At 41.0% G+C, this 71,478-nt stretch overlaps 5 protein-coding genes and 1 long non-coding RNA gene across 8 annotated transcripts; 3 read left to right on the top strand and 3 right to left on the bottom strand.

Annotated features, from left to right (window-relative positions):
* Positions 1–16,231: 16,231 nt before the first annotated feature.
* Positions 16,232–22,632, top strand: LOC122031709 (chaperone protein dnaJ 10-like). The gene is made up of 10 exons (XM_042590802.1): positions 16,232–16,732; positions 17,772–17,831; positions 18,919–19,001; positions 19,189–19,348; positions 19,752–19,881; positions 20,783–20,941; positions 21,135–21,313; positions 21,407–21,487; positions 21,911–22,069; positions 22,229–22,632. Exons 1-10 carry the CDS (start codon positions 16,646–16,648, stop codon positions 22,319–22,321), a joined length of 1,191 nt encoding a protein of 396 aa, XP_042446736.1. The 5' UTR covers positions 16,232–16,645; the 3' UTR covers positions 22,322–22,632.
* Positions 22,633–34,851: 12,219 nt separating this feature from the next.
* Positions 34,852–35,721, top strand: LOC122031576. Its single transcript, XM_042590672.1, has 4 exons — positions 34,852–34,971; positions 35,048–35,245; positions 35,333–35,539; positions 35,599–35,721. The coding sequence occupies exons 1-4, from the start codon at positions 34,852–34,854 to the stop codon at positions 35,719–35,721; spliced, it is 648 nt and encodes a 215-aa protein (XP_042446606.1).
* Positions 35,722–35,923: 202 nt separating this feature from the next.
* LOC122032117 (putative calcium-binding protein CML19) lies at positions 35,924–36,654 on the bottom strand. The gene has a single exon (XM_042591371.1). It carries the CDS (start codon positions 36,555–36,557, stop codon positions 36,045–36,047), a length of 513 nt encoding a protein of 170 aa, XP_042447305.1. The 5' UTR covers positions 36,558–36,654; the 3' UTR covers positions 35,924–36,044.
* A 9,521-nt stretch (positions 36,655–46,175) lies between these two features.
* LOC122032406 lies at positions 46,176–51,182 on the top strand. Of its 2 annotated transcripts, XM_042591696.1 has the most exons (6): positions 46,176–46,413; positions 46,527–46,576; positions 46,685–46,790; positions 46,960–47,018; positions 50,844–50,925; positions 51,008–51,182. In XM_042591696.1, exons 1-5 carry the CDS (start codon positions 46,294–46,296, stop codon positions 50,896–50,898), a joined length of 390 nt encoding a protein of 129 aa, XP_042447630.1. In that variant the 5' UTR covers positions 46,176–46,293; the 3' UTR covers positions 50,899–50,925; positions 51,008–51,182. The 2 variants fall into 2 exon arrangements, with proteins under 2 accessions (XP_042447630.1, XP_042447629.1); XM_042591695.1 differs by having other exon boundaries at positions 50,844–51,182.
* Positions 51,183–51,822: 640 nt separating this feature from the next.
* LOC122031574 (protein CUP-SHAPED COTYLEDON 3-like) lies at positions 51,823–52,890 on the bottom strand. Its single transcript, XM_042590671.1, has one exon. The coding sequence runs from the start codon at positions 52,528–52,530 to the stop codon at positions 51,823–51,825; it is 708 nt and encodes a 235-aa protein (XP_042446605.1). The 5' UTR covers positions 52,531–52,890.
* Positions 52,891–66,742: 13,852 nt separating this feature from the next.
* Positions 66,743–68,543, bottom strand: LOC122032772. 2 transcript variants are annotated; one of them, XR_006126224.1, is made up of 5 exons: positions 68,401–68,543; positions 67,745–67,860; positions 67,614–67,679; positions 67,256–67,532; positions 66,743–66,792 (listed from the first exon to the last, which is right to left on the bottom strand). It is a non-coding gene; the product is annotated as an uncharacterized LOC122032772 (long non-coding RNA). The 2 variants fall into 2 exon arrangements; XR_006126225.1 differs by having other exon boundaries at positions 67,256–67,411.
* Between the last annotated feature and the right edge of the window lie 2,935 nt (positions 68,544–71,478).

The raw sequence follows: 71,478 nt of genomic DNA, 5'->3' as shown, positions 1-71,478 counted from the left end.
GAGGCTGACCAGCCTCGTTCGCATAAAGCCTTCGTCTTCGCCCTTACGCTGCATTCTCTGTTTCATTGTGCGTCCTCCGTCGAAGGTGCCCGCGGCTACATCGTTCCGGCTGTCCTAGTTCTTGCCTCTTGGTGGTTTTCGGCTTTCTGGTGATCCTCTCCGTTCATCTTCCCTCAATAAGCTTCTCCCTTCCTTTCGTTCGGCCTTTCCCTTTCGCGGGGAACTCCTTTCGTCCCCTTGCTTGCGAACTTTTATCTGTCCTCCGTTTCCGAGTTTCTTTCGGCTTCCTTCTTTCTTTTTCTTGGTACTTTAGTCATGGCGAGCACTTCCGTACCCGCTGTTGATGTTCATGGTCCCTGGTATATGACCATGGAGAGTAAATTTGACGAGGAGGGCGCTCGGCGTCTTGTTCGGACGTACGGGATCCCGGACGACCATGAAATAGTTGTAGCCGACCCGACCGATCGGCCCCATAACCCGCCGATCGGTACCATTTGTTTTTTTCTAGACCAATTCCAGGGTGGCCTTAGATTTCCTACCCATCCATTTATTTTGGAAGTTTGTAATTATTTCCGCATTCCGCTCGGCCAACTTGTGCCGAATTCCTTTAGGCTGCTGAGCGGGGTGGTCGTCCTCTTTAAGCTGCATAGTATCCCACTCGACCCCAAAATATTCCACTACTTCTTCTACCCCAAACAATCCGAGTTGGGTACTTTTATTTTCCAAAGTAGAATAGGCTTCAAATTTTTTGAGAATATGCCGACCTCCAACAAGCACTGGAAGGAGTTCTTCTTCTATATACGGCTTCCCGAGCGGCCAGCATTCAGAACCAAATGGCAGACCGCTGTGCCGACCCAGCCGGAGCTTGGCAAATTCAGAAGCAATCCAGCCTACCTTCATGCGGCAAACTGGTTGTCCGGTCAGCGGTACAAAATCGACCAGTTGCTTCTCAAGGGGGTGTTGTACATTTTTGGATTATCTCCCGTTCGGGCCAATCTTCCCTACCGCATGGGTAAGGACTCTTTACTCACTTCGCCTTTTTTGTCTAACTGATTTTAATTTTTCAGCTGAAGTCATGTGGCGCTCCAAGGCTACTGATCATCTGAAATTGAAAGCCGTGGAAATTGAGGCGCCACCAAAAAGAACTCGCCGGGATCTAATCCCCACCGGCGGCTACGGGAGAGGGGGACGCAATCACCAAATGGTTACCCCACCGCTCAACGGAGGTTGAGGCGGATCCTGCTTCTCCTGTTCCAGCAGGGAGTCCCCAGCCGGATTCACCATCGAAGTTCGGAAACGCGTCGGACTCCGACCTTCCACCGACCCCAGGGCGAACCACGCGCCGATCGAGATCGCCGCCGGATCGCACGCCGTCCGCAGATCAGACCCCGTGGCCTCGCCCACCGCACAGCCCTCCGGCTCTCCTCCACGGACTCGCCGTCCTACGACGGTTGGGCGAGACTTCAACCATAGGGGAGTCCTCGCGCAGGCGGCCGCCGGCCGGCCACCCGACCATCAAGACTACCCTTCGATTCCCATCGGAGGAATATTTATTGTCTGCCGATCGGCCATCAAGCCCCGTTCATGAAATAACCCTGACGGGTCCGCTCGCCAAACTTTTCGAGGACGCTCAGATTCGGGTGGCCCTCATGACGCCCAAGCAGCTCGGCGATAACCATATGCAGCAAACCACTCAGGTAGGTTCGTTTTTCTTCCTGTGCCATACTACTGTTCAGTTCCTGATTTTGTTATTTCACTTACAGCATTGGGCGGAGCAAATCGCCACTAGCCATCGGCTGGCCGAGCTGGAGGATTTCATGGAAAAACTCCAAGTCTCGGGGGGTCCATCGACCGAGCGGGAGAAACAAGCCCGTGAGGCCGAACAGAAGAAGGCCGCCGACCTGGCTGCAGAGGTGGCTCGACTTGAAGGCCTAGTGAAGAAACGCGACGCAGAAGTGAAGCGCGCCAGTAGCCGGAAGAGGCGGGCGATTGCTGATCTGGACAAGATGAAAGTTGAAGTCCGAGCCCTAGATCAGCAATCTAAGGACCTGGAAGCCCAATTAACTGCCGAACGGGATGGGCGCTAAGCTGAACGCACTAAAGCGGAGGTGGACCAGAAAGTCCTCCAAGATTCACTAATTGCCTCCCGGGCGGCGCTCAGAAAATATAAGGAGGGAGAGCCGAGTCGCCTAGCAGCAGCGCGCCAAGAATACCTCCGCTCGGAGCGGTTTGGCGAAAAGTTCGGTGGCAACGTCTCCTCAACTTTCACCGAGGCGGTCAAGGTCACCACGGCGTACTGGAAGAAGGGAGGGCACCTTCCTGCTGACCTGAGCATTCCCTCTTCAGATCTGGCGGCTATGATTGACGATATCTCGGACGCCTTTTTTAATTTTGAGGACCCGGAGTGAGGCGAGTTCTTCCAAGTACTTTCTGTATTTCATCCGCTCAGCGGATATAAAATTTTTGTACGTGCCGTTCGACATAATTGTGTTCCTTTGCTTCTATTTTTGTTTTTGCGTTTCTTACGCCCAGCGTAACTTTTTGTACTTGCCGTTCGGCATGCTTTCCCTTTAATGCAATTATGTCTCTGCTTGCGTCTTCCTGATCATTATCCATAATATTCTTCTGTTTGCTTAACGTTTATGCTTAGAGTCAGTCATGCTCCAAGTGTTCTCCGTCACGGTCGGCGCGACTCTCGATTTTTAACGACGGAGCTCGTCGGCGCGGCTCTCGATCTTTAACGACGGAGCTCGTCGGCGCGGATATTTATAACCGGTCGGCGCGGCTCTCGATCTTTAACGACGGAGCTCGTCGGTCTCCTGCTCGGGGATTTATAGACGCCGGCTCGTCTCCCGGTTTCCCGGCCGGAGGGTTTATAGACGCCGGACCGTCTCTCGATCTTTAACGACGGAACTCGTCGGTGCGGATATCCGGACGGCGCGGCCCTCGATCTTTAACGACGGAGCTCGTTGGCCTCCGCTCGAGGATTTATAGACGCCTGCTCCGGTCTTCCTACCGGAGGGTTTATAGACGCCGGACCGTCTCGATCTTTAACGACGAACTCGTCGGTGCGGATATTTATAGCCGGTCGGCGCTCTCGATCTTTAACGACGGAGCTCGTCAAGCGGATATTTATAGCCGGGCGGCTCTCGATCTTTAACGACGGAGCTCGTCGGCCTCCCGCTCGGAGGTTACGTCGGAGCTCGTCGGTCTTCCGTACGGAGGGTTTATAGACGCCGGACCGCCTCGATCTTTAACGACGGAACTCGTCGGCGTAGATATCGGCGCGGCTCTCGATCTTTAACGACGGAGCTCGTCGGGCGGATATTTATAGCCGGTCGCGACTCGATCTTTAACGACGGAGCTCGCCGGCCCCGCCGGATTTATAGACGCCTCTCCGCTTCCTACGGAGGGTTTATAGACCGGACCGCTCTCGATCTTTAACGACGGAACTCGTCGGCGAGGATATTTATAGCCGGTCGGCGCGGTTCTCGATCTTTAACGACGGAACTCGCGGATATTTATAGCCGGGCGGCCTCGATCTTTAACGACGGAGCTCGTCGGCGCGGATATTTATAGCGGGTCGCGCCCTCGATCTTTAACGACGGAGCTCGGGCGGATATTTATAGTCGGTCGGCCTCGATCTTTAACGACGGAGCTCGTCGGACGGATATTTATAGCCGCCGGCACGGCTCTCGATCTTTAACGACGGAGCTCGTCGGTATGCCGGCTCGGCTCTCGATCTTTAACGACGGAGCTCGTCAGGCTTCTGCTCGGGGATTTATAGACGCCGGCTCGTCTCCCGGTTTCCCGGCCGGAGGGTTTATAGACGCCGGACCGTCTCTCGATCTTTAACGTCGGAGCTCGATGGCACGGATATTTATAGCCGGTCGGCGCGGCTCTAGATCTTTAACGACGGAGCTCGTCGGGCTTCTAAGCCTAATTTGGACAGCGTTTACCTGGCCGAACGGCACAGGGTCATCGGAATCGAGCCTTTGGCTCGTACAATATACCTCCGGCTGAGTAGCTCGGGGCCTTCATCGTCGAGCGCTTGGCTCCAATATAAACAAACCTCCCGGCCGATCGGCTTGGGGCCTTCGCTCTCGAGCTCCCAGCTCGGATATAAACCTCCCGGCCGATCGGCTCGGGGGCCTTCGCCCTCGAGCTCCCAGCTCGGATATAAACAAACCTCCCGACCGATCGGCTCGGGGGCCTTCGCTATTGAGCCTTTGGCTCGTACAATATACCTCCGGCTGAGCAGCTCGGGGCCTTCGGAATTCGACCTCCCAGCTCGGATATAAACAAACCTCCCGGCCGATCGGCTTGGGGGCCTTCGCTCTCGAGCTCCCAGCTCAGATATAAACCTCCCGGCCGATCGGCTCGGGGGCCTTCGCCCTCGAGCTCCCAGCTCGGATATAAACAAACCTCCCGACCGATCGGCTCGGGGGCCTTCGCTATTGAGCCTTTGGCTCGTACAATATACCTCCGGCTAAGCAGCTCGGGGCCTTCGGATAACTAACCGTTCGGCTATGAACACAGAATGCCTTGGGAATAATTTGTTTCCTGCGATAAAAGGAGTACAGCTATTTTGAATTTACACAAAATAGAGCAAAAGTGCACCTCTCACCCAGCTCTATATGGCTGAAGGTGATTTGCATTCCATGGCCGATCCAGCATCCGACCTTCCGCATCCTTGAGGTAATAAGCGCCCGAACGGAGCTTCTCGACCACTTCAAAGGATCCTGCCCAGGGAGCTTCCAACTTGCCGACATCTCCAATTGGCTTGACTTTCTTCCAAACTAGGTCGCCTACTTGAAAGGCTCTGGGGATCACGCGCCGGTTGTAGTTCTGTTTCATACGTTGTCGGTATGCCATCAGCCGGACGGACGCTTTAGCTCTTTCCTCTTCGACGAAGTCTAGCTCCATGTTCCTCCGTTCGGCGTTATTTTCATCATAATTTTGTACCCGAACGGACTCCACCCCAACTTCAATCGGAATGACTGCTTCGCCTCCATACACCAAGTGAAATGGGGTGACGCCCGTTCCCTCCTTTGGTGTCGTGCGGAGAGCCCATAGGACGCTCGGCAGCTCGTCTACTCAGCTGCCTCCTTCATGGTCGAGCCGAGCCCGTAAAATTCTGAGAATCTCTCGGTTGGTTACTTCGGCTTGACCGTTACTTTGAGGGTATGCCACCGATGTGAAGTGCTACTCGATGCCATAACTTTCGCACCACTTCCCAAGCAGCTTCCCAGTGAATTGACGTCCGTTGTCGGAGACGAGTCGTCTTGGGATGCCAAAGCGGCAGATGATATTTTGCCATATGAACTTTTTAACCATCTGCTCGGATATTTTTGCGAGTGGCTCAGCTTCTACCCATTTTGAGAAGTAGTCGACCGCCACCAATAAGAACTTCCGCTGCCCGGTAGCCATGGGGATGGGTCCCACGATGTCCATCCCCCATTGGTCGAACGGGCAGGCCACAGTTGATGCTTTCATCTCACCTGCCGGTCGGTGGGACATGTTGTGATACTTCTGACAGGATAGACAATTTGCAACGGTCCGGGCAGCATCCTTTTGAAGGGTTGGCCAAAAATACCCAGCTAGCAAAATATTCCTGGTTAACGACCGTCCGCCTGGATGTCCACCGCACGAACCTTGGTGCACTTCTCGAAGGATGTACTCGGCATCTTCCCAGCTGACGCATTTTAGGAGCGGACGGGAGAAGGCCTTCTTGTAGAGTTGATCTCCCACGAGCGTGAACCGACTAGCCCTTCTCTTCAATAAATGAGCTTCTTCCCGGTCGGATGGGATAGCTCCCGAGCGCAAAAACTCCACAATAGTTGTCCTCCAGTCGCTCGGGTATGTGATGCCCTCCATCCGATCGACATGTGCTACTAAAGATACTTGCTCGATCGGCTTCTGAGAGCCGACCGGGGATAACGCGCTTGCCAGCTTGGCCAATTCATCCGCCACTTGATTCTCCGCCCGGGGGATCTTCTGAATAATCACCTCCCTAAAGTTGAGCTTAAGTTTTTCAATGGCCTCCACGTAGAGCTTGAGCCTTGTACTATTTATCTCGAAAATCCCCGAGATTTGCTGAGCAGCCAACTGGGAATCTGAATAGAGGACGACCCGGACGGCTCCAACGTGCCGAGCGGCCTGCAATCCAGCAATAAGGGCTTCATATTCTGCTTCGTTGTTGGTCGCTCGGTAATCTAGCCGGACGGAGAGTTGTATCCGCTCTCCTTGTGGGGACAGCAAAACTATGCCAATTCCGCTCCCGTGTGTAGTGGACGATCCATCCACGAACACTTTCCACGCAGCTTCGGGTTCCGGGTCCTGCACCTCCGTCACAAAATCGGCTAAGGCTTGTGCCTTGATAGCCGAGCGGGGTTGATATTGGATATCAAATTCGCTTAGCTCGGTTGTCCATTTGATGAGCCGTCCGGAAGCTTCTGGATTTAAAAGCACTCGTCCCAATGGGCTATTGGTCTTGACGATAATCGTGTGTGCCAGAAAATAAGGACGAAGTCTCCGAGCGGCTAGGATCAGAGCAAAGGCCAACTTCTCGAGTCCGGTGTAGCGGGTTTCAACATCTTTCAAGATATGACTAAGGAAATATACAGGTTGCTCCTCACTTCCCGACCGGACTAACGCTGATCCCACAGCATGCTTGGTCGAGGATAAATAAATGTGCAACGGTTCGCCGACAGCTGGTTTGGCCAACACATGTAGGGAATTTAAGTACGTCTTCAGTTCTTCAAAGGCCCGATCGCAGTCTTTATTCCATTGGAACTTTGCGGCTTTGCGAAGGATTTTGAAGAACGGAAGGCTCCGGTCGGCAGTCTTGGAGATGAAGCGTGATAGCGCTGTAATCCGACCGGTCAGCCTTTGTACTTCCCTTGTGTTTCTGGGCGGTGGCATGTCCTGAAGAGCCTTCACCTTGCTAGGATTAGCTTCAATACCTCGTTCGGTCACAATATAGCCCAAGAAACGTCCTCCTTTGGCACCGAACAAACACTTATGAGGATTTAGCTTGACCCCATATTTTCTGAGTGTACGGAAGGTTTCTTCCATGTCTTTGCATAAAGTGGCCGCTCGGAAGGATTTGATGAGGATGTCATCTACATAGACCTCCAGGTTGTGTCCGATTTGCTCGCGGAAGACCCTATTCATCAATCTTTGATATGTTGCTCCGGCATTCTTCAGCCCGAACGGCATCACCGTATAGCAATACGTCCCGTCCGGTGTAACGAAGCTAACTTTTTCCTGATCCTCCGGGGCGAGCGGCACTTGATGATAGCCTTGGTAGGCGTCCAACATACATATAAGCTCGCACCCAACTGTAGAATCTACGAGCTGGTCGATTCGGGGCAGAGGGTAGAAATCCTTCGGGCAAGCTTTGTTCAGATCTCTGAAGTCGATGCACACCCTCCATTTGTTGCTCGGCTTGGAGACGAGCACCACATTTGCTAACCAGCTTGGGAATTGAACCTCCCGTATGTGGCCGGCCTCTAAGAGTCTTTCTACCTCCGCTCGAATGATAATATTCTGCTCGGCGCTGAAATCTCTTCTCCTTTGTTTTACTGGCCGAGCATCCGGCCGGACGTGAAGCTTATGTTGGGCTATGCTGGGGGAGACACCGGGCAGCTCATGCGTCGACCAGGCGAAGACGTCATGATTCATCCGGAGGCATTTGACCACTTCTTCTTTCTGTTCGTCCTCCAGGTCAGCGGCAATAAATGTTGTAGCCTCCGATCGGCTCGGATGGATCTGAACCTCCTCTTTCTCATCATAAATTAAAGCAGGAGGTTTCTCGGTTATGGCATGTACCTCGATCCGTGGAGCCTTTCGCGCTGCGCTGGATTCGGCTCGGACCATTTCCACATAGCATTTCCGAGCGGCCAACTGATCTCCTCGTACTTCACCGACTTTGTCCTCGACCGGGAATTTGATCTTCTGGTAGAACGTCGACACAGCAGCTCGGAATTCGCTTAACGCCGGCCGCCCCAGTATTACATTGTAGGATGAAGGGGAGTCGACCACCACAAAGTTTGTTGTCCTCGTTCTCCGGAGCGGTTCTTCCCCTAAGGAGATAGCCAGTCTTACCTGTCCGACCGGGAGAACCTCGTTGCCCGTAAACCCGTAGAGGGGGGTTGTCATGGGCAGCAGCTCGGCTTGATCGATTTGTAGTTGATCAAAGGTCTTTCTGAAGATGATGTTGACCGAGCTGCCAGTATTAATGAAAATACGGTGGATGGTGTAGTTGGCTATCACCGCTTTGATGATAAGGGCATCATCATGCGGCACTTCAACTCCCTCAAGATCCTTGGGCCCGAAACTGATCTCGGGCCCGCTCGCCTTTTCTTGGCTGCAACCCACCTCATGGATTCTGAGCTGCCGGGCGCTTGCCTTTCTTGCCCTGTGTGAATCTCCTCCGGTCGGCCCACCCGCAATAATATTGATTTCTCCCCGGGAGGTGTTGTTTCTGTTCTCCTCTTCCCGAGCGGACTGCCTAGGTCGCTCATTGGACCGACAACGATCTTCATGCCTTGGAGGGAAGCGTTGTTCGGAAGATCTCCTATATGTTCGCCGACCGGACTCTTGATGTCGCTGCCGGCGGTCGGGCGAAGGCGGTCGACGCGGGCCACCCCGTCGTACGGGATGGGTGATTGAAGGCAGGCCCCGACAGTCGCGGGTGTTGTGGGAGTCAGTATTATGGAAAGAGCAAAACATTGGAGTCCATACCCTCTTTTTCTTCATCTTTGACCGCTCGGCCGCTACCTCTTGGACCACCGGGGACTTCGCATGATGTGCCCGGGATGCCTCAACTCTTGGTCCTCTTGGTGGCTGATGGGCAGCGGGCTGCTTCCGTTCGGCATGGGCCGGACGTTCGGCATGAGTTCCCTTCCGTCGGGCAGCCTCCGCCTCTTCCACGTTTATATACTCATTCGCCCGGTGTAGCATGTGGTCATAGTCTTTGGGCGGTTTGCGAATGAGCGCGCGGAAGAAGTCCCCTTCCACGAGGCCTTGCGTGAAGGCGTTTACCATTGTCTCCGAGGTGGCTGTGGGGATGTCCACCGCTACCTGATTAAATCGTTGTATATACGCCCGGAGAGATTCTCTTGGTTCTTGTTTGATGGTGAACAGGCTGACGCTTGTCCTTTGATAACGTCGGTTGCTCGCAAAGTGATGAAGAAATGCCGTTCGGAACTCCTGGAAACTAGTGATAGAGCCGTCCGGCAACCTCCGAAACCACCTATGTGCAGATTCCGATAGAGTGGTGAGAAATACCCGGCACTTTACGCCATCGGAGTACTGATGCAAGGTGGCGATGCTGTCGAACTTCCCCAAATGATCGTCGGGGTCGGTCGTCCCATTGTAAGCAACGATCGGCGGTGGTGTATAGTATTTTGGTAACGGATCCCGATGTATGGCTTCAGAGAACTGTCGGTGAACCCGCTCGGGCGGTGCATTCGCTAGGGGAGCTTTGCCCTTCCTATGATCCCGAACGGGAGGCTCATCAGATGAAGATCCTTGCTCCCCGTGAGCGGGCGCGATTGGGAGTACTGGAAGAGTGTCGGAGGAACACTCTGTTGAAACATATTAAGGCGGTGCTTGCGCCGCCTGTCTGAAGCCGAGGTTTCATTGCGCTCGCCACCTGCTTTCTCCTTTGTCGCGCCACTATCTTGGCTGCCCTCGCCTCGACTATAGCGTCAAACTCTTCTTGTGAGAGTGCCACGGTATGTCTTCCAGCCTCGTCCATTGCCTCCGCTCGGATGCAGGGTGTTCCCACGACGGCGCCAATTGATCCGTCCAACCAGAGTCAACTGACGGGATGTGGCGCTCCGCTGGATCCTCGAGTGCTCCGGAACTGCAACAAAACCGAGCCGGGAGGGGTGTCCCGGCGACGGCCCTCCGACGCTCAAGTCAGGCGAGGAATAACAAAGAGGTGGCTTCAGAGATCCAGACTCGCGTACCTCCGGTGAAGAAATGGAGACCTTATATAGACCTCTCGAAGGAGCCTGGGCGCGCCAATTGAAGCAATCACCTGCTTTCGACCATGCCCAGGTATGGGTCTGTCAGAAGGGCATCCATAAGGTCATACCGCTACTGTATCAACCTCTCCATGATGTGACGGCAATACCCTCTATCGTGAAATCTTGTGTACGGCATAATCATCAGACATGCCTTTACTGACATCCCATATCCCGAGCCGAACGAATAGGCCGCTCGGCTAACCTTTGTATCCTCGCCCTTATCCTGGCCGAACGGACCACCCGCTCGGCCCTTCGGTTCCAGCCGGGCAGACACCCGCTCGGCCATTCGGTTCCAGCCGGGCAGACACCCGCTCGGCCATTCAGTCCTCCCGCCTTGGCGTCGGAAACCCAAGCCTATGGCTGGGTTATCTCTGGCTCCGCTCGGACCTGCTCAACTGCTTGACGCGGCCATTACCCGCTTAGTCAGCCCTCCATCCGTCCTCAAGCTGGGACCCTTCAGGAAGTGGGTCCCCCATTCTTACCGCCGGATCAACTTTGAAGAGACATTCTCCCCAGTTATGAAGTTTGTGTCAATACGTGTCATCCTAGCTATAGTAGAACAATATGACATGGAATTACATCAGATGGATGTAAAAACGGCTTTCCTTAATGATAATCTTGACGAAGAAATCTATATGGTACAACCAGAAGGTTATGTTGCTGAAGGCCAAGAGAAAAGAGTATGTAGACTTCAGAAGTCGATATATGGGCTAAAGCAAACGTCAAGACAATTGAACATAAGATTTAATGAAGTAATATTGTCTTATGGTTTTGAAATGATCAATGAGGATCATTGTGTTTACCTAAGAAAGGAAAAAGGAAAGTTTGTCATTTTATCATTATATGTTGATGATATACTAATAGCTGGAAGCGATAAAAAGTTTGTGATAGAAGTCAAAAATTGGCTTTCATCACAATTTGACATAATAGATATGGGAGAAGCAGAGTACATCTTAGGAGTGATGATCGTTAGAGACCGATCAAAAAGGCTTTTGAGTTTATTTCAAGAATCTTATATCACTAAGATGCTACAACACTTCAATATGTCATATTGCAACATTGAACAGCCGCTTATAGCGAAAGGTACTGTTTTGAGCAAAAGTATGTATCCCAAGACTCCTGATGAAATAGCTGAAATGAAGAAGAAATCATATGTCAGTGCTATTGGTAGTTTGATGTACACTATGTTGTGTACTCGTCCTAATATAAGTTATGTCGTTGGCTTAGTTAGTCGTTTCCAGTCAAACCCAAGATCGAGACATTGGAAAGCGGTGAAAAGGATATTCAGATATCTCAAAGGAACAGCGGATTATTGTCTCTGCTTTCAAGGATCGGATATGAGCCTAAGTGGCTACTCAGATGCAGATTGGGCAGGGGACCTTGATGACAGAAAATCCACATCTGGCTATGTCTTCTTACAGAATGGTGGCGCCATCTCATGGAACAGCAAGAAGCAGGCTTGTGTAGCCTTGTCAACAATGGAAGCTGAATATGTGGCTTGTGCAGCGGTTGTGCAAGAGGTTGTCTGGCTAAGAAGGTTCCTGAAGCATCTGAAGATTGCTGAGGATAGTGGGAGTCATGTTACTGTGTATTGTGACAGTCAAGCTACGATAGCTTTTTTCAAGGATCCCAAATATCACAGCAAAGGCAAGCATATAGAAATTAAGTATAATTTTGTAAGGGATATTGTTGACAAGAAAAAGATAATTTTTGAGTACATCCCTACACGGAATATGCTTGCTGATCCTTTTACTAAGTCATTGACTAAAGAGTCATTTCATGGACATATGAAGTCTTTGGGACTTCGAAAAATGTAACTAATTGTAAAGACATTTTTGATAAAAAAAAATGTCACGATCTATTCAGTGTATATGTCTTTGTTACATTCGAATAAAAGTTTCGATAAGCATGTTGGCAGATTGAGATTGGTCCACTCACATGGACAATCATCTCTATTTGTTAAGTACGAATAGAGGTAAGACCGTTACTTATGGGACAACTTATGTAGTTGTGAATAGAGACATACCCATAAGTTAAGGTCGCCTTGATAATTGTATTAAGATGAGATCATTTGTGTAATGATTGAAATAAATGCACCCACCATTTACTGAATCTGCTCAAAGGCCAGATTAGAATTCATATGTTGAATTTAGGATTAGACATTAGGTATGTCTAGATCGAAATCTGTACGATGTTAAATTTAGGAAAAAACATGCGCTCTTTTTAGTAAAGAGAATAACATCGTAGCATGTGATTCATACCACATGTGCTATGGCGACAAGAAGGGTAGTAGGAGAATGGATCCCTCCTTCTCTATTATGTGAGACCCTTGAGATTATAAGTTAATCTCAATCTTACCCTAAGTGACTATTTAACTGTCTACTTGAAGTTTTGATCAGTGTCTGCTACTTTAACATATATCCTATTGACTATGGATAATTCGATCTATGGAGCATAACTAGGAAAGCGACTGATTAGAATGAATAGATTCTAGCTAAAAAGGAAGATTAAGATTGATTTATATCTGTGACATTTATTCACTGGTACCGGTTACATTTTTAGTTCAGTACATAAAATGTAATTGTGAATAATTTATTTGATTGAAGATGTTGAACATGCTCTTGACATATGGTCAATATGAGGGATTAGAGATGTTCATAATGATGTAAATAATTTAATCTGGGGTAAAGGCAAGTCATTTATGTCTCTGATTCGTTCTATGAACATTTATGTCTCTAATTCATTCTATGGAGCAGCTAAGTAAGGTGTGACAATCTTCTTAGCAGTTGAATGCTCAGTGTGCTTGCTGTTGCACGAACCATTTTCCCTAATGTATGGAATGGATGTTCTTATTTGGTCTTTGTGACTAAATTTTGCTCTGGTCTTCGTAACTTGATCCTCATAAAGTCTATGTGACTTATTTGGTCTTTGTGACTAAATTTTGCTCTGGTCTTCGTGACTTGACCCTCATAAAGTATACGTGACTTATTTAGTCTTTGTGACTAATTTTGCTATGCTCTTCGTAGCATGATCACCTTGTAGTCTATGTGACCATATGGATTGACTTGGACAAGTGGGAGATGTTGGATGTTACTGGAGATGAAGGGGCATAGTTTCCCCTTCGTTACTCTCTTTGCTGCAAACGCCAAGGAGACGAAGGGGTGTCGTTTCCCCTTCGTCTTCCTCAACCTTCTTATAAAGGTGCGTCCAAGCCTTTGAGAAGGGAGTCGATCGTCGATCGGAGAGAACGCAGCAGCAGAAGGTGATTAGAGGAGCAAGCGAAGCTGTGAGGTGTTTTGGTCGAGCAAAGGAGAACGTCCAGAGGCTGGGATTTGGCTCGTAAATCTTGAAGCACTTTCCGGTTGCCCCGTGATCGTGCTTCCGACAACGGCAGCCTCTTCGTCGACCAATGTCTTCAGTTGCGATTTCTTTGGGAGATCACTGTGAGTAGTTACTGCTTAATTTCGATTTTGTTTCATGCTCTCAAAAGACCAACAGTAGGAACCTTGTATTGATTATCTTTAGTTTAATAAATATTTTTCATTCTTCGTTCATCAAGAATGAATTTTGACGGCACAATTTGTACATGTTCAATCACCTCAGCTTGGTAGTACTTGCGCAACTCAAGTTGGTTGGGCTCAAACAAATAGTTTGGTGGTTGGATTCAATTGTAGCTTTTCTGTTTTTAAAACACAGACAAAGAGCCATATAATTTTCTGTTTTTAAAACACATATATAATTTGTTATTGTCTTGGCCAACTACACATGAAGCTGATGATATCCTGGTCTTATCTGTGAATTTCTGTTTATAAAACAGAGGCCTTAATTTTTGCAAAGGAACTAGAATTTTTATTTAAAGGTGGATTTCTTGGACCATGTCAATTGACTTGTCAAGTTGTTGAAGAAGAAGAATGGTTGTTTATGCTTCGTTTCACTTTGCAAACGAGCCAAATCTTAGTCTAGATCAGTTTGAACTTCAGTTGTTCTGTTATGCTTTTCTTGTTATGCTCAATTCAACTATTTTTTGAAGTTCAATTTTAACTATATTCATTGAATGTTGAAATATAAATTCTTCAAATGTAACCCGGTTTTCTCTTGTCAGATTCAGCACTTCTTTTTGTATGCTGACACTACTTTCCCTGGTTCGGTGGTTCCTCTCTCACTTTTCTTTTCACCAAGGATTTGTCCCTTTCTCAACAGCAAACATTCAATGTTTGCTCCAAGAAAGGGTCACATTCCATTTCTTCACACGTTCGTACAATACAAAGCTGATGATAGTTCGTTGCTGAACGATTCTAGGATAATTCAAAATAAAATAATTTTTGGTTCGGTCTTGACTATTTTGCTTTGAATATTTGAAAATTATGAAGTTCAAGGCCATCTGAACAATTTCAAGGAATATTGTTAACAGGGTGAAATATGACAATGTGAAAGTTTGCATATAGCAAACAAAATCCTGCCACTGGGTGAATAAAATGAACAATGAGGTGTAGTTATAGTTTGGGGGTTAGGGTTTTACGAACGTGTGGATATCGTGGAATTGAGTTGTAGTTTTACATCATTGTGTCTGCTAAAGATATGTTTGGTAGGGTATAATCTGTCTTGTAATGTAATCAGGATTACATTACAAGGCTGATTATTTTGTTTGGTTTAATTTTAAACTTGTAATGTAATGTAATGTAATGTGGATTACAAAAGATAGTGAAATTTTATAATCTAGATTACAAAGTAAATACTATGTAATCCGATTACATTACGAGGTCACTGTTTAACTAAAATTTAAATGTCGAATATACCCTTAGTCCACCGTCGTCGTCGCCCACTGCCATCGACTGTTGCTGGCCCTGTCTGTCGACCGCCGTTGGCGACCACCGTCGGCCGTCGACCACCGTCGGTCGTCGACCACCGTCGGCCGGTGGCGACCACCGCCGGCCCTCGCTGCCGGAGGCGACCACCGCCGGCCCCCTCTGCCGGCGACCACAACCGGCGACCACTGTCGTTGGCGACCATCGCCGCCCCCGTCGGCGGCTACCACCACAGGCCGCCAGCGGCTACCACCACCGGCCGGTGGCGGCGGCAACCACCGTCGGTGCCCGCCGCTGCCAACGACGACGGTCGTTGGTTGCCGTAAGTTCCAGCAAAGGTGCGGCGGTCGTCGGTAGAGATCACAGGATATTTTTGTCATTTTATAATAATACGAATTACATTCCTTATAAAAAATAACGGACACCAAACAAAAGAATGTAATCATCCTTGTAATCAAAGATTACATACATTACATTATCAAACATAGTAATATAATCAAGATTACATTATATTATATTACAAATTTAATTATATTACAAACAAGATTATATTACATCCAACAGACAGCCTAAATGATAATCTTATTTCGAAGCTTAGAAGTCATAAGGCGACTTGCAAGCTTATCCACGCTTTGTACCGTGAGTTGCTCTTCAGGTAAAACACATGAAAACGCAATACAAAAAATGCTTTGGCTAATTGTTTTGCGATAGAATTTAAATTCTGAGTGCCTTGGGCCGCCTTGTTTCCGACTCCGCTCGGCATCAAAAGGACAAAAGGTTAGTTGGTTTGCTTACGACCCATAACCGTCCTTTCCGTTTAGTTTCCTAGTCTAAATACGAAGTTTGCAAATAATTCTTTCTATTACTTTAATCTTTAACCGGCATCAGGCGGCCAATCAATGCGCCATAAACACGATAACGAAGAAGCCTTTAGCCGTGTTATGCACGTTAACTGCTCCCTATGACCCGGAATTTAATGATTCCACGCCTGACATTTTCATGTCTGAGTCGATCGTTTGACTATTACGATGCAGCGATAGGGAGGCTCTCCCCTTCTCTGTGGTGTTCGATGGCGATTAAGAAGCTTCCCATCCACTCATCTTAAATGCTCCGGCGACGGGGAACCGAATCGCCTATAAAAAAATTCGAGCAAAATGAAACATTATCCATTCAAAGTTCAAACTCATCAAGCAATTGACCTTCTGGAAATTTGTTTAGTTAAACGGTAAATTGCAAGTCGAATTGCTTGTATAACATGCAAAAAGGAAAATTGCCAGTTATATTAATATAATATTTGCTGCGGTTGGAGAATTGGAAATTGAGTTGGTGCGAGCGGGCGAGTTTTGGGATTATAAAATGGTTTCCGGGTCCACGTTGGCCAGCAGCACGCGGCGCGGCCAGTAGAATCAATCTGAGGTCGGCTGACTGATTGGAACGAGACCGATCCACCTTCACCGAATCAGGCACCGTCCTGCATCATCAAACCTTTTCCCATCCCATCTGCCCTTCCTTTCAGCTTCCTCCTTCATCGTCCCTTTTCCATTTCCACCGAGGAAAAGACTCCCAGATGGCTTGTTTGTGACACCAACGACGCGGGGATTGAGAGAGAGAGGATTTGGGAAGTAAGGGGATTCGATTTTGGTTCCTCGACGAGCGGAAGGGAGATTTTGCTGGTGTTGCAGATCGGATCCGATCGCCGGTGCAGATTCGTTCTGCTGCTGTAGGCTCGAGGCTGGTAGATAAGACCTGAGCGGAAGGAGGAGAAAGTGGAGAGGAGACAGTGCGGAGGGGACGGCGGAGATGGTAAAGGAGACCGATTACTATGACGTGCTTGGTGTCAGCCCTTCAGCCACGGAGGCCGAGATCAAGAAGGCCTACTACATGAAGGTCAGTTCCTCTTCCTTGCCGGTATTAGGCTTTTCATTCTACTCGGTCATTCTCACTCAATTTTCTGTCTGCCTCCGTTTTGCGCTTGTCCGTCATCCTCACGTCTAGTTTGGCTCGTACTATAAGGTAGTCGTTGAATTATTGGATTTCGCAGTTGTTCTAACTCCTCTTTCCGGCGGAATCCCCCTCGTAATAGTTGTGGATCTGAGATCCTTAGATGACCTATTTTTGCATTTCGCAATCGGAATATATTAGGGAGATTTTATGCAATACCCAGGCGACCCTCCACTGTCCGCCAGGCTTCCGTTAGCCTTTACTTCTCAAAGTACCACTTTTGGTGCTTCTCCTGCCTTCTCTTTGTCCCATACCTTTTCAAACTATTGTGGTGCTTTTTTCGCATTCTGGACTAAAGACCTGTTAATGCTATGACATTAGATTGCTTATGAAGTTTGACATTGTTATTTCGTTATAAGTGTTAGAGAGTGTAGGGTTATCTGTTCTAATAGCGTTCTAATAGTAATTGCATCTCTGGAGGAGCACCATAATGTACGAGTCAAACTGTTTCTAGGCTACCTAGCCTTTTCATAAAAATGAAAATGAAAAAATTGATTATGCTAGCATATGGCCTTACTTTTGCTCGTTGTTAGTTTTTTTTCTCATTTCTTTCCTTGTTTTACATATTTTGGGCTCCTATGCTATGGAATACTATGGATTCTTAGAAAGGATCTTCAGAATAGCTTGCAAAAATATTGAAAAAATGAGATCAAATTTCAAAATTTTAGTTTGGTATTTGATTGCTAATAGCAATTCGTGAACTATGGCCTATCTCCTTGCAAAAGAATTGCATATTGGAGGTTTTCACAGTTATCACATACACAAATGATGAAGGGAAACTCAAGTGAAAGTGCTTAAAGCCTTAAATTATAATCTCTCTGCTGATATATTTTCCTTACCAATTGTTGTACTTTATAACTGCAGAATATATCTTGCCATTCTTCATGTAATAATCTTAATTTTATTGTCACTTTGCTATTGGTAGGCAAGGCAGGTGCATCCTGATAAAAACCCAAATGATCCTCTTGCAGCCCAAAATTTTCAGGCAAGTAGTGATATGTTTCTTTTTTATCTTTTTTTCTTTTTACAGAAGTGACTATTGTTGAAATTGCTTAAGCCAATAAATATACCAGTTAGATTTTATTAGTTTTGGTTTAGTAGTAACATTTGATATCTTTTTTTTTTCAGTCTTCTGTAGTCTTTGGCTTACATCTCAATATATCCTACTGATGATTGGTGTAGCTCTTGCTTTTTGATTCTAGTAAAAGCGAAGAGGAGTGCATGCCTTCTCAGAATGCTTAACCACTTTTGAGGGGAATTCCTCTCAATATATCCAAAACTTATGCCACCACACATATCCCCATGAGATTATAAGCATGGAGCACTGGGCTTCAACCAGCCCGGCACAATCACCATGACTGTTAAATATGTTCCTGGCTCTGATAACATGTAAGCGGGGAAGAACCCATTTTATTTTAAAATGACTAGCCACTTAGAGGGCTAATATAACTTGGGCTATCACAGTATAAGCTCTATTTGGACTGTCACACTTTTCCATGTGACCATGTAAGATCATTGGCATGCAACACACTGGCTTGAACACATATATTGACATACTTTGAAGATGATTAATGAAATTCATACTTGTGCTGGGACTCTGAATTCTTAAAAGGCATTCTCAATTCTCAAACAAACATTGTAATGGACAACTTGACTAGCCTCCTTGCTGCTCCCCAATCTTTAGAACAACATGAATGATTGCAGGTGTTGAAGATGAGTAAGTATGATTTTATCAAAATTCCAATTGTTGTGTATTGGCATTGGCAGGCACAGGAAAGGAATCATTCATGCTGAGATGGAATGTTGTCCCAACACCAAGACTTCAAACCTCGGCTTTACCAATTCATTCTATGTATTCTGTTTTTGTTTTTTTGTTTTTTGTTGTTGCTTGTTTTTGTGCGTGTGTGTGTAAATGATGGTATATAAATGTTGTACATTTGATTAGTGCACAAATTGATGAAAGCAGAAGATTACTAACCTGCCAAAGATTTTTGCAAATTTGCACATTATTGCTGTCTTGAGCTTGTTGTTTATTTGACTCTCAAGCTTTACTAACCCCTAATCTTGTTCAGGCTTTAGGAGAGGCATACCAAGTGTTAAGTGATCCCACACAACGTCAAGCTTATGACGCATATGGAAAATCAGGCATTTCCACGTAAGCTACCTTTTGATAATAATTTTCAATATACCACAAATAACAAGATGCTACTATTATGTGTACAAATGGTGTCATCAAATCTTCATCTTGTTTCAAAAGGAAAAGTTTTTGTTTGCAATTCATTCAAAATCAATGACCAGTAATATTGAATGGGCTGATTTTGTGCATACTTGCGTACTTACAGGGAAGCAATTATCGACCCTGCAGCAATTTTCGCAATGCTTTTTGGGAGTGAGCTATTTGAGGACTATATTGGTCAGCTTGCCATGGCATCAATGGCTTCACTTGATATTTTCACTGAAGGGGAAAAAATCGATGCCAAAAAGTTGCAAGAAGAAATGAGGGTATCTATATGTGATTGCCTACTTCTAATATGTTTCTATTATGTGTATCTATTCTGTCTCGAGGAATTGAAAAATGCTCAAAAGAGAATAAGATGAATTACTTGGAAAAACTTTCATTGCATTTCACTTTGGTTTAACTCTAGCAACCTCCATTTGTGCATAAATTCACATTCTCTCTCACACGCACACACATGTTATGTAAGGTTTGGGTTAATGCTGATGCCAACCGAGTCATGAAAAAGAAGACAATTAGTTGTACCTTAAAACTTCTAGTAAATTATTTCTGCTTGGGTGACAAGAGTTTTCGTTAGTGTGCAATTTTACAATCTCAAACTTGTCTATTGATAAATTCCTTTATTGTAAGCATATTAACATGTGAGCTGATCCTGAAGTTTTTACCTAGGCCATTCAGAAAGAAAGAGAGGAGAAACTTGCAGACATACTGAAAAACCGACTCCACCAGTATGTTCAAAGAAACATAGACGAATTTGTTAGTCATGCTGAAGCTGAGGTCACGAGGCTTTCTAATGCAGGTGTCCATCACTTTATCTCTTTAGTTGTTTCTGACTTGTAAGTGTCAAGAATCTGAAGGTCGTGTCTGTTTGAACAAGTACAACTTATAGAACTTATCAGATCTGCCACTGTTGTTTCTGACTTGTTAAGCGTCAAGAATCTGATGATAGTTGTATAGAACAATTACAACTTCCAGCATTAATCAAATCTGCCAATAGTGTTTATAGAGTTAAATTGTTTTCTATTCTGCACTTGGAAGGCTGAGGTGTTTGATTCCTAGAAGAGGGAAAAAAAAAAAATTCTATTCTGCACTTTGGAGGCTGAAGGTGTTCAATTTGTAGAAGAGGCAATATGGTTGCATTATAAGAAAAATAATCTGAAATATTTGAAGATTTTGCAACGTGAAGTTTGATAATATAATCAAGATCAAGCATTTCAATTTATGGGATTATCTAAACATCCTAAAATCCTATCCAATGATTTGCATATTGCCTATTTCAAGTCTATTAATGAAGATCTTTGGCATAATGCTGTGAAAGTTCAATTCTTCTGCCTGTTCTAGATAGTTAAATTTAAGCATAGAAATGTAATTTCTCAAGTTCAGGATTATGTCAACATCCAAATGTCATATCCTATGATTTGCATTTCAGATCCATTAAGGACTCTCTTTGCCTTAATTCTATGAATGATCTAGATTACGTTTTCTGTTTTCAATGCCTTCAACTTTTCTTAGATTACATCTTATGATACAGACATGTTCACTATTTCCCCATAAGGCCATCTGATTAATCAAACTATTTTCTAGACAGCTTATGCATCTCACTTAAAAACACTTGTCATGCTTACTATTTTGTCATAAGGCCATATCAAGTGGCTACCTGATTAATCTAATTATTATTATTATTACTTTTCCTTGTACAGCTTATGGAGTAGATATGCTGAATACTATAGGCTACATCTATGTGAGACAGGCTGCAAAAGAGCTTGGAAAAAAGGCCATGTACTTGGGTGTGCCATTTGTTGCCGAATGGTTTAGAAACAAAGGCCACTTCATAAAGTCACAAGTAACTGCTGCAACAGGTTTGCATTATATGGTCATGCATACATGGGCTTCACAACAAATGAACAAGCTATGCCTATCCTTGTGACAACCTAATACCTAGACATAGCTCATACTATCTTTCCATTAATGATTTTTTCAAGAAAAAAAAAAATCATAGTACATGAGTTCCATAGATATTACGTAGTTCCTTACATTTTTCTATATATGTAGGTGCCATTGCACTAATGCAGCTACAGGAAGACCTTAAAAAGCATCTTAGTGCAGAAGGTAATTATACAGAGGAAGAACTTGAAGAATATATGCAGAATCATAAAAAAGTGATGATCGATTCCTTGTGGAAGCTTAATGTTGCTGATATTGAAGCCACCTTGTCCCGTGTTTGTCTGATGGTCATTCCTTCTCAACCTGTGTTTTCTGAGATGATATTATTTGCTTTGTCATCCTAATTACCTTATTCACTAGTCATGCTAATTTGAATTTAGGTGCTTCAAGAAAACAATGTCAAAAAGGAGGAACTCCGTGCTCGAGCCAAAGGTCTGAAAGTTCTGGGGAAAATATTTCAGGTATAAACATCTTTAACATCATCGAATGTGTACTCTTTATTTAATCTTTTTCTTTACAATCATGGTGCAAAAGAGACTTCAAACCCACAACACCTCAGAAAATATTGCAATGAGAGTTAATTTCATTTAAATTCCATCTGCATTTTTCTGCAACCTCCAACTAGCCTTCACTGTTGATATCAGCTGTTCAATCATTTGTTCTGGCTGTTGTATGTTCCGGCCTGGCCTGTGGTTCACTTAAATGAAACTCCCATATTCACTACTAATTCTCCACACGCTTCTGTATCAAATAGTTCTTTAAAATAGCTGTTATAAGATTTCACACTATTTGCAGATATATTTAACTCTATATGTCAAGATATTCAGTGGTAAGTTGTAGTGAGTGCCTTGAAAAGTGGAAACTAAAGTTATTGTTTTCAATAGAGGGTTAAACTTAATAATGGAAGTGAATCATCATTGACTGGCGGCGCAGCTCATAACAAATTAGGTGGAGCTGATAGATCCAACGACGGCAGTTCTCCAGACACATCCCCAAAATCCACTACTGAGCAAACATCATATGCTAGCTCCGCAGCTACCCAGGTACTGCTGCTTTCCTATAATCAGGCATTGCAATCTAAACTAATTAGTCCGGCAATGCCAATTTTCCATTTCTTTTCATTTTCTTTTCTGTTTTTGCAGAATATATATAACGGATTAGTTTATTTTGAAGTAAAATCTAATTTTGTTTCTCGGTGGCAGAGTCCATACGTGGTGGAAGCTCCTCAATTTACGGGTGCTAACTACAATTTCCCCATGCCTACTGCACCACCTGGTGCGCAAAGACATGTTTGATCATCATAGTTTGGAGCAACAAGTTCTTATCTCGTACCACTCATGGACGTTGCTGCTTGCATTATTTGTAGTTTCTGAACCGGGTTATCAGTTTCTTGCATAATCAAAATGCAATTTTATGTATTAAGGAGTGGGCCTTGACGGGGTCATTAGGTCATGCTCACGCATCCGGTGTTTTGTCTGGAAAGAGTTGGTTCTTCATACATGTTTCATAATTTAGGCCAGCAGCTGCCAGTTTGACCTTGTATATGTTAAAGTTGTGTTTGTATCAATTATTTGGGCCGGCATTTTACATCCGAGTTGCTATTTCATGTGTGGCTTGTCATTACTTGGTCCGAGTTGCAACAGAAGATGAATGTACATATAATTATGATGAGCTTGCATTTATCAACTATGATTTTTATATGTAAGGAGGGCAGATCCTCTAGTTAATTACAAGGTGGACCAGGGGATTATAGTCATGATCTGATTATAATTAGTTGTGATCTCTTATTGAATTTACTATTTTTTTATATTATAATTTGGGTTGGGACGGATGATCGAAGGCTATTCGAAGATCGTGGACGGTGGGTAAGTGATCAGGCAGTTTGACGTCGAGTAGTGGTGGTCTTTGGTCATTTGTTTCGACTTAAATTATAATTTGGGGAGACGGTAAATTTAGAGAGAGAACATAACTAATTATGATTAAATTATAATTACGATCTAATTATAATTATAAGTGATATATCTCCTATCTCTTATTCTCAGATCAACTTTTGGTGGACAGGGGATCTGGTCTCTTCTGGAATAACATTTCTCGTGTGTTTGTATTGGGTGAAAAAAAAATGCATTCTTAGACAAATTAAAATTAAGATTTTTTTAGGTAAACTTTATAAATTAATTTTGTAGCATTTTATACTGATAAGAACCAGATTCTCCTGAGTCGTAACCTGGCAATGAGATGGGTCCTACCCTAGGCATCCGCCCGTCAACTCGACAAATACTGAAAGCGAGCGAGCGAGGTGGTGCAGCGCTGTGTAGTTGGAACATTTGAATGGCCGTTCCCTCGAGAGTTGTCGTTAGTCGGTGGGAGAGTGTGCACTCGACGTCGTCTCTCGAAGCAAACGGCGAAACGAACGACACGTCACACGCGTAGTCACCGCCCCTGACATAAGCAACAGACTTTACTTTGAAACGGCTCCGCCTCGTAACGGCTGGCCGCGAGCCAAGACATTTGCTTCCGCCGTGGCCGAACGGAAAAGGTCCAGCCGCCGCCCCAAACCCCCGACCGCCACCGAGGTCGGCGGCGCTCGCCTCAGCGGTCCTCGCTTGACACTCCCCTCCAGCCGTCGCCCCACGTTCCGGAGGCCTACCCGGGTCCTACCCCGTTCCTCCTCACAGCCCCTGCTTCGGACCGTCCGATTCCTCCTCGATCCCACCTTCCAATGCGGGATCGAGCGCCGGTCGGCCTTAATCCTCTCCGGCCTCCAAGCTTCCTTTCACTCGCCGCCTAGAGATTCGTTTTCGTTTGATGTAACACTGATCGGTGGTTTAATAATAATAATAAAAAAATTGTATCTGCTGGTTCTTAGGGCAGTGGTTTTGCAGGAGGGGGTGAGCGTGACGGTAGAAGGGAGTCCTGGCCCGGTCAGGGCGATGGTGAGGATGGGGGTCAGAGTGGAGGAAGCGATCGCAGCGGTGGTGGACAAGTACGTAGAGCAGGGAGGGAAGGAGTGCCTGATAACACTCAAATGAAGAAGAGTCAAAGAAAACATCTGATAGCACTTAGATAAATAAGAGAAAGATAGCAGAGAATTAATGTACTATTGGTTTCTCATTAAAAGTTCATACAAAGCATAGGCTATACATATGTCTTTATATAGCAGTAAGAAAAAACAATCCGATCCTAAAATTATGCATCTAGATCTAGCCTTAGCCTTTCATTTATTCAAAGCATATCCATTAAATACGGATATATTCTATCTTAATTATGACTTGATTTAAATAATACAACATAGCCTCCCTTAAACCAAGTCACAAATGTTAGCCATCCCAATTGCCTTCTTCAACTTGAGAAAAATCTCTGTCTTCATTGGTTTTGTAAAGATATCTGCAACTTGACATTCACTAGGACAATACTCGATGTTGATTTGTTTTTCCGCAACCCATTCTCTGATTTTATGATACTTGATATCTATATGCTTGCAGCGGCCATGAAATACTGGATTCTTAGATAATGTAATTGTTGACTTGTTATCACAAAAAATTGTCGTAGGACCATCTTGTTTGTGTTGTAGAAAATCTAAAATCTTTCTTAGCCAAATTGCTTGCATAGCACAATTTGTTGCCGCTATATATTCTGCTTCTGTTGTTGAAAGTGCTACCACCGGTTGCTTTTTAGAAGACCAAGAAAATATAGCTGAACCAAGATGAAAAGCATATCCCGATGTACTCTTTCTAGTCTCAACATCTCCAGCCCAATCACTATCTGTATATCCAATAAGTCCCACAGTTTTATTAGTAGAATACAAAATTCCATCATTAATTGTACCTTTGACATATCTAAGAATTCGCTTTGCTGCGGCCCAATGCGAATCCTTTGGTTTCTCCATAAACCTGCTAAGTACTCCAACTCCAAAAGAAATATCTGGCCTTGTAGCAACCAAATATCTTAGACTCCCAATCAAACTTTTATAAGCAGTAATATCCATACTCTTACCAGTTTCATCTTTAGACAACTTTATCTTTTCAATCACTGGAGTAGGAACTGGTTTGGAGCATTCCATCCTAAACCTTTTCAAAATATCAGAAGCATATTTCTTTTGTGAGACAAAAAACCCATCATCCATCTGAATAACTTCAAGCCCTAGGAAATAACTCATTAGACCCATATCTGTCATTTCAAATTTACTAACCAAGGCTTCCCTGAATTCTATGATTAACTTTAAGTTATTTCCGGTAAAAATCAAGTCATCAACATAAAGACAGACTATGAGTGTATCACCAGATTCAATATGCTTAACATACAAAGTATGCTCATAAGGACATCTCAAAAAACCATTTTCAATAAAATAAGAATCAATACAACTATACCATGCCCTTGGTGCTTGTTTTAAACCATATAGAGCTTTCTTCAACCTGTACACCTTATTCTCTTCCCCTTTCTTCACATATCCTGCAGGTTGTTCGACATATATTTCTTCTTCCAAGAAGCCATTCAGAAAAGCAGATTTTACATCCATTTGATACAGTTTCCAATTATTTTGAGCAGAAAGTGAAATAAGCATGCGTACTGTATCAAGTCTACTTACAGGAGCAAAGACCTCAAAATAATCAATACCTGCTTTTTGCTTGTAACCTTTTGCAACCAACCTTGCTTTAAAACGATCAATTTCACCATTTGGCTTATACTTTGTCTTGTATACCCACTTTACTCCAACTGGTTCTTTTCTTGGAGGTAATTCAGTCAATTCCCAAGTACCATTAGTTTCAATGGCTTGAATTTCCTCGTCCATTGCCTTCAACCAATGAGTCTTTTTAGCAGCATCTTCAAAAAATATAGGATCACAATCTGAAAAAAGAGCAAACTGAACAATTTCTTCATCAGACAGATCATTATCATTACTTAACACATAATCTTGCAAGCGAGCTGGTAATCGGCACTCGCGTTGTGATCTTCTAGTTGGTGCTTCAGATTGTACAGAAACTTGAACATTATCTTGAGTAGGCTGTTCATCCAGAAAGTCGTCAGGAATATCAGGAACAATAATAGACTTTTCTTTTTCTATACACCAATTCCAACTACCATGTTCATCAAAGACCACATCACGACTAATAATAACTTTCTTAGTTTCAGGGTTATATAGCTTATAAGCCTTTGATGTATCACTGTAACCAATAAAAATACACTTCTCGCCTTTATCATCAAGTTTCTTCCTCAACTTATCTGGTACATGTGCATATGCCAAACAACCAAAGATCTTGAGATGTTTGACAGTCGGCTTTCTTCCACTCCAAGCTTCCTCAGGTGTCTTATCATGAACACTTCTTGTTGGACACCTGTTCAACACATAAATAGCACAAGATACAACTTCTGCCCAGAAATGCTTAGGCAGATTTTTTGATTTCAACATACATCTTACCATATCCATAATAGTTCTATTTTTTCTCTCAGCCACTCCATTTTGTTGTGGAGTATATCTAGCTGTCATTTGATGTTGAATACCATGCTTCTTTAAAAAATCATCACACACAATATATTCTGTACCTCTATCAGTTCTTAAGATTTTGATTTCAAGTCCACTTTGTTTTTCAACAAATAATTTAAATTGCTTGAAAATATCACATGCTTCTGACTTGTGATGTAGAGGATAAACCCAAGTTTTTCGACTCAAATCATCGATAAAAGTAATAAAATACTTATTACCTCCAAGTGATGGTACTTCCACTGTGCACAAATCTGAATGTATAAGTTCTAACTGTTTTGTGGCTCTCCATGACTTGCCTACAGGAAAAGGTTCTCTATGCTTCTTGCCAATTAAACAAGTCTCACAAACATGATTAGACTTCACAATATCAGGCAACTCAAAAACAAGCTTCTTTCTTGCTAAATAATTTAATCCAGAAAAATGAAAATGCCCAAAGCGCATATGCCACAACCAATTATCATCCAAAATCTCAGAATTAAAGCAAGAAAGAAATTTATGCTGAATTTTCAAAGGAAATAATCTATTCTGAGACATTTTTACCTTTGCTATCAACTTCCCATTTCCATCTGTTATGATGCAATACCCCTGAATAATGCATATTTTATAACCCTTTTCTGATAATTGTCCCATACTTAATAAGTTTTGGTGAAATTCTGGAACATAAAAGACATCAGATATAAAATTTTGAGAACCATCCTTCAACTGGATATAAATTTTACCTTTTCCCAATATTGGTACTTTTGTCTTATTTCCAAAAGTAACCTCTGATTGAATTGATTCATCTAATTCCGAGAATAACTCTCTTCTTCCACACATATGGTTACTACATCCAGTATCCAAAAACCATACGTTCTCATTTGCAGGTAAACTATTACTAGCCAAAAGTAAAGTCTCAGATTCATTAGAGTCCTCACCATAATTTCCAGCAATGTTTGCCTGGTTGCCATGATTGTTGAATTTCTTGTATCTACAATCTGCAATTTTGTGCCCATATTTTCCACAATTATAGCAGTGAGCCGAAAACCTCTCTTGCATGGCATTATCTCCACTTCTTCCTTGATTTGAGTAGTTACCTCGACCTCTTCCTCTATATCCTCTTCTTGCTCTTCCTCGACCTCTATTGAATCCTCCTCCTCTTTGACTAGAGTCAGTCGTGTTAAGAGTAACCTGACTCTTTAAAGCTTCTTCATTTGCTGGTGTTTCCGTCTTTGCTTCGATCCTGTCAATATGACTTTCTATCATACTCAACTGTTCAATGTCATGTGATTCTTGAATTGAGGCCACCACATGATCATACTTCAATGGTATGGTTCGAAGAATCTTCTCAACAACAGCATCATCTCCAATTTTATCACCATATAATCTCATTTTATTGACAAGATCAGTAAGACGTGAAAAATAATGCTCAACTGTTTCTGTAGATGACATCTCGCATCGATCGTATAACCTTCGTAGCGACTGCAACTTGGATTTTTGTGCTCGATCAACTCCTTTGTATGACAATTTTAAGGTGTCCCACGCCTCCTTTGCCGTCTTGGCATTTGCAATCAAACCAAAAATTGAATAATCAACTCCTTGATGAATTTGTCCCAACGCAAGTTGATCTCGACGTTGAGAGTTTGCAACGGCTCCTTCTGAAAGACCTGAATCAATAGAGCTCCAAAGATTTTGAGCTTTTAAATGTGTAGACATCATTATCTGCCAATAATTATAATCGAGCTTCTCATCTAATTTGGGACCAGACCAAACAACATTAAAATTGTTTGTCATATTTTACTACAAAAAAAAAAACGAGCTAGAAGGTTACCGGCTCTGATACCACTTTGATAACACTCAAATGAAGAAGAGTCAAAGAAAACACCTGATAGCACTTAGATGAATAAGAGAAAGATAGCAGAGAATTAATGTACTATTGGTTTCTCATTAAAAGTTCATACAAAGCATAGGCTATACATATGTCTTTATATAGCAGTAAGAAAAAACAATCCGATCCTAAAATTATGCATCTAGATCTAGCCTTAGCCTTTCATTTATTCAAAGCATATCCATTAAATACGGATATATTCTATCTTAATTATGACTTGATTTAAATAATACAACAGTGCCCAGCTTGACCGGCAAGCCGCTGATTCTTTCCAGCTCCACCACTCCCACTTCAGTCTCCAGGGTATGCATCTTTCATTTGTCCCCTCATCCGTCGTAGAAAATTTCCAAAATTGAGCTCAATGCGTGGTATTAAGCTCTTTGAGCCATGTTAAACACGATTTCTCTTTGCATCTGAGATGCAGTACATGGCGAATGTACTACTTTTTACTGGAGGCATACTTAACCTAGTTCACCCAACAGATCACCAAACTTGACAAGATCAGAATCACAAAACTAATTTTCTTCTTTAACAAATGAATCTTATAAATTCTTTCGAGTTCAGTTGGAGTTGGATAAACGTCTTCCCAAATCCTCCAGATAATATAATTACCTACTCAGCTGCATGGTCATTGAGTTGTTGTGGTATGCTTGGAAAGAGCTCAATTACATTTTCTTTTTCTATGTTCTTATTCAAACTTAAACATAACACCTTAGGAAGTCCTATGTTTGGATCCTACAAACATACCAATCCATGTGTTATGATGCTCCAGCAAGTCTTGTCTGGTTCATCTACCATTAAGCGCTTTATCAACTTAAGCATATATATGTGGATGAAGGGCCATCTCATGAAACTTGATAAAAAAAGGTAATCTTATTTTAGGATAAAAAAAGATAGTCCGGTGCATGAAGCTCCCGTCATGCAAGGTTTCAGAGAAGGATCCATTGTACGCAGTCTTACCTTCCTTTAATTTATTTTAGGATCTCATATTGCACCTAATAATAATTCACAAAGATAGATGATATTTCTCATGAAACTTGCTTTTTGTTTATTCTAGTGTACATTTTAATGGGATTCTATCAGAAAACCGTATTGTTTCTGGTTTTGCAGCATATGTATATCTGGATATTAGGTGCTAGTTAAGTGAACTAGACAATTCCCTTGAGCTTTTTTGGGTGCCATTTTAATTGTTGGCATTTCCCTTAAAATTTCTAGTAATTTAAACTGTCTTCACACTGTTTTATTTTGTAGTACTGAAGTAGGAAACGTGGTAACCTCATTCTTTAAGGTTCTTAGCCTTGTCTTTTATTAATATTCATTCCAAACTTATTCTAAGTTGTGGTGGTTGTTGTTTGGCGAGTGATCCTGTTTGAAAGCGACAGAGATGGCGCGTTGGTCAGGTAGCTCTGTCGTTGAACAAGAGAAGACTTCAAGCTAGAGAAGAGGATGAAACCGAGCACTCCTTTCTACACATACCGAAGAGAAAGCAAAGGGAACGTTAGAGCGAGAATCAGGGAGGGGTCTTTAGCGCAGACACTCCGACGCTCAAGTCAGTAAGGTGGCCGAGCGAAAAGTAGAGAAAATGAACAATAGCTGCGTAATGTGTGAGTAAGTAAAAATGTGTGCATATCTCTCCAACGGAGAAGACTCTCTTTATACCACCTCTCATCACCTCCGTAATAATGAGGTGGCAAGGAATATTTGTTGTCAGAAGATGTCGGGTAATGGAAGATGTATAGTATGGAAGCTATACAGTCATCCTCCGAGAATCTTTCGTTTTATATATGAACAGTCTTTTATAACTTCCGTAATAATGATGAAAGCTATATGACCACCTCATAAGAAGGTTCCATTATAAGTATGCGTTAGAATATTCGAATATTTCTTGATGAATAACAATTATTCTCTAACGGATTGTTGCGATTCTCTGACACCGTTGTCTCCTGGAGGCAATCCGATCGGTACTTTACCCGACTGACTATATATGGAGATCAGCATATGAGAAGTGGGGAATCGAGCCCCGAAATTCTGACTGGCTATTGGGTCGACTGGTTATACGTTGAAAATTATATTGTAGGGTTGGCCAACCGTATACTGAGCATCTTAGTTCTGCAAGTCTGACTAGATCTTATCCTAGTTGGTTGTATACTAGGAGGTTGTCTTTATTGTGTGTTAGGAGAATATTTGTGAAGGATGGGAAGCTAAGCCTTGTATGCCTGGCCGACATTAGGGCTGTTCAGGTTTATTTTGTATATCTTAGCATCAAGTGGAGCGATAAGTTATCCCAGTCCGATCGGCTCTTGGGGCCGATCGACTGTATATTGAGAGACTTGTAATAAAAAAAATGAGGAACTGAGTCCCTTAAGTCCGACCGGCTTGTAGACCAACCGACTTCATGCTAGGTACCTTGATACTGAGAAGTAGAGCACTAATTAAGTCCCTTAAACCTAATCGGCTCCAGGGCCAACCGGCTTTATGCTAAGGATCATAGTACTGAGTGAGGAGTTGAGTCCTGGTGAGAATAATCTATTCAAATGTATATACTCTGACTCTGATTGTCATCTTATCCTGACTTTGACCACTACCTCATCTTAATTTTAACTATCCTATCATCTCTGGTCCGCTTGCAACATACTATATCAGTGAGAATGAGAGTTGAAATTTTACCACTTAAATTTGTTTTTTCCCTCGATACGTAGTCTTTACTAAATTTACTTTGCCAAGTTGTAGACCTGTAAAAAATACACCCTTCGCAAGAGTATTAGTCAGGTATTGTTTCTCTTTAGTACGAGATAAATGGAGTGCATAATTCATAGAACTTGAATAGCTTGCTTCTTATATAATTATCTCAATGCATCACGTGAGAGTGTTTCAAAGAAATATATATCATTCCCTATTTCATTGATTTTAAACAATCTTATTGTCATCCAGTTGATAATGATTAAAATTGGCAAACTTTAATTTCTTGACATGCCCTTCTAAACGTAACAGCTTTCTATATTAGGTACCATGTGAAATGTGCATTCAGTTGTACATATATTTAACGAAGTTCATATCACATGCATTAATAGCATGACCTTTATTTTTTTTTTTTTTATTTATTTATTTTTTTTTTTTGAAATTACGAAGCTCCATGAGATATGCCAAGCAACTTCTCTAACAAATAACAGGTATCTTCTCTAACAAACTGATCCTATTCGAATCGCTGAACCAACGGACACTGGGCACGTGACGCTCTCCTAGTCGATGACGTAGGCCTCCGTCCGATCGCACGAATCTCCGACGAGCCTGCACAAAAGTCGGGACGGGAAGGGGTTCCCAGCGACGACCCTCCAACACTCAAGTCAGGCAAGCAAGCAGTGAAAAAGTGGCTCTCCCAATATTAGAATGCGTACCTCCGGCGAAGGATGAGGGCCTTTATATAAGGCAGCGGAGAAGCGAGGGTACACATACCGAGGTGTACACGTGTCCGCGGCCCATACCCCAGTAAGGGCTTGTCAGTGAGCTTACCTGACCCATACTGCTATAGTCCAAGCATGTCCTCGATGGGACAACGGAACCCCCTGTCATAAGATTTGAAGTATGACCTACATGTGGAACATACCCGCTGTCAGAAAAAGATGTCACTTGTCCTTTTGCCCTTACTCCCTAGAGAGAGTCCGGCCGGCCAGCTTCCGCGACATCCGGCCGGACGTATGCGGTGGTTTACTTAGGGAGATTCTTAATCACGTGCTTTGTGGAGACTATTAGCAGTATGCTACCTGATGGCTTTGGCCGAGCGTGCAATCCGATCGACCCTGCGATCTTGTTCGCTGAGCGCCGGAACCTGACTTTCGACGAGACGCCTTTAACCATCAACTAGACACCGGCCGGCCGCCCGGCCGATCGAACCCGCCCCTCTCCACCCGCCCACCTGCCACTTTGACTTCCACGTGACGTTCACTCCACGGGACGGGGGACCCCTGTTCTTACAACCGGATCACAAACTAATACAAACCGGCTTGACCAGAAAAAAATCAAGGACGATGACCTTGGAGATGCAAATGACAAATTTGATTAGCTAATTTAACACTATATACTTTTCCTTCACGTTTGGTAAAAATATTTCATTTGTTGTCCCGGAGGCAGGATTTCAGTATTAAAAACTCTCAGGATTGGTGATTTTCTAATTAAAAAGGAAACATTTCAATCGGCTTAAGCAAAAGTTACAAGATTGGAGAAGTTGGTGGCAGGAGCTTTTATCTTCCGACAATGAATAAGCAGCGCTTTCCACCCTGGAAACGCAGGCAATGACCTGACATCACAAAGTTGTGACAGAGAACTCTGGAATGAAGACAATCACACAGCTTTTCCAGATAACTTTTTCCTTGCATTTATTGCTAATCGATTGCAGAAGATTAGCAGGCGAACGAGAAAAATATGGAGATTGGTGTCTTGTATTGCATGTATATGATTGGCAAACATCTGCTATAGTTATAATTATACTCATTACTGATTACATATCCAGATATAGGTAGATAGAAATGTGTGGTTTAACAACCATTTGCATATTTGATAATGGTTATATGAGATGTATGTCAGCTAAAACTTACATTATCAAACAATGTTGGTCTGTAATCTTCAATTGATAGTTTAGGTGGCCTTATACTATGCTGTTGTTCATTTTACATTTGAGTTGATGACAGGTTAATAGATATTGATAATGTTGTGAGTAGACTTAGTAGTGAGACGATAGTCAAAATCAAGATGAGGTGGCGGTCAAAATCAGTATAAGATGATAATCAAAAAGATGGGCGAGCCACTTTCATCGAAACTCAGTTCCTCACTCCTCAATGCTAAAACATTCATTATGAAGAGACGATTGGACTTAAGGGCCTCAGCACTCAACATCTCAATGGCAAGATACACAGAATAAACTTGGTCGACTCCCACAATGGTCGGGCATATGAGGCCCAGCTCCCCGTTTCTACGATGCAACTCTCAGCATATGGTTGGCTGGCCAAGGACTAGTTGGATTTACAGGGCATAGTTCCTTATCTCTCAGTATTAAAGCAACTCTCAGCCTATGATCGGTTGGCCTAAAGTGTCGGACAGATCTATGAGGTTAAGCTTCTCACTTCTCATATGTTAGTCTTACATCACACAGCAGGTCAGTCCAGATTCGGTCGGACTTAGAGGACTTATCACTCTACTCAGCGCCAAGATATACAGAATATACCCGAATAACCCGAGCGACGGCTAGACATAAGGGACTCAGCTCCCCATCCTTTAGGGGGATTCTTCCAACTCAAAGCAAAGACAGTCTCTCAGCATACGACCGATCGGACTATGATTCAGTCGGACTTACAACATCAGGGCGTGCATCATATGGTCGATTGGCTATCGTGTCGATCGAACCTTTGGGACTTGGTTCCCTACTTCTCTTATGCCAATCTCTCATTATATAGCCGCATGGATATAAGTCTGATAGGACTATTTCCAGGAGACAACATTATTAGGGAATCAGCACCGCTGGTCAAAGAATAACAACTACTTGTTAGGGAATATTCTGCTACTGTAACATAAACTTGCGATGGAACCTTCATGTCAGGGTAGTTATACATCTGTTAGTACTTAACATCAGACATTCTCAACCACCTTATTTATTGTGAAGGTTATAAAAAACTGTTCATATACATGTAATAGCAGATTACTCGAAAGATAACTATGCATCTTCCAGATTGTACATTTTTTATTACCCGACATATTCTGACACCAGATATTCCTTGCTGCCTTATTATTATAAAGATTATGAGAGACGATATAAACAGGATCCTCTTCATTGGTGAGGTACATTTTAGACTTTTTTATACATGCACATCTTTACTACTCTATACACCCAAGCATATTGTTCATTATCTTTTTCACTTTTCGCTCGATCACTCTATTGATTTGAGCGTCGGAGTACCTACACCAAAGACCTTCTCGCTGTTTCTCGTTCTAATATTCCGTTTGCTCTCTCTAGTATGCGCAGAAAAAAAAGCTAATTTTTCATCCTTTTGTCCTGTTTGAAGTTTTATCCCAATCAACAATAGAGTCATTTATCCGCCATCTCCACCGCCTCCGGATAAGATATCAACCCCATTTTCTACTTATTGGATTACATAAACAATTAATTATAGTAAAATATATTAAAAAAAACATATTCCTAATTAAATTGCACATTGCACCAAGTAGTTAAATTAACGGTCAACTCAGTGAGATCTTCTTTTGCGCACCATCCAAACTACGTGTTCATAAATTAGCCCCTTTGCCCTTGCTCTCCGGATCTCTAGTAGAAAAGAAGGAATCAATTAGTGGTCACTAACTATAGAGGACAAAATCTGACCGGATCTAAAGCCATATTTTTCTATATAATCTAATCACCAGAATTCCTTACCAATTCATATTTTTCCAAGCACAAATTAAGTGGAAAACTCACTGAGAGAAGAGATCAAATTATGGAAGACTCGGGTCTTCGATCATCTGAAAGATCTTCTCTAGTGGTTCAAGCAAAGGCCGCCAGTTTGCCTGCTCCAGGGGAATCCCTCCTCAGCCGGCTCGACCAATTTGACCTCCGGGTACGTTTTTAGCATATTTAACTGGTCATTTATAGCAAGTGATCGCGCACGTCTAACGTGAGGATTGATGGTGCAGTTGAGGCAGCTGGAGGAGACGCACAGATTGCTGCTCCCTGCAGCGGATTGCTACTTCACCGCCGACTTGCATCTCTTGTCCGCGAGGCACGCCGGCGGCAAACACAGTCGATCGACCTCCCTGTCCACCATGCACGATTTGGAACTCAAGGACGCTCTGTTGGATCGCCTCCACTCGCTGGAGACTCGAATCCGTCAGGTGATCATTTAAGATCGGCCGGCGTCAATTGTTTGATCGCGGTATGTTACTCGTGGCTGATTCATGTTTCTTGCCGTCGGTCCGCAGCTGAGTTTGGAGCTGGACAAGGACATAGGCGGCGGCGGCACGAGCAAGACGCCATCGGTAGGCAGCGCCATCAATGGCGGCTCTGCCCCTCTGAAGACTGTAGCGCGCGCAGAGAAGAACGAGAGCCGCGGCGTCTGGTCGTGGAGGACAGGCGTGTTGCTCAAGGGCGGCGCTCGCGAGCTTCCCAGTCAGAAGCCGACCATAAAGGTGAGCGACAAACGCCTAAATTTGATGAGGCGGTCGATTAATATGCATTGCTTGCGAAGGTGAAGGAGCTGGAGAAGGCAGTGGGCGCGGCGGAGAAGGCGGTGGGCGCCACTTTCCAGAACCAGAGGAGGCGGGCGGAGCGCGCCCGACTTTATCGGAGATGGCTCACGGTTGGATGCTGAAAGTTTCATCGGCGGCCGGCCGAGATTAATTAATTTGCACCGGCACCTTGAAGCTAAGTTCTCTGTGCTGGAATATCCTTTTAAGCTGAATAAACGTTTGATTTTTCTCTAATTTTTTTAGCTCAATCGTTTCTATTCCTTGCACAATTAAACTTTTCCGATTGGATTTCATTGCCTTAGTAGAAATTTCTTGGAGATGTGATTATCAAGCTCAAATTCCTCAGATGTATTATTCGTTCCTGAGTAGATTAATCTTACATTGTTTAAGAATGTTTATATCCCCTTTTTGTTTATAATAATAATAATAATGAACAAGAAGTTGTTTACTGTATCATTATGCGGAATTCATCGAAAGTGATGACTCCATCGCCGTTTATATCGAACTGCCGGATCATGATCCTGCACTCCTCCACGTTCTTCGTCGCCCCGAGCTTCCCCAGCGCACGGCGCAGACTCCTCGGCGTGATGCAGGCGTCGCCGGTCTCCTGGTACACCTCGAACGCCTCCCTCAAAGTCTTCTCCTTCTCCTTCTCCTCGCCATCATCCCCTTCCACCAGCCTCACGAAGTCGTCGAACCCCAGCAAGCCGTCGCCGTCGCTATCGCTCGACTCCACCACCGCCACCGCGTCCTCGTGCGACAGCTCCTCCCCTATCGACCGCATGCAGCTCTGCAGCTCCGTCGCCGAGATCTTCCCGTCGTCGTTCTCGTCAAAGTGGCAGAAAACCTGCCGCAACGACGACGACGACTTGGAAACGCTCTGCGCGATTGGCGAAGGCTGCGGCGCCTCCTCTGTTTTCTCCTGTTTCCCGCGCTGCGATTTCGAGACGCAAAACATAGCGATCAGTTTTGAATTCGATGAATGATGCTGGTTGGTTGTTAGCAAACTGCGAATTGAAGTTTAAGGGTCAGCGTTATACCTGTTATATAGATCGCAAGAGGCGGCGAAAGATATACTAATTTACAGGTCCACCATTTCCAGGCAATTTCTCAATAGCTTTCTTGATCTGATCACGAATCACGCTTTATTCTAGAGAAAGAGGAGGAAGTTTTGCCGCACAATACACGGAAAGTACGGATTCATATTTAGTTTATGTTTTGATAAGTAATGTTCGTGTCTGAATAGTTCATGCATCTTTGCGGTCGTTATATTCGATAAATGGCATTGATTCGCTTGAACGCAACCATTCATCCATCTGGAGTTATCCATTCGTGATTCGTCTATTGCATGTATCTCGCACGCGTAAAGAGAAACTTCGAGGAAGATGTGAGATGGGATTAATTATCCTTTTTTTTCTCTTTTTCTACCGGAGAGATTGAATTATATATATATATATATATATATATATATATATCTTATTATTTTATTAAAAAATTTTCTCTTTACTAACTAACTTTGATGAAACCTAAAATGAATTTACATTATTGTCCTTTTTTCTATTCACTTTAAAAATAATTCCAAGATTTATTAGTAATTCCACAAGTGAAACAATCATTGATCTAGAGTTCGAGACTCAGCTGCGGCATATTATTATGAATTTTTCTCATTATTAATTTTCTCTGGTTGTTTTATATAAAAAAAATATAGTTCTCTTTAGTCCCACATCTTAGAATTGACAACACTAGGATCAAAGAATTTTCTATAAATATTTTAGGCTAATGATGTTAAAAAATATATTTTTCTTAGTTTTTTTTTACTAAGATAAGTATAATATCAAATTAAAATAATTTTTTACATAGGGAAGCGGGTCTGACGAATCTTACCCAAATAATTAATTCTTGGTTTATAAGAGTGACACTAGAAAATTCAAATAATTTGAATTCTCAAAGACCCAAATAATTTATATATTATTATATTACACACGTAACGCGTGTCCATGATCACACTAGTATAAATGAAATGTCAGTTAGACAATGTTGACGTGTGCTTGATCCGTAGAAAATACAAGTGACCATGTTTTCCACACTCCATGCATGAGTTAGTAATAGAACTGTTAAACGAGTCAATTCATGGTGGGGTGGGTCGATCCGTGATTCGTGACAGGTCAACTATTTGGCGGGATGGGATGGGTCGACCCGTCAACTTAACAGGTTGAGAAATTTCTAACTCAACCCAATTTAAGGCGGGTTATGGGTTTGGTGGATCAACCCACGAACCTATTAATTTTTTTTTAAAAAATTAAAATATATTTTATATTTTCAACGTTTTACTTCATAAATGTTTCATTAACCAAATGTATCCATAAACATGTATTTTACATATAAATGAAGACAAATGAGTAGTTATGTGAGATAAAAAGTATTATTTTTATTTTAAAATTATAACAAAGAAACATAAAATTAGCAAAAAAAAAAAACTTAGTTTACATGTATTTCTCAACCCACGAGCCAACCCAAGCCCATCGCGAGCCGACCCGCGCTGGTCGCGGGCCTAGGCGGGTCGGCCCATGGCGGGCTTGAGTTGATAAAATTCCAATTCAATCTACTTAAATTATTTGACAGGACAGACCAATCCGATGAATTCAATCCAAATTGACGACTCTAGCTAGTAATAATATTCTAAAACATGATCATTTGAACATTTCTTGTTTGTCTGTATTTTCAAAATTAAACTGCTTACTTTTAGCTAGTTGGTCTGTTACCAGAATATATTGCTGATTCAGCCTTCCATTTGCATGATGTGGCATTGTAAATTGATAAATAACTTTTTCTATGAAAAACTAAATAGGAAATTAATGGGAAAAAAGAACGATAAATAAAACAAAATGTCTACCTAGATATTTCTGGTTTTCATCAATCCTCGGATATAACCAGTATTATTTAGTCGTGCTGAGAAATGACAGAATCGAGACCTGTTCCAACCTGTGAAACAGAATGCATGGCCATCTTGGTTTTGACGAACTAATCAGGCAGAAGTCTACAACGTGTCTCATGTGATTATTGTTACCATCTAATATGTAAAACTTTACAATCGGCACGAGCAACGACAGAATAAGATCTTCGGCTTGATTGTCTACAGAGCAATTACAAAATCAAAATAAAAAAGTATTTCATAATTTCATAAATTAAATTTTAAAATCTTGATTGTTCTTCTTCCTCTTGTTCTTTCATCCCCGTGAATCATCTTTTAAACGCACCTTTTATAATGAGAATTATCTTAGGATAAAAGAGATTTTTTCCTTTAAAAAAGTGGGTAACATTTTTGATCTAGGCCCTCATGACTTCGTTCTTAGACTCTCCCCAAATAGTCTCATGCCAATAGAGATATTCCACATCCTTTTTAAATTCATGATTTTTACCAAATCTTTTCAATATAGGACTTTGATTGAATCCCATCAATTATCCCTTCAAACGAAGGACCACAATTACTCTCATGGTCTGAGTCTCCCCACAAGCATCAGGTCATCCTAACCTGGTCTGGGTCTCCCCACAAGCATCCACATCTGATCACCTTAACTTGCTCCATGTATCCTCGCGAGCATTCGGTCACCTTGATCTGCTTCAGGCCTCCCTACAGGCATCTAGTCATCCTGACCTGCTCCGGGCCTCCCCGTGAGTATCCGATTACCCTGACTTGCTTCGGGGCCTTCTCTCAAGCACTCGATCAACCTGACCTACCCCGGGCGCACCCTTGACTTCGTTCAAGGCTACCTCACATGACATCTGATCTAGACCATGTTTCTGATACCATTTGTTGTGCCCAAAGGATGTTCACATATCTCCACAATGATATGATATTGTCCACTTTGGGTCTAGGCTCTCATGATTTTGCTCTTAAGCTTTTCCCAAAAGGTCTCATGTCAATCGAGATATTTTACATCCTTTTAAACTCATAATCTTTACCAAATCTTTCCAATGTGAGACTTTGATTGAACTCCAATAGTAAGTCACTAAGACTAGTTCATTCAGGTAAGTCACTAAGACCAGTTAGTCACAAAGACTAAATAAGTCACATAGACTATATAAGAGTTTAGTCACAAAGACTATACCAGAACATCCGATCCATACTTAGAGAAAATGGTTCGTGCGACAACAAGCACACTAAGCGATAGATGCCAAGAAGATTGTTACACCTTACATAGTTGTATTTTGAACAATCAATGCTAATAAAGTTGTTACACTTTATTTAGCCGCTCTTCCAAATGAATCAAAGCCTTTCTCATAATGACACATAGCTTCTCTGTCCTAGTGGCACATAACATTTATCCAGGAAACATTCAATCTCCTAGTGGCACAACCATTATCTTAAAGATATCCATATCTTACTAGTTACTCAGAGTAAATAATTTTCATTTACATTAATATAAACATCTCTAATCCTTTATTATGACTATTATGTCAAGAGCATGTTTTATATTCAATATTCACAATTATTTTTATACATAACAGAAATAGATCAATCAATGAATAACATCAAAAAGATGTAAATCTATTTAATCTTTTTTTTTTTAGCTAGAATTCATTCATTCTAATCAGTTACTTTCCTAATTTTGCTCCATAGATCGAATCATCCATAGCCATAAAATACATACTAAAGTAGTAGACGCTGATTAAAATTTTAAGTAAACAGCTAAATAGTCATTAAGGGCAAAACTGAGATTAACTTATAATCTCAAAGGTCTCACATAGTAGAGAAATAGGGATCCATTCTCCTACTACTTTTATTGTCGCAATAGTATATGTGGTATAAATCACATGCTATATGTTATTCTCTTTACTAAAAATAGCGCATGCTTTTCTCAAATTTAACATCGTATAGATTTTGATCTAGACATACCTATTGTCTAACCCGCCCCGACGAGAAGAACAAGAAAGCCGCGGAAAGGGAACTCACTGGAGAGCCCCTCCAGTGAGTTGAGCACAATAGGAGGATGTCGTTGTCATCGCTCGCAGCCACCAGCACTCGTTGTCGTCCGTCGCTGCTGGAGAAATCGCAGAAGAGAGGGGCTGCAGGGAGAAGATGACGCACACAGTGCAAGGAGAAAGGAAATCTTAAGCCCCTCTCTTCTACGATTTCTCCAGCGGCGATGGACGGCGACGAGTGCTAGTGGCTGTGAGTGACGACGACAACATCCTCTGATCGTGCTCAACTCACTGGAGGGGTTCGCGTCTTGCTGTCACTGGTTGCAAAAAACTTGTATACCTGGAGGGATCAACCAGGATTAAGATCTTCATATCAAATGCAATACCAGAACTACTAGAACCAAGTAATTCTCATTGGCTGTGAGTAAATAAGAACTCACGATGATGGAATAGAAATGCTGTCAAGTTTTAAGAACCTTTATGCTCTATTAAGATATTCAGGGGAGAGTTCATTATCACCAGCTTATTGGCAGGAGATAGATAAGCGAGAGAGGAAAAATCTAGCTTTGTCGCGGCAAGTGAGGGACATGTGGGAAAAATTAGCTTCGTTGCAGTTAGGGAAAACCTAGCTTCTTCGTGGCAAGGGAGGGAGGCTCAACGTGACGATGGTCGAAGTTGGGGTGAGGGAAGGTAGGGCACAGAAAGGGCTGGAAAACCTAGACTCGCAGGAGGGTGCAGCGAGAGAGGGTAGGGTGTGGTTAGGGATTGCTGTGGTATGGCGTCACGGTGAGGGTCGTTGTCATGGCGAGGGAGGGAAGGGCGCAGAGAGGGCAAGTCTTCGTAGGCAAGGAATCACGTGTGGGATGGCGAGGAGAATTGCATGTGGGGCGGCGATGAGAGGTTCTACGGAGGAAAGGTAGATTTTTTGAAAATAAAAAGGAAAAAAAGTGACGCAAATTTTTTTAGAAAAAAATAATGATGCGGATTTTGATTTTGCCACATGAGCACTTCGTAGCATTTCATAATAAGAGGTCCGTAGGATTATATATATATATATATATATATATATATATATATATATATATATATATATATATATATATATATATATATAATTGATATCCTACGGACCTTTTCCTACGAAACCATACGGACAAACTCACGTGGTTATTTTTTATCGCTGCCTTCCTATTTTTAATTATTTTTTAAAACCGCTTTTTATTTTTCATTAATGAAAAATTTTCTCTTTCCTTCGTTCTCGCCGAACTCACCGCGCGTCACCCTCGCGCCTCCTCGCACCCCGCCGTCGAACGACCGCCCCCGCCGATGGCCCGGCAGCCCTGCATCCCTGCAGACGCGATCGCGCCGGAAGCCGACCGCGAACTCGTCGGAAGCTGGTGCAATCGAGTTCGGTCGTGAAGCATCCCGAATCCGGCCGCGATCTCGCCAGATTCCGGGCACGATCGCGACCGAAATCCGGCGCGATCGCAGCCGGATTCCAGCGCGATCGCAGCCGGAGTTCGGTCTTGAATGCGGCTAGGCTGGAATCCGGCCTCGATCCCACCGGATTCCGGTCGCGATCGCATCCGGAATCTGGCGTGATCGCGGTGGATCGCGGCCGGAATCATGTCGTGATCCCCGACGGGTTCACCTCTGGGCTATAGTGTGGGTGGGTCCAGGCGGCCGGAGGCCGCCGGCGGTGGGCAGGCCGGTCGGCGGCGGGCACAAGGGTGGCTGGCACGAGGAGGCGAAGCTGTGCGGTGAGTGCGAGAACGAAGGAAAAGAGATCCAGCGCGATCGCAGCCAGATTCCAGCGCGATCGCAGCCGGATTTCGGTCTCGAACGCGGCCAGGCTGGAATCCGGCCTCGATCCCACCGGATTCCGGTCGCGATCGCGTCCGGAATCTGGCGTGATCGCGGTGGATCGCGGCCGGAATCATGTCGTGATCCCCGACGGGTTCACCCTATGGGCTATAGTGTGGGTGGGTCCAGGCGGCCGGAGGCCGCCGGCGGTGGGCAGATGGCCGGCAACAGGGCGGGTGGCGGGCGCGCGACGTGAGATGCTTCTCGGCCGAGAACGAACGAAGCAGGAGAACGAGCGAAGCAGGAGAAAAAAATTAAAGAAGAAAGAGAAAAATTTTTATAAAAAATTAATAAAAAAAATGACATGGCATTAAGTCCGTAGCAATCCGTAAATAATGGTCCGTAGCATATCATTTATATATATATATATATATATATATATATATATATATATATATATATATATATATTCTACATTTAACTAATTAAAATGTTCATGTACGTACACATTATTTGTTCTATATATGTATATATAGGTTCAGAGTTGCGCAGAGGATCTGACAATGCTGATAACTACCTACAAGGGATGTCATAACCACCTACTTCCTCCTCTTGCCATTGCAATGGCCAAGATCACTAAAGAGGCCATTTCTATGCTGTTGTCTGACTCCCTCGACAATTGACTACAATAGAAGTTTATTTGCCGGAGCGACCATCTCGGCCACCGATCCTTTTCCGATCGTCATGCTCAACTTCACTCACCTTCCGACGGCTATGGCAGGGATGAGCGAGCTGATCAAGGCCATTTTCAATGATTCCAAAGTTAAATCGGCACTCACTGCTGTGATCGCCGCTACCTTCGTCAAAAAGATGATATGAAAGAGTAAAGTTATTTAGGTTTGATATCCTCCGTATCCATAGTGCGCATCCACCATGGGTGACTAGTGCATGAGGGCGCCTGAACCACTTCTAAACTCCCAGAATGGTACTTAGTCGTCCACGGTGGATGCACACCGGAGATGTGTAAGATATTAAATATATATAGAGAGCACTTTTATGTTGCCCATCCTAAATGTGCGCCTCCGGCAGCGCACCTGAGGGAGTCTTGCTGTTCCACGTGGCATGCCCCCTTAGGGCATCCTGTTGGGTTCGGAGCGCAGCGGAAGACATATATGAATCATAGATCTTTTCGTGGTATATATAGTATTACACAAAAGTAACATAAAACATACCTTAAGTCCTTGATAGACTTGAATGATATCACTCGACAGATAAGAGCCCTATATGTGACTCCTCTAGTGGTATCCACACGCACTAGATCACGAACTTGACATGATCTGTTAGGTGCTAGCCTCTTGGATCGACAAAGCCTTAGAAGCATTAGCGATCTCTTCTGGTGGAAGAAAACGAAGAAGAAGTTGACGAGGGAGAAATGGAGAGAACAAAATCTACTCTTGAATCTTTCCGAGGATGACTACTTATATCCTTCAACGAATACGAAGAGTTAAGTTCTCAATAAATTCATCATTTATGATCTTCATTAATTAGGAAGATGAAGAGTTATAACCTTCATAAATTCTTCATTTATGAGCTTCATTATGATGACTCTTCAACTTCTCCATTAATTATCATTAGGATGACTTTTCAAATTCTCCATTAATTATCATGATTATGGCTATTCGAATTATCTCTTCTTTGTATCAAATAAATTCATATTTGATCTTGATCTCGACTAGCTTCCGATACCATTATTCATGTCTACGTGTTATGCGTGCAACCCTCTAGGTTTTATACACGAAGGCAGTGTAAATCCATACACAGACTAAGGTAATCGTCTAGCAACAGTTTTTAGCCACCCAACGTGATAAAATTAATATCAGTCATAAACTGTAAACCACTATGAACCGATTACTGTGTAATTCAATTTCTTCATCTAAGCTTACATCCCAATTAATTCGATGCATTATGCATCATTACCAAATTAATTATTTACTTGATTTCCAATATATAATAGACTTTTCTTGAATGATAAATCATTTCTCCCATGGTCATGAATTTCGAATCACTAATATCTCTATCAAGTGACCAGAGTGTTAACTCCTAATCCAAGAGAGTGATGAATCCTCTATTGATTCAATACCATTCTCTCTACGTTTTGTCATACACCCAACTACTGTATTAATCATAATCCGATTAAAGACTGCTTTTAATGACTTCAAAGCATATAATTCCACGCATAGAATAAATAAAGGTCCCAAGTCAAAAGATCAGTTATACTCGTTCATAAGAGGAATAACCAATAATGCTTAATATGTGATCTCCTCTTGAGCGGATAGTGTCTAGTTACCTCTAAACTCAAGGCACTCTCAAGTACAACTTAGATATTCATCTCTCGGTCTATCTCGATCTAGTCATACTCAACGTTAATCTAGATATTCATGTCCCATCTAGATATCTATCCGATCAAGGACTGTTTTCAGATTAATATACCCATTAATCTATGAGACTTTATCATTAATCATATACGTACAGAAAAATAAATAATTAATGATAAATTATTGTCTTTATTAAATAATTATCCATAAAATACATAAAGAATGTCTTGACATATAAGTGCACACACTAATACATCCGTAGTCATAAATCTCTTGAAGAGGTTTATACTCTGCCATATCACTATCATATCAAAAGTTAAAAACTTTATTTCTTTTAAAAATATCTCTACACTATCATAAAACATCTCTCTTTTAAAAACCTCATTATTTTTTTTTAAATTCTCTCTCCATCCTCTCTTCACTATTTTTTTTTATAAACCTGATCTCAACATTTTAATATAGGTTTATAAAAAAAACTATAAAACTCATCTATATAGTGGAAGAGAATTTATATTGAAAGATTTATAATATAAATTATTAGGTGCACACTTGGGATCTTTCAATATAAATTATTAGGTGCACACTTGGAGTGGACAATAAACTATATATCTTTAAAGAGTGAAATCATATCCTACGTACTAGGGGTGAGCAGTCAATCCGTTAAACCGACCAACCCGCTTATACCGACCCGAACCGAACCGAAAAAAAATAATCCGCCGGATATAAGGCCGGATGTAGGGTCCTAATATTACATTATCTGATCTAGTAGGGTCGGATAGTTTTTTATCCCAATAACCGAACCAACCCGATCCGATCACCCCTACTTGTAGCAACTAATGTTGATAAGATGTTACACGTTGTAGTAACTACTGCCGATAAGTTGCTACACGTTGTAATAGTTATTTCCGATTAGCTGTTATAACGTGTAATGAGTAATGTCTATTATCATTTTAAAAAAATTTATTTTTTTGTTATATTTATATTTATATTTTATATTTCATTGGATATAGGGTCGGATATCCAAATAACTGACAACCCGTCGGATATCTGAAACATAAGAACCGCCGGATATAGGGCCGGATGTAGGTCCTGATTTTGCATTATCTGATCTAGTAGGGCCGGATAGTTTTTTACCCCAATAACCGAACCAACCCGATCCGTGATCATCCCTACTACGTACCCATTCAATTCCATCCAGTATTATTATTTTTTAGAATTTAATATTTAGGCCAAAGAAGTAATTTTTTTTAAAAAAAATTGTTGAACATTAACACTTCGAACAGCCTGAAGAACATTATCATACAGATTAATATCTTTTTTTTTTTTATCTTAGAAAACTATCAAACAAAAGTATAAAAAATTTAGAAGAAATTAATCGTTTTATCTTTTACTTTGGACAAACATTTTCCCAATCTCTTCTCATGTGAATATGTGATGCAACCATGTCCACCTTAAATTGAACCGGCTTTTCAACAATCAATTGCCGGTCCGCTGTGAGAGCATTTCTCGTACCGCTGCATAGCGAGCCGAGGTATTCTCGAGGGTTGGCTTGGCTCTCTCTTATCGTCGTCACAGCTCCGAGATCCATCGTCCATGGCTAGGCATCCAATTCATCCTCACGCCGAACTCCTCGCTTGCCTCTTTGCTGGACCTCTGCTTATCTCCTTCCTCTCTCCCGTCGCTCTCGCCAAATCTTCTCCTCGCCCGATCACTGTAAGTCGTTTCCGTCGTTCCTGGTCGCTTCTGACTTAATCACAACCCTGCTTTTGATGTGTCAGTCTCGATCTCTTGCTTTAAAGTTATGATGCCGTTTCCATTATTTCCAGGATAATGAGATCGGAGATAAGAAGCAAACTTGTTATGCGGAGATCGAAAGGTAGCCGCCGAGCTTCATTTTCCCTCTTCTTTTATTGTGATTGAGTATTTATATTATTCTTGTGAGAAATAAGAGAAATTGGCTTTACCTGATTCTCTGTGGGAGAAGCGGCTCGTGGGGTTGGAAGTGTAGGTCGTCGATAATCGAGAAGGAGAACTGTGCACTTCGATGCCTTTCTTCCGTTTGCTATCAACTGATCTATGAAAGCGATCCGGTAAGATGAAAGGGGAATGTGTATTAAGAAAGTTTTTTTTTAAATTTATTTTTACTGACAAAGGACTTTCTTTTCTGTTTCTTCTTCTTGCATAATTGTCGGTGGTGAGTTCTTCCTAATTTTGTACTGCATTTGTTCTGCCTAATTTTGTTCTTCCCCATTTGGTCAGCTTGAAGAAGGAGAAATTGACTTTGTACGGGGGCAGGAATACAAGTTCTGCATGCGCAAGTATGACCAATAATATACGCACATTTTTTTGTTGCAATTTATCTATACATCCTTAACTTCTTAAATAGGAACAGGGTTCTTAGTTCAATCAATTTTATTTTGAGGGTACCATCTACGAAAGATCTTGAAACTGTGAAGAAAAACAAGTTAAATATTTGTTTACATAAGGATTATTTAGTTTGAACTACCAATCTACCATTCTTCATTTCAAGCGAGTGTTAAAGAGGAGAAATCTAGATGTACAGTGGGATTAACTTTGTAAATGAAGCATGCCATGATTTACAATTTTGTTTACTGACACTTTAAACTTAACAGATATCTATTATAGAACCATCATCATGGCGAACAAATGTTTTGAGTGATAACTTTGTATTGTTTTTGTTTCAAAAGTTTAAATGATTCCCATTCCTAATCATAATCTTTTTGATGATTCGTGTGCTGATTTATGGAATATGTTCTAATTAATTTGACCATATAGATTATACTTTTCTTTTTGCAAGTCCAAAAACTCTCATAAAAACCCAATAAGAAATTTTCTATTATGCAAATAAGCTCTATCTGAAGCCCATAAAACCACTGATGTAGGCAACTAGAGGATTCTCATGCGGTAAACTCACAGCAATTCAAAATGACGGTTGGATGAGTTTCCATTTGATAGTATTAACTCATGGATCATTCCCATTAATATAAACCATATAGACTATATTTTTCTTTTTGCAAGTTCAAAAACTCTCATAAAACCCAATAAGAAATTTTCTATTATGGAAATAAGCTCTATCTGATGCCTATAAAACCGCTGATGTAGGCAACTAGAGGATTCTCATGCGGTAAACTCACAGCAATTCAAAATGACGGTTGGATGAGTTTCCATTTGATAGTATTAACTCGTGGATCATTCCCACTAATATAAATGAAATACCCCACCTATTGTTTCAAGCACTTAGCTTGATCCATTTAGTGGCATTTTTACCTTGCAAAGGTCTAAAGCCTTTGTACTGATCCATTGCATACGTGACAACACTCCTATGCTCACCACCGATGATCATCAGTGAAGAGTAAGCCCCACTTTGATACTATTTGTTAAGGAGAAAGTGGCTACCAACTCAAACTAGAAAACCACTTGGTGGCATTTACCAATCCTCATATTGACTCATGAATCATCTCCACTTCTGTCTTACCATCTCCTCTAGTACTAACTTTTGGGTGAGTCATTGCATTGATAATCAGGCAGGAATTTATTGCTATCCTGTTTGATTATATTTCAACTTATTTATGCTAGTTTTCTTATTGTCCACGTATTGGGTTGATATGTTGCAACAATAATATGAGTAAATTAATATATGGTTTGATGTGCTATATGAAATTGTTAAAGGCTGTCATTTGACTAAAGAGTGCCTACTTAAGTAAAGGAATCTGGCTAGGCTGGGAAAGGAAGGAGGGGATGAAAGGAGAGGAGAGAGAGTTTTCCCTTGTTTTGTTACATGAAAAGAGAGAATGAAGATGACAATAAATGCCAAAGACAGATGCCTTTGATTTTACTATCACTGTAAGCCGCAGTGTCAAAGAAGTCTTTTCTTACATTTTCATTGTTTCCAAGACTCTTCAATCAGATGAACAAAATTGGGGAAAGGAAAAAAAATTGCACTCTTCTTCTTCTTATTGTGTTTTCCATCGTGGTAGACAAAGGATTCTTACTATTTTCCCCTTCCTTTCTATTTGCTTGGCTTCTGTTCCTCTCATGTAGACATGTCGTAAGAGTCCTAAAATTTACACAATTAAACCTTTTATTTTTTACTTTTTAGTAGAATATTAAAGTTGTTAGTTGGAATCTATGTTATTTCCCTTCCTTACCCATGTTGACATAAAACAACATAGATATGGATATACAAAATGAGACCAAGTAGCCAAACTTGGATGCAAGAGCACAAGGAGAGCATGAGAAGAAAAAGAGACAAAGGAAGCTTATATAACTTCGTGGGTAATGGGAATTCAGAGACGCCTCACAAACGGAGGGAGAGAAGTTGAGTTCGACAACATCACTCACATGGGTATGTCAATTGGTCTAGGTAAGGCAGAGAGGTTCACGTGGAATCTGATAACATTTCTCAACTTCATGTCAGGGAAATTGAGAAAGGGGTGCTCTGCATTGCATCAAGGGAAGGGTCAAATACCAAACAAGTAATAGTTATGGTTAAGAATTATAATAGTAATTACAAATGCTATAACTTATAATATAATCAAGAGTACTTATAATTTACAAACGTCTTAAGCTATATAACTTATCCCAGTTATACAAGTTAACTCAGGTTATATAAATTATTATGTTATATTATAAGTAGTATTTATTACGTTATAGTAATTATTGTAGGTTATCTAATTGATCCTTAAGTGATATTATTAAGATAATAGATTAATATTAGCTATACTAGATTAATATTTTTAATATTTGTTGTGCCCTTATATCCGTGTCCTACATTTTTTGACTAGTCCCCATGACCTCATTTTGAAAAAATGATGTGTCTGACACCTGGATCGATATCCATGTCAGATACTCATATTTGAGCTCAAGGAACATAGGTTAGAATTAAACGTTGATGTTATCCAACAATATTTACACATTCAAATATCTGTCTCTTTTCAAATAATGCCAACCCTTAGAGATGCCAATCTCTGATCATTTTGCTTAAGTATACAAGAAGGACCTGGATAAATTCTCTAGTAATAATGTGGACTGAGTACAAAAATTTTAGCCTTTTTGTCAGATAATGCTTCTCAATTTTTCTCTTCTAATTTTTAACTACATTGCATTGTTTCAATAAAACAAGTGAAATTTGTTCGAGCAAATTTCATAAAAATGCAAGTACTCTGAAGTATCAATTTCTGTTTGTTTTTCCTTCTCTGGTTAAAACAAATAAACAAGTAGGTTGTGGAAACTTTCTTTTTCATGAATTATTGGATGTAATACAAAGATCTTACGCCAGATAATGCTTAATCTCCATTTGGCTTCTAGTTTTAAACCAAATTTCATTGCTTCAATAAATAAATTATCACGGGGGTATTTATTGACAACATACTTTAATTGAAACAAATCTGAGGCAGCAAATTAGTTATGGTGGATATCTTAGTGGTAGACTATTCAGTTCCATGTCAACTTGGTAGAAAACTATTGGGAGTTATTGCCTTCTTGATGAGGTCTGTTATACAGCCAACATGTGATTTCTATTTTCTATCCAATTTTTGTGCTGTCTAAACACATCCTTCCATGGGCTAGCAGTTGCTAGTCAGGACATGCTGATCACTGTGCTTCCACAGGCAAGTTATCTCCTACTGCCATCAACAATAACTGGAAGTATAGTTGACCAATATCATTGGAAATGAGAGTCGAAATTGAGAACAAAGACTGTAAATCACTCTGCGATCAAAGACTTTCCTGGCACAAAAGCTTCCCACAATAAAACAATCTAATGTTTAACTGAATAAACATGCATAAGTTATAAAAGACACTGTACAGTTAAACCTATATATCTAGCACTTCTAGGAATCAAAAATGAGTTGGAAGATATGAATGCAGATACCAAGCCAAATTGCTAATTTATAATTCGTCCTACCTTTTTGTGGTTCTCTGCTAGTTATTTTGGTGGTTATGTTTGGAAAAATTGAACAAGTCATTTCCCACTTTATTCTGTAAAGTTTGAATGGTACATGGCGACTAGAATCAGAATCTTTCATTCAGCTTTTCTGATTTAGATAGATGAATGGAATTGTCTTTTAAAACTTGATACTTAATATCAAGGTAGGAGGCCCAATGTTGCTAATTTCTTGCAGAGTTTCACTAGGAGAGAGCTTGGACGGAATAAAGGGATCCTTTGACTACTGGTAGACCCTGAATTCAATCAGTCCACCTGATGTACGTTCTCTTAGTCGTGTTCATTTGATCACCTCGGAATTAGTCAATAGGTTAATTGAATTTATGTTCATTTTCTTTGTAGTTACCTGGTGTTTTAAGTTCTTGCTGCTTTTTTAGTAATAGTGCAGGGTGCAAAGAAACTGCCTCGATTTGATGTAAAATCCGAGCGACTTGTAATAAGCCGCATGAATTAGTGCATTGTTTAGTGTGTATTATTTTTCAACAATTAATATTCAGTCGTCGTAGCTGTTGTTTTCTGTCTTCACGCTAATCATGCAGGGCAGCAGGGGAATACTAGACGAATTGAAATTCATCAATAAAATTAACCCCATGGCTCCGTCCAAAGATGCTCAAACATCATTTTTCTCGGGATGATCTAATGATTAGCACATGAAATATTATCATCATGAATAAATACTTTTTTTATATATTAATCATTATTTTAAAAATTAATAATCGTTTGTGATTTATTTTTTTTCATGTTAATTTTGAGATGAGTTGACGAGATATTAGGATGAACCCGTATTCATTTTTTGTCACAGTAAATTCTCAAATCTCGTTAAAGTCCCCAAATTCACCAATGCGACAAGATATTGCAGCACAAAAACCGTACGATATGGCGTCTAATTATTGGACGGATACATCGATCAACCTATGTCTCTCCCACCACACATCGATGCGTCAATCAATCAACGGCATGCCACATCCAAGCGCTAAGCTGAATTGCTGGCTTCGCCTGCTCGTCCAACACCTCACTCCTGTCCACGTCTATCGCATCATGCGTGCGTGCAAATTAAATTAAAAGTCATTAACGTCCATGCACGCAAAAAAAACATTAACATTAGGTAACCGAACAGTTACATGCAATGAGAAGGGCCGGGACACATGAAGATGAGGTCAGGACTCAGGATGGTCTGCTGGATCAGGGCTAGGGTTAAGCACAACGTCATACAGGCAATTAGAGTGGCTCCTGATCCAGTTTCCATTCCAACGCAGTGGTATCTCATCATCCTCTTGCTGTGGAGTTGTAGCTATATTTAACTGATGCGACGATGAGTTGAGGAGGAATAAACTACTGTGATCGTTCGAAGAAGAAGATTGAAAGGATGACAATGGAAGAGGAAAAAGAGGGTAATCATCAGTGGCGTCGTCTAATTGGTACGCATGGTCAGACTTGTGGAGGACGTTAATATTCGGGGTTCTTTGATCATAGAGTGGAGGAAGGGGATTAGGGTTCGATGAGATGCTGGAGTAGTACTGTCGTAACCGGCTCTTCTTTTGATCTCCCGGTGCTACTTTGTTGAGTATTCTACAAATCACCCATTCTACCTGCGCAAATCTCCCGGTGGTCCGACGGCAGGAGAAGTGGCCGTCGAGACGGTACTCATGGAGGACCCACTTGGTCTTCTCGCCGTTAGGGGCACGGCCCTTGTAGAAGACGAGGGTCTTTTTCTTGCCGACGAGGGCACCGGTGGCGGCGTTGTGGACTTCCCGGTCCTTGCCGGTGGCTTTCCAGTAGCCGGCGCCTGTGGCCCTGTTGGTTCTCAGTCCGGTTGGGTACTTCCTGTCCCTTACGCTGAAGAAGTACCACTCTCTCTCCCCCATCCTCGCCCTTTCTGTACAGATGAACTTCACGGATTAAACACATGCATGCATATCTAGCTAGGTTAATTTATGAATGTATAACCTGGCAGTTCCCATGGCTCGCATCTATTAAGATCCACCTCAGCAATGTCAATGGCACAGAGGCCGCCATTGAAGACCTTAGAAGCTAAATAGAACGTGACAAGCTCTTCATCAGTTGGGTGAAATCTAAATCCGGGAGGCAGCCCTTGCTCTGAGACAAGATCCTCTCCGACAACCGCCAAGTCCCACAACACACCCTCCATTGCATGCATGCACGCACACAAGTTTAGATGACGACCTTGATGATCTATCCAGGATCGATGCTCCTTATGGCCTTTAGACGAGGAGATAGAAGAGAAGAGGTGTAAATATTATAGCAAAGGAATGCACTGAAACCAGGGAGTTAGCTATAGGGATCAGATCATGTAGCTAGCGGGCTAGCTAGGCCTAGGTTTAGGGCAGAATAGGGTACATGTCTGGCGGGGTGATTTAATGCATGTGAGGGGAGGTGATCCATTGCTGCATTATATTTCTCTGTACTCTGTAGGGTTGGTACAAAGGATCACCTGGAAGAGGGTCTAAAGGGGAAAGTGGGATCATAAGTTCCATGCATGGGGAGTAAATGCATGTAGCTAGAGAGCTCTGGGATCTCTGGATGCGTGAGCTGGTGAACAAGCGAGATTGGAGGTGAAAGACACAGGTCTGTGCATGCGTGCATGGATCACTGCAGATAACATGACCTTGCGCCCAGTTTGCTTTCTTGAAGTAGAGAACATATGTACACATCTAACAAACAGGGGCGGGGTTTAAATTTGAAGGTTAACAGATTACAACAAATTGGTGAAAAGAATTGATGATAGATCCATTCTCTGTGTAAATCATATTAATAAAAAAAATGTAGACAACTAATAGACAGATTTACATTCATTTTCTACCTTAATTTGTGTTTTGAGCAGTAGCTTGAGCTGGATTATGCGCACCCTCAGCAACTAATTAATCAGTTTGGGCTTTATCACATGCACCATGTATAATACGAGGAATTAGCTGAGTCATTGAACAACTAATCTGGCGACCAATATTTAAAGATTGGTACTCCGATCCCCTTCTACAGTTCTACGATCTTTGCATGGTCTGTGAAGAGGCCATTTTTCTCTACCCCTCACTGCTCATCCTTGTCACTATGCGCCAGTACATGCATTTGCAATGAATGTTGTAATGCATGGCCACTACCACTACCAGTCGTATCATCAACATGTAGAGGCAGTGGTTGCCAGGAACCCTACAAGGCTAGAGCAGAGTATTCTGAATATAAATGGTTTTCTTAATTATGATTTATCTGCTGAGTAAATCTGAAGCATGAACGTTCAAAAAACCTTCAAAATATTTGTCCTGATAAGATTTGAATTTGGTGCTCTTATTTATATGTTGTTGTTATGGTGCTGCATGCATTGAAAGGAGCGATCAGAGAGAGGGAGAGAGGGAGAAAAGGAAGGAAACTGTTCCCACGTTGGGAGAAGCGAGATGGGGGCGATTGCACGAGTCGAGATATAACACTTCTGCCCTCGTACAAAATTTGCAGCAGCCATGCAGCTCCCTCAGGTGCAACAATCAATGAATCAATCAATCAATTCCATCATCATCTTCTCCACGTTGCAGCAGCCATGTCTCGAAGGAAAGAAAAAGATGTATAAGTAGAAGATGTATAGAAGGATTAGCCCTTATAAGAATTAAGTGTGTGGCTACGCTCAGCAGCTCTTATAATAAATGCTACTATACGTAAGGAAACAAAGGAAAGGTAAACAGGAGGCACTGATCGATTTTCCAATGGTCAATCCATGCAAACGCGTCTGATTGCATGCATGGCTACTTCCATCAGTTCTTGGAGTGCTCCTACGATCCAAGTTAGTGTAGGAGTCCTACTGATCGATTTGATCATGACTAACAGTCGATCCGAGCCTAATCTATATGTATGTTCGTACACTTTGCCACCAATCGATCACTAGACAGAGAAGCTTGTGTTATTTCCATCCTATTATAATTAGTTGATACATAAGCGTCGTCGCATTAATAAATGGCTGCTACAGCAGCAGATTTTTGGGGGCTGTTCTGCATTTGCTACTGGCTGCATGCGTAGTGAAACAATTAACGTCGTTGTTTGAGCCATTTCAATTGCTCTCGATCGGTTCTAAAAATGTCAGAAACTAAAGATTTGGCACACGACAAATAAAAGGTGGGATAGAATATACTTCAACTAGTTGCTGATTGCCTTGTGATTGGCTCGTACACTTTTTCCTTCCTGCTTACCTTTACCTCCACTTTACTCCCAAGTAAACCTGCCACGCTTCTGTTTTTTCCCTTTCGTATATATACAGAGATAAGATACGCTGTCCGACGTTTCGTATGCGATCGTAAGTGATACATATATGTGTTGTTAACAGCTCGATTTTTTTTTTAAAAAATATTTTTTTTAAAAAAATATTTTTTTTTATTTTCTCTTTCCTTCTATCTATTATTCAAAACAACAGCGAAATAATTTTTTTAAATTTACCTCACTCTCTCTCTATAGTTCTCGCCTCTTCCTTCGTCGTCATCTTCTGTCACAGCTTGCTCCTTCCAGGTACATAGTTGACTGTTGAAACTTATTCTCAAGCTGGCTGAAGCTCCCTAAACTGCACGTCAAACACATAGTCGACGCTGATTTTGAAGACATCCCTCTCCATGTTGGTGCAGCGGGACCGACAAAAAGGGAAAGATGAATTGTACTCTGCAATAAGAAAATACTCTTCTCGATCGTTCAACTCTATTATAACAATAATTAAATAATAACAAATAAAATAAAAAAAATAGAAAATAAGAGACTCAGCAATTTGACTTGGTTACAACCTAGATGGTTGTTAATCCAAGGCGGATGAAAAAGCGCACTACGAATCTCCTTCTCTGAAGGCACAGAAACTTGTTACACACTTAAAGACTCAAGAGTTATTAGATACAGAGTTGAATTTTTAATTCCTAGCTTCAGGGGCTTTTATATTGCTCCTAGAAATCCTATCTCGAATCTTGAGGGCACCTCCAAAGGGGTTGAGAGTGTCTCCAAGGGGATGAGCGGATAAAATTTTATCCACTCGTCAACGACCAAGTTGGCCAGGTCGAGGGCGCCCTCAAAGGCATTGAGGGCGCCTCCAAGACTGTTAAGGACGCCCTCAATGTCATTGAGGGCGCCTTCAGCGTGCTGAAGTCGGAGGCGCCTCTAACGATTGTTGAGGGCTCCTCCAGTTATTTTTTCAGCACTTTTTCCTCTCCTTTTCAGCTTTCGAAGTTTCGTTTGATTGGGTGATTGCGGCCAGCTGAAATAGAGCTCACTCGAACCCAATTTCCAGCCTCCTCCTCGAGCAGGCTTCTGCCCCGGCTTCTCGTCCCTTGAACGTCGCGCACATTCTTCTCGTCCACCGGTGTACTCTTCCGCAGCTCTTTCGTCCTTTGGACGCACCGAGCCCGTCGACTCTCTTCCCGTGCCGTCCTTCTCACTAGCTGTGTCTTTCGCTCGACTTCTTGCACTCCTAAGCTCCTGCACACTTAAACACAGGGATCAAAACCAAACAGGGTATAACCTAACTTGGTTGATCACATCAAAACAACCACGGGGACAAACAATCTCTCCCTTTTTGATATGCATCAATCCAAGTTCAAGTTAGGGAAAAAACAGATAAGAAGTAATTTAAAAAAACTACTAAACTAACATTTTAAGCATAAAGATTGCAATAATAGAATCTACAATTTTTTAAGTAAAATTAAAAAAATATTAACTTGTTCCTATAAAAAAAAAATTAATTATCAAATATTAACTCCCCCTAAACTTGTTCCTATCTCTCCCTCTTTGATCACAACAAAAACGGGATAGGAATTTTTCAAAATAAATTTTAAGTTAACAAAGAATTCTAACCTTTAGGAAATTTAAACAAAATATTTTTGAGAAATCTCCAAAAAAAAATGTTAAAAAAACTTATTAAAGCATTATCTAATTTTTTATTTCCATGCTTTATCAGTAAGTTAATTAAATATTTTATTTTAATATTTTGGCTTCCAGGTAATGACGAGGTACTAAGGCTTCTTGGTTATTGGAGCAACAACCACTTTCTTAGACAAAACTTCATAAAGAAATTAACTGTTTAATTTTTCTTGCTGAAAGCGCTAACTTACAAAAATTTAATCTAGAAAAGATTTTGGAACTTAGTATAGGTTCCTTCCTACTAGATTAATCAAGTATTTAGGAGATACATAACTTTTGGAAACTTTTCTAAGTTGTCCTTGATGTTTTCTAATATACCAATTCAACTTTCCATAAATTCTAAGCTTTAATTTTTGAAATTTGTTTGGTTTAAAGCATGCATGAGTATTTTTCAATTTTTCAATTTCAATTTTTAATTTTTCATTCTCTAATTTTAGATTATCGTACATTTATAGAGGACATGCCTTTGCTAATTAAGTTTAATTTTAACTCGTCATTTTCCTTTTCTAATTTAACTAAATCTTTAGTAAGCACTTTAATGAACTGAAAGGACTGCTTGGGAGTTAGAGCACGTACCTTACTTACCTCAATTTCTGATGCTCCCCCTTCATCGCAGCTTTCTTCTTCTGATGATCCTCGCCCTTCAGCTATGCTCATCTCTGAGCTGGTTTCTTCTTCAATTTGATGGTTGGCCATCAGTGCTACTCCTGAGAAGGCTTCGACTTCTGATTCAGAGGTTGATAATTCATCCCATGTAGCCTTCAGACTCTTGCGTTTAGAGGACATTGGTCTTTGAGACTTCTCCATTTGTTTAGGTTCTATAATTCGAGATTCGTGAAGTTCAAATGTAGAAAATAAATTTTCTAGCGTACTTACCTCAAAGTTCTTAGAGATGTAGTATGCATCTACTAAGGACGTCCATTCTGGAGTTCTTGGGAAGGCGTTGAATGCATACCGGATCGAGTTTCGGTTTGTTACCAATTCTCCGAGGTTGTTCAGTTGAGTTATTAGTTCTTTGATTCTTGCTTGGAGTTGCGCTATCTTCTCGCCATTATTCATCCGGAGATTTGTAAGATGAGTCTGGAGAATGTTGTGTCTTGCTAACTTCGCTTTTGAGGTGTCTTCTTGGAGCCCCAGGAATTTTTCCTAGAAGTCTTTGGCGGAGTTGTAGCTTCTGATCCGACTTACCTCCTAGGGTGGCAGAACACTGAGCATATGGAACTCTGCCTTTCTGTTAGCCACAAAATCAGCTTGTTCCTTTTTCATCCAGTTGTATTCTTCCTTGTCTTTAGGGGCTGCAAAATCATATTTCATAACTAAAAGAATATCAAATTCTGTTTTGAAGAATACCTCCATTCGGCGTTTCCATGTAGTGAAGTCTCTGTCGAATTTCGGGGGAGGAATACTTGCACCGACCATCGTCTTGATCTTTGTTGCTTCAGACGGCGTTTAGTCATTATGAGGGTGTTGGGCTCTGATACCACTTGTTGGTGCTGCGGGGCTGGCAAGAGGGGAGGGGTGAATTGCCTGCAATAAGAAAATACCCTCCTCGATCTTTCAACACTAAAATAGCAATAATAAAATAATAACAAATAAAATAAAAGAAACAGAAAATAAGAGACTCAACAATTTGATTTGGTTACAACCTAGATGATTGTTAATCCAAGGCGGTTGAAAAAGCGCACTACGAATCTCCTTCTCTGAAGGCGCAGAAGCCTTTTACACACTTAAAGAGCTCAAGAGTTGCCAGGAAATTGAATACAGAGTTGAATTATTAATTCTTAGCTTCAGGGGCCTTATATAGCTCCTGAAAATCCTATCTCGAGTCTTGAGGGCACCTCTAAAGGGGTTGAGGGTGCCTCCAAGGGGATGAGTGGATAAAACTTTATCCGCTCGTCAACGACCAAGTTGGTTAGGTCGAGGGCGCCCTCAAAGGCATTGAGGGCCCCTCCAAGGCTGTTGAATTGAGGGCGCCTTCAATGGAATTGAGGGCGCCTTCAGTGAGCTGAAGTCGGAGGCACCTCCAACGACTGTTGAGGGCGCCTCCAGCTATTTTTCCAGCAGTTCTTCATCTCCTTTTCAACTTCCGAAGTTCTGTTTGATTGGGTGATTGCGGCCAGCTGAAATAGGGCTCACCCAAACCCAATTTCCAGCCTTCTCTGTAACACCCACTAAGCTTTTAAGAATAAATATGAGAATGATGAATTTGCCTTAGAAAAATAATAAGAAGTGAGTTGAAGTAAAAAGAAATAAAATGAAATAAAAAGAAGTGATGGTCAAGGATTGAACCTTGAACCTCTTATATTACAATTCATAGAATTAATTAGTAGAAACCAATTGGGATAGAGAGAAGATATTGATAGCAAAGGAGGGAAACTCATGATAAAGGTGAGAATAAAAGATAGCCAAAAGAAAACAAGAAAAGAGCAAGAGAAAGACAACTTGCCTTCCTCCCTGTCTCTCCCTCTTCCTCTTTGATGTTGCCGAAATCTTAAAGAGGAGTTAAGGGGATTCATTCCCCCTTATTTTACCATGAATGGTGAGAATAAATGGAAAATAAAATAAATAAAATAAAAATAGAAAAAAAAGGCTAAGGGAGAAGGAAAGCAAAAATCAAGTTTGCTACCTCTTCCCCCTTAACATAAAAGGGAGCAAGAAAAGAGAAAATTATTTTTCTCTCATTTACTCTCACTCATCCTCTCCCTCACCGAAACCACAGTCCCCTCTCCTCCACCTTCAGCCCCAAAGCCAAATTTTTCCCTAAGAAAAGCCTAAGATACAAGGAGGACTTAGCAAAGGAATCAAGGGAAAGGAACTAGAAGAAGAGGCTACTTCTTCTTCACCATACCTTAGATCCACAAGTGAAAAAGGATGTAAGCTTCCCCTCACCTGTGGTACAAGGCTTTTATGTGTTTTTTGGATTTTATGAAGATCTTAAAACCTAGAAACAAGTTTGAGAAAATTCGGCTAAGAAGAGCTTTCAAAAAAAAAAATCTAGTGATGTTTAACTAGTCTTCACTACATGATAGATTTTCTATGCCATGGAAAAGGGTTCTTCTTCATGTTTTTATACCTATATGATGCTTGATCAGAGAAGTACTTAACCCTAGAATTTCGGCCAAAAATATTTTTAAGAGGCTAGGGAAATTTATTGTTTTACCCAACTAGTACAAGGTTCTCCCTATGAAATATTAAGGATCATGTATTAGTTTTCTTGCTTAGAAGATATTTGAACTAAAAGAAAACCCACTCATATGTCTCGGCCAAGAAAGGGTTTAGGGTTAGGAAGACCCTTAAATTTAAATAAACATGCTCATGTGATAGAATACAAATATCTTAAAAGAGTTGTATGTTTGAATATTGCTAGAACTTCATGAACTCTTCCTTAGGGTTTTCGGTCATGATGAGATGGATAGCTTAGAAAAGCTTAAACAAAACTTTAATATGCTCAAGACCTCTGTGATGTTTAGATATGAAAGTTGTCTAATGCCCTCATGCTTAATTAGGGTGTAGAAAATTTTGTTATATGACATATGACATGTATGATCACAAGAGTCCAAGTTTGTTCATGAACCAAATTTATATATATGCTTCTTAGTAAATTTTACCATGAAATTTACTTAGGTTTTTCATGCTCTAGGCCACTTAAAAACCTAGCTAAAGAATGGTAGGTTTCGGCCATGAGAAAAAAATAAAAGAAAAAGAGAAAAAGAAACCTAGAAAGCCTAAGACACAATTCATATGTATGCTCATTATGCTTGTCTTTACACATGCTATGAAACTTGTATGACTTCATATGTTTTATGTTACTTGAAGCAAGTTTAAACACTGATGATTTTCTGCCAAGTAGGATTTAAATGACCTAGAGGCCCTAGAATTTAAACCAAAGGTGTTAAAATGCTTCTTATGAAAATATGATAACCTATTGATTGTGTCACATGATTGTATGATTTTTCCATGACCTAAATGGACCATTGTAAGTCTCAGCCATGAAGGTTTAGATGCCCTAGAAACCCTAGGACTTAAATTAAATATGCTCATGTCACCCTACATGAAATATGATAAGTAGAAAGCCAAGGTTCAATTACTATATGTTGTTTTATGACCTAAAATGATGCTAGGGTTTGTTTCGGCCATAACTATTGGATGATGCCTTGTATGAATTTATACATAATGTTAGTCCAAGTTCACATGCTTGTATGCTTGTTTGTAGCCCTAATGAGAACTTGTTAAATTTCGGCCATGACATATGTTAAGGGCTTAAAGAACTTAGGAACTAATTCAAATGTGTCAAATGTGTTTACCTTGTTCCTTGGTAAAAATGTTATAAATATGATTTAAAGTTGTCCATGCTTCTATGTCATATGGAACCTTGTTTCACACCTTAAGGTTTCAGCCATATGAAATTAGGGACTTGAGGAACTTAGAAACTAAGTTAATCATGTTTATAATGCTTCCTATGAAAATGTTATGATGATAATTTAGGTGCCACATGCTTGGATGTTGTGTTTAACCTAAATTGAGCTTTAAAGGGTTTCGGCCACAAGGGTTTAGGAAGCTTAAAACCAAGATAAACATGATACCATGTTTCCTATGATAGGATAATCACAAGATACACCCTTATGCTTAATATGTATGCTTGTGATTTATGACTTATGATATGATATGCATGCTTTTATGATATGATATGCTTTGTGCTTAAATTATGCATGCTTATGTTATGATATGTGGTTAAATTATGCATGCTTGATGCTATGTTTAGTGCTTAAAATATGCATGCTTTCATGATATGATATGTGGTTAAATCATGCATGCTTGATGATATGCTTTATGCTTAAGATATGCATGTTTTTATGATCTATGCCTAAGTGATGCATATTGATATGACATGATGTATGCCTAAGTGATGCATACCTTTATGATATGATGTATGCCTAAGTGATGCATACCTTTATGACATGATGTATGCCTAAGTGATGCATACCTTTATGACATGATGTATGCCTAAGTGATGCATACCTTTATGATATGATGTATGCCTAAGTGATGCATACTTTTATGACATGATGTATGCCTAAGTGATGCATACTTTTATGATATGATGTGTGCCTAAGTGATGCATGCTTTTATGATACATGATATGTATGACATGTATTTTACTTTATATGTGAGTGGCTTGTACCAAGGGTGGGCTCCATAAGCGCCCCGGGGACTAAGGACCTCGTTAGGGATGGGCTCCTAAGTGCCCCTAGGACTAAGGGCCTAGTATGTTGCCTCGTAGGGTTCAAGACTTGCTACCTTGGACCTACAAGGTTGCGTGCAATATGTAAGTGGTACATAGCCGGTATCCCCCTTATGTTGAGATTATTTTCAAGTATATATGTAAAAGAAAATGGTTTAAAAGATCATGAGACATACACATGTTTTTTGGATACATGTTTTCCAAAATCATATTGCATACACCTTATGATTATGCTATGTTTCATGTTATGCTCTTGATTATGATATGCCATGATAAGGTATGATTACGTTATGTTCATGCTATACCTTATAGACATGTTTCGGCCATTGATTTGTTGATGCTTGATATATAGATTTCGGACATGGATATGATGATGCCTTGATGTACATGTTTCGGCCATAGTATGATGCTTTGATATACATGTTTCGGCCATGCTTTGATATACCATGATACTTGTTGTTATGCCATGTCTAGCTATGTTTTATGCAATGCACTATGTATATGTTTCGGCCATGGTGATGCTTGATATGCTATGACTAGTTGTGATTCTATTATGATGCATGATATGCTTGAATAGAATGCTATGTTATGCCATGATTAGTTTAGATTATGACTTGTTGATGCATTCTTGATTATGTGCTGATTGTTGGTTTTAGTGAGTAGGAAAGGAACTTACTGAGCCATGAGTGCTCATAGCTTACTTTTCTTGTACCACAGATAAAGGAAAAAGCTGGATGAGTTAGAGGAGCAGCAGGAGGGGCAACGAAGATGTGTGTGGCAGTGGCTAGGCAACCAAATAAATAAGAACCTGCTTAAAGTTTCTTTAAAGAACTATGCATTGGTATTTTATGACTTGTGATACCTAAACATGTGTGGCTTGACATTATGGTTCCACTGGATTTGATGTTATGATTTTTGATGCCATGTGATAGTATAGTTCAAAAGAAATTTAAAAGAAAAGTTTTATTAAAACTATGAAAATTATTTTAAGTCTTCCGCTGTTTTAAAAAGAAAAATTTATACGTAGAGTATCGTAGCCCCGTCCCTTAGGGTTAGCAGGGAGGGCGGGCGTTACATTCTCCTCGAGCAGGCTTCCACCCCGGCTTCTCATCCCTCGAACGTCGCGCACGTTCTTCTCGTCCACCGGTGTACTCTTCCATAGCTCCTTCGTCCTTCGAACGCACCGTGGTCGTCGGCTCCCTTCCCGTGCCGTACTTCTCGCTAGCTGCGTCTTCTGCTCGACTTCCTGCGCTCCTAAGCTCTTGCACACTTAGACACAGAGATCAAAACCAAATATGACTTAACCTAACTTGGTTGATCACATTAAAATAACCACGGGGACCAACACTCCATTTTCGATCATAAGTCTTTCCACTTCACTATCTATTTTTCAGCTCTATACAATATTTTTTAGCTCTGATATATCTTATAACGCACAAGCCCTAGCTGCTTTCTTACCAATCTTTGCTTTTATAATTTGTAGAAAACTTTCCAAACATCAATTCCTACATTTGATAACTAATGATAATTTGTTTCATTTTATATTGTAATTCCCGACCGTGATCCTAATATATATTAGAAGGATTTATATTATAACATACAAAGTCGACGCCTTCTACAATGCCTACAGCCACTTGGATAATTAGCTGCTATATGTTGTAGCAGCTACTTCGACGGTTAGCAACTATATGTTGTAGTAGTTAAATGTTCAAGTAGTTGCTACACGTCTAAGTCATTTTATTTTAAGTTGTAATTCCCTCTATTCCTAATATATACTGTTTATACATGATTCTAAATGATCTATTTAATTAATATAAGGAAAAATATATGTTGTCTTTATTAGATATCCTGGGTGTTAAATTATTAATTAATATAGTTGTTACAACGTCATATCAGCTACTTGTAATGTTAACTGCTACAACACTGTAGCAGCTACTTCGATGAGTAGCTGCTACAACGCTGTAATAGCTAAATCGACAGATAGCTGCTACAACATTGTAATAGCTAAATTGACGGATAGCTGCTACAATATTGTACCAGCTAATTTTCACAGTTATTTGTTATAACGTTGTAGCTACTTCCATAGCTAGCTGATACAATATGTTGTAGTAGCTACTTTGACACTCCAAACAACCTTGTCTTACCTTTTTATGTTATATAATTTGTAGGAAACTTACCAATGTATAGTTACCCCATTGATAGATGATACACGTTGTAACAGTTACAACTTGTAGCAACTATTCGACAATAGCTGCTACATAATGTAGCAACTACCTAACAATAGCTGCTTCACATTATACCAACTACCCTACATTAGTTGCTACACGTTGTAGCAGTTAGCTGACACTAATTAATATATGATGACTCATCAATTAATATTAATAGAGATCTACCTACTCCGCAAATTCCTCATCACTTTCATAGAATGACTACTCATACTTGTTATAAACCATGGTCCGTGAACACAGGAAGAATTCAACTTTGGTAGAAGGGCAACTATGGACGCATGATACTTCTATTCCCGGATTTTACAGCAGCCTTATTTTCCTATAAAATGATGGTGTCACAGAGGGATGCTTCTCATTATCGCTTCCACATCATCGCTCTTTTATGAGCCTTCTCACTTTCTCTATCATTTTTCCTTTTATAACACTTTTACGAGCAGCGTAACTATGACACCATCTTCCCTACACCACCTTTATTATTTCTTTTATGGCATCCATTGTCTTTGTCCAAAATATGATATTGTGTCTTCCTCCTAAAATGGAATTGATAAGGCGATTATGTTGTCTTCCATGGTGTATTGTAAGCCTTCATATGGTTGTACGCAGCCAATTTGGGGTTCATAAAGGAATATCTTTGTCTGAAATCTGGTTGTGTGTCTTCCATGTTCTCTTCTTCCATCTTCCAGACTATGTGCTTCAATGAATTTCAAGAAGCCTCTTCTTTTGATTTGATTGCCCAAACTTCTTCTACCACCATGCGAGGTAAATGAAAAAGATAAGAAGGGAGATCAACTAGTCGATTAGCATATTCTTGGAATGTCATGGTGGCATCTGTAAGGGTCAATTAAATGCCAATTTTCACACATCTACACCTACAATACAATAAGACAAGAAGTTCTCTGGCTCACCATTAAATTCTATCAAAGAAATACATTAGATCATAGTGATAATCTTGATGATACATTAAAATATTAGTTTTCAACCGGTAGCAGATAATTGTCCAACTATCTAGTACATGTTGTAGCCGCTACGACTTATGCGTTGTATCGTTGTAGTATAAACCTATTAGAGCAATCTGTGTGATCCTAGGTTTTGATATTTGGACAAAAGTTTAAGTTAGGATTATTATTGTATTTGATTATACGCTGTGAGTATGCAGGATGCATGTACAACAAAGGCAAAGTCCAAGTGTGATCTTGGCAAAGGCAAAGTCCAAGTGGGATCTTGGCAAAGGTGAAAGTCTAAGTGGAGTCTTGGCGGTATAAGTTCAAGTATGTAGTCTTGGCAATGTAAGTCCAAGTGTGACTTGGCAAGGTTGAAGTCCTAGAGGTGAGGAGCCTCTTAGCATAGAAGACCCGACAACAAGGACAAAGCTGAAGGAATCTCTTGAAGGCAAGGCGTGAAGGATGGGGAGACATTTACGGGATGTAAGGTAGATGGAGGAGGCTAGAAGACAAGGTCGAGGTTGTGCAGGCAAGGACAAGTGCATGAGAGATTGTACTCAGGGTAAAATCCTAGGTTTAGGGTTTTACCAATCGACTAACAACTGAACCATTTGATTGGGTTAAGGCACAGAATATTTCTATGCCCGACAGCTGTAAAAACTAGTTAACTAGGGTTGTAGCAGTCAAATCATTATTGTAGTAGTTACTATAGTAGTGACTGATATTTTTATCAATCGACTGGTATCGAGTTGTTGGCATATAACGGTAGAATTCCACAAAGGACAGTCGACTGGTAGGCGGGATTTTCCAACCCGTGGCCTATATAACTAAGACTTTAAAGTTTGGTTTGAGTTGACAAAATAGACTTGGTTAAAGTCTATTAGAAGTCTCCTAAGTGCTCCAAGCTCTTCTTATGAGCTAAGGGAATTTGGATCAAGGTTGTGGTGAGGTTTCTCTACTGAGAAGGAGGTTTGAATTAACCGTGGTTTTCTAGAGAGTCATCCACCGATGGATCGGGATCGTCTACCTTACGGATAAGTCATGGAGTAGGAGTAAGTTATCTCCAAACCATGTTATATAAACATGTTAGGTTTGTGTGTTTTCTTCTTGTTCATTGCACTACAACAAAAATTTTAAAAGACAACGGTTAAAAACCGTTGTCATAGGCCCTTTAAACCCGTTGTAACTGACACTGTTGTTAAATGTGCGATAAAAGACAACGGTTTAAAACCGTTGTCTTTGACCACATTAGACAACAGTCATGCAACGGATTTAAAGTGTTGTCTTTTAATACCAAAGACAACAATTCTGCAACAGTATAAAACCGTTGTAATTGCCAGTTTTGTAAAAATTTGATCACAGATATGCTTTTGACAACAAATACACTGTTGTCTTTCTTCAAAATTTAGTTTAAAATCATTGTCTTTGAATACTTTTCACAACGGTTAAAAAATCGTTGTCTATGTTGATTAGAAAATGCATCGCGAATAGATAAAACATTATAATTCTTTTGCACACAAACTGGTACAACATATATACATTCACAAAAACTGTTTTCAACATATATACATTCAGTTGTCTTTTATACATCTTGTCTCAATCAAAAACTGGTACAACATATATGTACATTCACTTAAATTTATAAACTTCTACAATTACTACAAGCTATCCAAACATGACCACAAGTAGTTTATCAGACCATAACCACAAAAGATAAGACCATAAAATTAAGTTTATCAAACCACAACAATCTTCACGTACTGGTCCGTTTTCTGCATACAGAATTTCATAGACTTAGCTTGCAAACCCAGCTTTCTCCCTTTTCTGAAAATAAAATATAGTTAAAGCCATAGAAAAAAGTATAAACATGCATGTATAAACTGATAATCATTGCAAACTGATAATTGAAACGAATAAATCTAATAAACCACTACAAACTAAATTGATAATTGAAACAAACAAGCTCCAAAAGTAGAAAACTTATCAACATGTATAAATAATTATAAACTTCTTGCAGCTTTGCATCTTTTGTACAGTAGAAACCAAATTGTGAAGTACGTACATAAATCTGGACCTTCTGAAATGTTTAAGTAAAAGAATGGCCAAATAAGCACGAGAAACGTTGCCACTTCACATTTTCATGAGTAGCCAAGCAAGTGAGCATGAAAAAAGTTGATGAATATATAAACTTGACATTATATCTTAAACCATGTATTATGTGGAAACAGCTAGATCGAATAGCTAACAGCAGCAACAGAAAGAAGGAATCATAGAGGAAGTCATGTACCTTATGTCTCAACATTACAGCAGCAACACTCTAGTAAGATCTCAAAGCTTGAGGATGTGCAGTTTGCATAAAAACCACAAAGAAGTATACTGAGCAACTACCTTTTTCATCAGTATTTAAGTCGCATGCACCCTTTCTGAACATTGCTTTAAGTTTCTGTATGCGTTCAACATTTGAAGAATTTTTTTCAATCAATATATAAGAATTGGCAACCACTGTTATAGCCTTGCATATAGCAAAATGAATAAAGCTCAATGGAGTGAATAGCTTCATGTAGCTGAAACCAAAAAATTGGGACAAGCATAGCTTAATGGAGATGATGTAAGAATTGGCAACAAGTTAATTCCAATAAACTGACCAGTCCTGCCCCAACATGATCACGAATGAAAGTTGCATCGATGTATCGCTCTTCCTCTATAGCTCTCTGTGGCAACAAGAGTGCTTAGAATATAAATTAAATACAATAAGTGTATAAGACAAGTTTCATACATTCATAATAGTCAATGCTGCTCCAACAATATCCTTTTTGTAGCACCAGTTATGGCCAACTTCAGCTTTGCAGCTTCTCCATAATCCTCTCTTAAAATAGCCTCATTCAATTGTGACTGAAATAAGGCCATCACATAGCATGAAACTATCAGCAAAACTAAAGCCACAGTAGTATGAACAAAATTGTACACTAGAACATAATAAACTTGACTCTAACAAGAGGAAATCAAGTTTGGTATATTTAGTTAAGCTTCAACTTCTAATTTAGTGGTGTTGTTTGTGCTACTCTCTTTGGGCATAACAAGCCAGAGTGACCATGGTCCAAAACTTTGAACAAGACTGATTTTACCAGCTAGTTGATGGCCTATACCATGTGAATCATTTTCATATAACCTTTACAAACCTATAATAAGATCTGAACTAACATTGGCATAAACCAAATTGTGCTAACTATACCAATTTTATGGATCAGTATAACTGTTAGAACCAGCTGATATCATTTCAACTCGTCACAAGTGAAAATATTCGTGACCTATACCATATGTTGCTTTTGTTTTTAAAAATCGTTGTTTTAAAAATGCACATGAATACTCATTTTCATTAGATTAGGAGTCTCCAATACGGAAGCTGAAAAATGCACATATGAAAATATTCACCCTTGTTTTATCTCGTATAACAAACAGTAGAGTAGTCTTACGAGGACAAAACCGTCTCAGCATCACCTGTCATGAGGTAAACGAAAGCAACTAAGCAAAACTCAAATTAAAAGTATATGTAAAAAAGTTATTGTAAGACTCAATTTGTTCAGGGGAATATAGTTTGGTTGAAGCAGCAATTCACCAGCTCCTACTCTGCAAGCAAGTACATACTGAATTCAAGAGTAAAGCCAACAAGTAGGAAATTAATGGGTAATTATGAAGAATATTTTACCATTTTTTACTAGCTATTAGCTAGGCCACAATCACTACAGCTGTTCTGGTTATGGAACTTGTTGGCCGATGCCTTCATGTATTCGTCAGTTAAGTTTATATCAGAGTTCATAAATTTGAACCATAATGATGAAAAAGATGCACTTAAGGAGGAGACTTAATTTTTTTGAGACTTACTCAAGTGGGGATTTGAAAACAAAGAAGCATGCACCAATTGCCAAGTAACACAGCAAGGGAACAAGCCCCTTTAAGTAATGTGAAGTTCCATCCTGTAAAAGTACCATTAGTTGAGTCTTGCAGGAAGAATTTTGGTTGAATCCTAGCATTTCAAAATAACTGAAAAACAACAACAGAAGTTAGTGTAACTAACAAGCATACCCCAATGAGTTACCTGTAACGTGAATGCTATTACTAGTATTGCCATGATCAATGAGCCAGTTTCTAATAGATTAAGATCAAGATCCATCTTGATTCCCGTTATCCAAGCCACCATAACACATAATGGAACCTTAAAAGGGCAAATTAGTACATTGTAAGCTATTCTTTAACATATACACAACATTTCATTTCAAAGCTACATCAAATTAAATCCTTACAACAAACATGGAGATCTGGGTTGCTGAACCAAGGGAAACACCAAGAGTAATATCCTGTGTGAGTTCAACAAGAAAAAATAATTATCACCATGAGAACAATCGTGTTTGACATTTGTTTTCCTTTATTCTTTGATTTGGGTGGATAAGCTAATTCATACGAGCAATACAAATGTAAGTAATAGAAATGCATTTAGCAGCATCACAAATATGGAAACAATTTGATATGAAATATTATGTTTTAAGAAATTTATACTGACATATTTGCCTTGTGTTGCTCAACAAGTTATGCACCTTCATGCATCAATATCAGAAACAGTATGATCTCACACATAATGCCCAAATGTTCTTGTGAGTCCAGCTATGTGTATCTATTATGAGAAAATATACAAAGACCAAGTCATTTAAAGTTTAGTGTTCCAAAAGAAATAAACACGTCGAGTTAGTATAATTTAACCGTTAGCAAGCTCATGATAACATGCACATCAACAACAAAAGAGTCATGAATTAGAATTGCGTACAGATTACTAAAACAATTTTATAAGATAAATTGGCTACATATTGTGATTGCTAACATAAAATGCAGATCATTTGTCTGTAAGTGTTGAAGTACCAATCACAACGCAAGCAGCAGGCAATAAGATCCATCGAACCACCAAACACAAGACGGTTAAGTGGACCAAACACAAGACGGTTAAGTGGTTACCCATAAATTAGTTTGATACTCCATGGAGAATGAGCAACAGAAACTAGAAACTGTGATGAAGACGACAATAACTTCAGTATGTCTTTCATCTGGTAAGAAATTGCAGTCCACACAAAGGATCTGAAACCCTGCCAAAGTATATAAAAATGACGATCGAAATTACGTCTTTTATAGAGAAACAAGATCAATGAAAACTACCAAAAAGGCAGGTACAAGAATGAATCAACAAAGAAGCCCTACTCTACAAGGTCGGAAATAAGAGCCAAAGGAAGGGAACCTGAGTGAAGTAGACCAAAGTGACGAGCCAAAGGAAGAAAGCTCCGAAGGAGGCCCGCATCCGCGTCGCCCAGGAAATCCACATCTCGATTTGCCGTACGGTGCTCAACTAACGCAGCCCTGAAAACTGGGGGGCGAACAAATCAAGAATGCACTCGACGACAAGATGACCGGGAAGATTTGCTCCGGAGATTTGGTTTTCCCCTTGGGGATTGGCTTCGGTTTGTCCCCTCTTCGTCCCCCTCACCCAAACTCCTCCACAATGATGACGAGTTCATGTTCGGAGATCTCAACGACAACATCCTCATCAAGAAGCAGGTAAGATGAAACCCTAATGAGTAAGCAGAGGAAAGAGGTGAAGGGAGACATTAACCTGATGACACTTCCACCGGACAAAAGAGAGAGCATCGACCATGCCCTAGACGCAGTCAAGCTAGCAAACAAGGTTCGGCGAGTTCTCGTCATTGGCGCATGTTCCGGTGAACAAACTCATCACCTTCCTCCACCTCCTCTCCACTTAAAAATTTGTGGAGAGGGGTTGAATGAAGATGCTTAGGTTTTCGGCAGCAGGAGAGTGAAGAGATCGTATGGAGAGAGGGAAATAAAAACGGATAAGAAGGGTTCAGGAAAGCTAAGGCGGAAAACACGACGCCAAAAATTTTTCACAGAGAGGGAAAAACACCGAAAGAATAAAGTAAAAGACAACGGTTTACAAAACTGTTGTCGTATCGCCTAAAAAAGTGCTTAAAGACAACGGTTTTAGATAACCGTTGTAAAATGCGTTGTTGATTTAAAAAAATATTGCTCAACGACAACGGTTTTCACAAAACCGTTGTCTTTTGTATTTTATGGGAGCTCAAAGACAACGGTTTTATCTAAAACCGTTGTCTTTTACCAAATTTACAACAGTTTCTTCTAAAACCGTTATCTTTGTGGTGTTGTCGTTTAACATTTTTGTTGTAGTGTTGTCTTATAAATTAGCATTCTTCTTATTACTAGTGTTTATATTTCCACTGCGTACTAACAAGTTGTAGGAAGCGATCAAAGTGGATGATTGGCTATTCACCCTCTCTAGCTGGGCGTCAAGGTCCTAACAATTGGTATCAGAGCTTGGTCGCTCTTCGTTGGACTAATCGCCGAGAGAGCAAAGTGCTAGAGAAAGATGGAGTAGGAAGGACCATTAGGATGGGATATACGGATCCCACCTTCATATGAGAAGCAAGACTTTAG

Source organism: Zingiber officinale, chromosome 11A (assembly GCF_018446385.1).
Source record: "Zingiber officinale cultivar Zhangliang chromosome 11A, Zo_v1.1, whole genome shotgun sequence".
In the NCBI taxonomy this organism is placed as follows: Eukaryota; Viridiplantae; Streptophyta; class Magnoliopsida; order Zingiberales; family Zingiberaceae; genus Zingiber; species Zingiber officinale.
The sequence above is the reverse complement of the archived record's forward strand: the minus strand, read 5'-3'. Positions and strand labels throughout refer to the sequence as shown.

What these genes read in the sequence shown, in the direction of transcription:
- LOC122031709 (XM_042590802.1), top strand. Translation starts at nt 16,646, where the DNA reads ATGGTAAAGGAGACCGATTACTATGACGTGCTTGGTGTCAGCCCTTCA. An exon ending in TTGCAGCCCAAAATTTTCAG is followed by an intron (nt 17,832 to 18,918) that starts GCAAGTAGTGAT and finishes AATCTTGTTCAG; the next exon opens with GCTTTAGGAGAGGCATACCA. An exon ending in TGTCCCGTGTTTGTCTGATG is followed by an intron (nt 21,314 to 21,406) that starts GTCATTCCTTCT and finishes ATTTGAATTTAG; the next exon opens with GTGCTTCAAGAAAACAATGT.
- LOC122031576 (XM_042590672.1), top strand. Translation starts at nt 34,852, where the DNA reads ATGGAAGACTCGGGTCTTCGATCATCTGAAAGATCTTCTCTAGTGGTT. An exon ending in TCGACCAATTTGACCTCCGG is followed by an intron (nt 34,972 to 35,047) that starts GTACGTTTTTAG and finishes TTGATGGTGCAG; the next exon opens with TTGAGGCAGCTGGAGGAGAC. An exon ending in GTCAGAAGCCGACCATAAAG is followed by an intron (nt 35,540 to 35,598) that starts GTGAGCGACAAA and finishes TTGCTTGCGAAG; the next exon opens with GTGAAGGAGCTGGAGAAGGC.
- LOC122032117 (XM_042591371.1), bottom strand. Translation starts at nt 36,557, where the DNA reads ATGTTTTGCGTCTCGAAATCGCAGCGCGGGAAACAGGAGAAAACAGAG.
- LOC122032406 (XM_042591696.1), top strand. Translation starts at nt 46,294, where the DNA reads ATGGCTAGGCATCCAATTCATCCTCACGCCGAACTCCTCGCTTGCCTC. An exon ending in TGTTATGCGGAGATCGAAAG is followed by an intron (nt 46,577 to 46,684) that starts GTAGCCGCCGAG and finishes CTGTGGGAGAAG; the next exon opens with CGGCTCGTGGGGTTGGAAGT. An exon ending in TGATCTATGAAAGCGATCCG is followed by an intron (nt 46,791 to 46,959) that starts GTAAGATGAAAG and finishes CCATTTGGTCAG; the next exon opens with CTTGAAGAAGGAGAAATTGA.
- LOC122031574 (XM_042590671.1), bottom strand. Translation starts at nt 52,530, where the DNA reads ATGGGGGAGAGAGAGTGGTACTTCTTCAGCGTAAGGGACAGGAAGTAC.